Raw genomic sequence first — 72,089 nt, forward strand, 5'->3', positions numbered from 1 at the left:
TTTTTGGAAGATTGTCCGTAGATTGATTAAAACCTCAGATAACTCTTGTAGTATAGCACCTCTTAGAAATGAAACCGGGAATTTGGAAATGGACAACGATATATCTGACGTACTTTTTCATATTGGTGATATAATAAACATTTTAAAATCGTTAAATATAAATAAAGCTGTAGGAAATGACACCATTAGCCATAATATGTTAAAACATACATCACGTTCTGTAGCTTTTCTTTTGTCTCTTTAGATCTTCTTTGGATTCTGGAATCTTTCCAAACCAATGGAAACATGCCATAGTGATGCCTTTATTAAAAAAGGGGGATAAACATGATTCTGCTCATTATAGACTGATAGCTTTACTTAGTACTGTTGACAAAGTTTTTGAACGTTTAATTGTTAAGTATTTAAATAACTATTTGTTATATAATTCATTTATATATAAATTCCAATCTGGTTTTCAACCTGATCACTCTACTGTTCATCAAATGATTGAAATTTATCACACATAATGTGAAAATTTAGAGAAACGGCATCCTACCGGTTTAGTATTTTGTGATATATCTAAAGCATTCGATCATGTTTGGCACAAGGGACTGGGAGTGAAACTAGCTAGTTACGGCATATCGGGAAAATTATTACACTGGTTAAGTAATTATGTCAGTAATAGACAGCAACAAGATTTTATTGGTAATGACAAATCTTCTATTAAAACCACTAATGCTGGTGTCCTTGGTATGCAAGATGGCGACGATACCGAGTGGACGTTTGTCTGACGCTCCGTGAAGTTTCGTCGTTTTGAGGGAGTTTACGTTGTATTTGAGGGAATCTACTTCCAGACCGTGTAACTGACAGGTCTGTAGAACTATTGCTGTTTGTATAATGTGATATTGTGAAGGAATTAGTTCATACCAGATACTTTCTTGTTCATGTAATGACTGTGTGTGTATTCATATATATTATATATATATAAACTTACCTGTGAATTTCTCACCTGAGTGCTGACCGGCGGATCGTCACGCTTCATTGCCCATCTGTACTTACCTGTATTCCGTGTACAATCATATCTAACAGAACAATGTCCAATGGCACGGATACCGATGTTAGTACGAAACTTGACCAAATTATGGAAATGATGAAAACTGTGAATGACAGACTGGCTACAGTTGAAGGTCAAGTACAGAAATTAGGTAGCGTCCAAGCGTCACTCGCCTATAAAGTTGATAAACTTGATAAAGATGTCATTGAGATACAAAAGAAAAACATTGAAATCGAACGGAGTGCAGAAGCTATCGGTGCTTTCTATGATGAAGTGAAAACGACAACGGGTGAAAATAAGAAAGCCGCGGAGAGAGCTCATGACGAACTGAAGGGTTCCCTGCAAGAAACTTTAGACCATAAATTTGTAGTGGACAATGCGCTTTTGAACCTAAGAAAAGAATGTGATGACCTGAAATATGTTGCTGAAGATCTGCAATGCAGATCCATGAAGAACAATCTGATTTTCACAGGCCTGAAGGAACAGCGATTTGAAAATACAGAGGAAAAGCTGAAGGATTTCATTTGGCGGGAACTTGGTATCGAAAAGGACATCTCTTTCGGCAATGTGCATAGGTTCCAACGATTTGTGAGGGGGAAGACTCGACCAATTGTGGCCCGATTCATATTTAATAATGACAGACAACTCGTAAAGGAAATGGGTTACATGCTCCAGGGTACTAACTTTGGAATTCGCGAACAATTCCCTGACGCAGTTGTGGAGCGTAGCAAAAAGTTATATGTTGTAATGAAGCATCATCGAGCGAGTGGTCAGCGAGTAAAGTTAGTTCGCGATAGGCTCTATATAGACGGAGAACGGTATTATCCGGGATCGGAGATCGAGGTAGATCAACGATTAGACCACGGGGACCAGCAACAGGATCCCATGAACTACAGCCATGCTTTACAGACTCCGAGCAGATCTACATCGCCGCGCGGGGAAAAGCGTCTCAGGAGCTCCAACACACCCAATGGTGACAGCGCAGAGCGCCCACAGGCCCGCGCTCGCACAACGTCTCCGACTTATCATCAATCACTGGAATTTGATAGACCTGACTCAGCAACACGACCTCGGGACTGTCCTACTCAGCAGCCTGATCCTAGTACCGCGCCATCGCGTCCAAGTCCGCGCGCACCGCACAGTAGTGATGGAGTCGCAACTTCGCACCAGTACGACCAACCTCCGGAAGTGACCAGAGACCACATACGGATGCGACCACGAGATGGACCGGCACAGCCCCTTGATCAGCATGCTGCGTCTCGGCATCAAGAATAGCGGGGTCGTAACGATTTCGCGATGCCTTCGTCCAGTAGATGGCGTGGGAATAATTGGAGGCCCTCATCGCAATCAAGAGGAAGAGGTACGGACTATCGCGGCGATTCGGCCGGGCGAGGCTCGCGTAACCAACGAGGTAGATAGGAAATCGGGGAGAGTGTGACAATTATATCGTGGAACGTATGTAGATCGTTCAAGGAAAAATTGACTGAAAGTAGTTTTTTGGATATTATTTGTAGTCATGATATAATTTGTCTTTATGGATGCTGGGTAAAAGAAGATGACGACATACAGCTACCTAATTATACAACACACGTTGTACCTAGAATGGAAAGTAAAGGTGGGGGCATTGTAATATTTTATAAGAATGATTCAAAACCCCATTGTACTATTGTCAAAAATGTAACCGAAAGTATAGTAATAATGAAATTATCGCAATGTTTGTCATTTGATGGTAAAGACACGTATATTTTTGTAAATTATTTCCCTCCGATCAATAGCACCTACTATGATACACATGAAGTAGATCTCTTTAGTATGTTAGAAGACAGTATATCGTCATATTCAAATAATAATACTAATCATATATTAGCCATTGGTGATTTTAATGGCCGTACAGGTGAATTAGACGATTTTATTGCTGCTGACCATCTTGGTAATGTTGCAAGCAATTTACTCTCAAATATTATTACTTACCTGTCTGACAATGAACTATGTAAACGTAACAGTATGGACCCTACAGTTAACCAATTTGGTAGATACTTAATTACCTTATGCAAAACCACTGGTTTACGTATAGTAAATGGGCGTCATTTAGATGACCCTCCAGGTAATATCACGTTTTATAGCGCGAGAGGTTCGAGTCTGATTGACTATGTTTTAACCTATGAATCTTTTTTGAGAATATTGAAAGCTTTCAAACTGGTGTGTTCAATACGTATTCTGACCACTGTCCGGTTAGCTTCTCTATTAGAGTAAGAAAACGGAAGTTGGAAAATGACGATTGTCAAGGGAGATCGGATATGGGTGTGAAAGTTGAGAATATTAAGTGGAAGGAGGAAAATGTTGATGAAGTTGTAAAAACAGTAGAAAACAGTATTCACGACTTATCAAATATTTGTGTCAATGTTGATCCCAGTCGAGAAAGTGTAAATAGCTCCGTTGATGAATTTTCAAACTTGTTAAATAGTTTAATTAAACCTTTTTGTACATGTACGGTTAGTAAAAATCCTAGTGATGTAAATAATTTTTTATTGAAAGAAGACAAACCATGGTTTAATGATACATGTAAAAGATTGCACAGAGATTATAAAAATGCTTTGCATGTTTTTAATAATAATAAGAACGACGAGAATCGACAAAGTTTAATTATAAAGAAAAAGAGGTATAAAAAGCAAGAGTATAAACTCAAAAAGGAATACAAATGCCACCAGGGTAACGTGTTGAATTATATGAGAAAGCATAATCCAAAGAATTTTTATATACATTTCAGAAAACGTAATAAAATTACTAACTGTGATTTAAGTGAACTAGATTTTTTACTCATTTTCAGACATTGGCCTCAACTGTACCAAGTATGAATGAGGACGTTATAGACTTTATACAAGATCATGACGATATGGTTCCTAGTGTATTATTTGAAGAGTTGGATGTAGATATAACAGAGTGTGAAATATTAAGTGCAATTAGAAAATTAAATACGAATAAGGCATGTGGTCCAGATGGGATTTTGAATGAATTTTTAATCAATTGTAAATCCGTGCTAATGCCTTGCTTTATCAGTTTATTCAACAGTATACTTAAATATGGACATTTTCCAGAAAGTTGGTCAAAAGGTAATATTGTTCCTGTATTCAAAAAGGGGGATGCTAATGATGTAAATAATTATAGGGGAATTACTATTGTCAGTTGTCTGGGGAAACTATTTACGTCTATAATTAATAATAGGCTGGTGACGTTTGACTTAAAATATAGTAAAATTACCGATGCTCAATTTGGCTTCAAGCAGAATCACTCCACTGTTGACGCTATTTTTGCATTACAATCAATAATTAACCGTACTTTGAGAAATAAGAAAAGATTGTACTGCTGCTTTTGTAGATTATACTAAAGCGTTTGATTTCGTTAATCGTCAGAATCTTTGGTATAAATTAATAAAGGAAGGCATTGATGGAAAATTATTAAAGTTAATAAGATCGTTGTATAGTAGAGTTAAATGTTGTGTGAAGCATAATGGCTCATTATCTAATTACTTTGATTGTGAAAACGGATTGTTCCAAGGGGAAATCTTATCACCTATATTGTTTTCTCTTTATGTAAATGATTGCGAAATGCATTTTTTAACTGACAACTGTCCTTCCATTGAAATACAGACCTTAAATTTATTTCTATTAATGTATGCAGATGACATGGTGATATTTTCGGAGACGCCGAAAGGGTTACAAGATATGCTTAATTCTTTAAATACGTATACAAAAAAATGGGATTTAACTGTTAATACAGGTAAAACAAAAATCATGGTTTTTAGAAATGGTGGCATTCTGAGAAATGACGAGATTTTGAACTATGACGGTTGTCAATTAGAAATTGTAAATGAATTTACCTATTTGGGTCTGTTAATTAATTACAATGGAACTTTGCAGAACAAGGACGCAAAGCTTTATTTGCAGTTACAGAAGTATGTCGTAAAAATTATTTTAATATTGAAACCCAATTGTCCGTCTTTGATACATACGTTAATAGTATTTTGAGTTATGGGTCAGAAATATGGGGTTTTCATAAGGCACCTGATGTTGAAAAAATTCACATGATGTTTTGTAAAAGACTTTTAGGTGTGCGGAAAAATACTTGTAATAATATGGTTTATTTGGAACTTGGTAGGTTCCCACTGATGGTATCTAGAAAATTGCGTATAATTAAGTACTGGATGAAATTGAAAAAGACCGAAAATTGTATATTGAAATCATGCTACGATGATATGTTGGAGAAGAAAGACAAATAGGTTTTAAATATAAAAAATGAGCTGTATCATCTAGGTTTAGGTTATATTTGGGAGTCAGAAAACAATACGGATGTTCATTATAATATAATCAGAGAAAGAATGTTTGATATGTTTAGACAAGATTGTAAAGAAAAAATCAGAACTTCCTCGAAAGGACAAATTTATACTCATCTTTATCATGATAATGATTTACAAAGCTATCTGAAAAAAATCAATACCTAGGGAATTGTTGAGAGAAATTACAAAAATAAGACTATCTTCTCATAATCTAAAAGTAGAAAAAGGCCGATATCAAAATATATCAAGAAATTTAAGAATATGTTCTAATTGTGATTTGAATGATATCGAAGACGAATTCCATTTTATATTGAAATGTCCCTGTTATTCGAACCTCAGAAGAAAATTTTTGAAAAGATACTATTATAAAAAACCTAGTATGTTTAAATTGATAGAATTCTTAAATGCAAACAATACAAAAGAAATAACAAACTTGTCTAAATATATTAAAGCAGCTTACATTTTAAGAGAAAACCGCAATTGATAGCCTAGTTTACTCTCTCCGGGTTTGTGTTGTTTCTGTGTTTTTTGTATATTGTTATATGTTTGTAAATCGTCTATGTGTTGTTTGCTTTAACCAATGAGTCACACGACTCAAGGTAATAAAGAACTTGAACACTCAGGGTTCAGTTCTAGGTCCTTTGCTTTTTATTTTATATATCAATGATAGATGTATTATCTAAATGGTGACCGAAAAAGTAACACCTTACATACCAGACTGAGAAATAACTCTAGTACGCTACACGATCACTTATTCCATGTCAATTTAATAGATTTTCGTCACTGTCAATGTGGTCATCCGATTGAAGATACATTTCACTTCTTCTTTGCAATAATTATGATGGTCAGAGAATTACTCTCTACCGCGAACTAAATTATTTTATTCCACTTGACCTGCAGCTTTTACTACATGATAATACTGAATTATCCGTTCAAGAAAACGTGTTAATAGCAACAAAAACGCAAAATTTTATTGTAGAAACTAATAGATTCTGAACATTGTATTGCTTGCAGCCCCTTTCTGTCCTAACTAAACCCCTTCTTCTATATCTATATTGCCACATTCTCTCTCTCAAGTTAAGTTGAAAACTGCTTTAATTAAGTATAAAAGTCTTAATTTTGTATTAAATAACGATCCTTCCGATGCCGACGGCACAAGAGAAACGTATTTCCAAGGACGAACGAAGTGAAAAGGAGAACCCAAATCAAAGCACGGGATGTAATGACCATAGATAAGTCGAAAGTTTTTGAAAAGTATGTAGTGTCAACTTCTACCGTCGGTGTCGGAGGGGGACTGCCCTCATTCTAAGTATAAGTATGTATACTTGTATATGTTAAAAAGTAGTTATGTATGTATTAAATTACCCCCTCCCTTCTCTGTCTGTCCCCGTCTTCCCCCCCCCCCTCTCTCTCTCCCACCCTCTCCCTCTTTCCTATATATATAGATATATATGTATGTAACATGCCATCTTGTAAATATGTGTATTGTTTTATTTTTTTTGGATAAGGGCTTAATATAAGTTAGCAAACTTGTGCCCAAATCCCATTTGTACTTATTTGACAAAATAAATATGTTTAAATCTAAAAAGCTCGGGGAGAGGTGCACAGTTAACTTCAACCGGAAGTTACCCGGACCTGTGGCCTCTTCTCTCAGGCTGGCTAGGACAGATGGTCGACCTCGTCGGGTGCCGATGCTGATAAGGCCTCTGTGTAATCTGGGGTGTTTCTTTGTGCTGTGTTGCTGTCAATCCTCTTTACCAGAGTCTCGATGTTTCTATCTATCGCTGAGATTCTTGTTGTTGTTGTGGCATGGGAAGTTTCCAGCTCACTTTCCAGGTCTGAAATTTTCGCTACAAGTCTCTCAATAATTCGACTCTGGTTTAAAAGTAATGTTGCTAATGCGGATGGTTCCGTTGTTGAGGGTGTTGCTGTCGCAGTTGAGGGTATTGCTGTCGCAGTTGAGGGTGTTGCTGTCGCAGTTGAGGGTATTGCTGTCGCAGTTGAGGGTGTTGCTGTCGCAGTTGAGGGTGTAGTTGCTGCTTATGGTTGTGTTTTGAGCGGTGTTTCAGCTGTCCCTGCGGGGGCCCACGATATCACCCTTGCAAGTTTCTGAAAAAAACATGACTATTGATATCGTGATACCATTGACAATAACTACCCAACTCTTTAATTACCAGCAATGGAATATGGCTAAAAACTATAAAAACTACATGAAAACTATGAACATATGCTCTAATATTTAAAACCTCTCCATGCTTTGTTAGCCCCAAAATGAAATTTCTGTCAAATTAAGCTTCATCATATCAGTTGAAATTTTCATCAGCTAGTTTCCTTCAAATCGTCACGGTCAAATCCATAAGCAAACGTCATTCGCTATATATAGATTATCTAGAAGGTGGGCGCGAAATTGGAGATTCCCTTTTATTATTGGGGATTTCCCGGTCAAAATTGTAATTATGAAAATATATGATTAGGGTATATTTTCTATCATTTTACGTTATTTTGTCATTTTAACAAAATTTATATATTACAAAAGCATAGAAGGCTTTGATAAAGGTAGATTTTCTATTTTCGACACTTGATGCAAGTCTAAGCAAAATAATTTATTAAAGTCTCAGTGCAAATCACAAAAGTACGAAAAAATAGCAAATTCAAAATCAACATACCCCTGTCATATTGCTCCATTTGCATGCATAGTAAAATTTCCATAAATAAAAAAGCAAATCATGTTGTATGTTTAAATACCTTTTCATTTATAACTAGACGTGTACCCCAATTGAAGCGCAATACTGCCGGTTGTCACCCTAATATGTACATTATGCCTTTTTATGGAAGGGCCGTTAAAAGCGAATATTATTATTCGTCAGGCTAAATAATTCACAGTAAAGATATCGTGTAACTTAACGCTAAAATGAGTGTAATCGAAGTGTAACATTTCCCGTACTAAGGTGATTCATATTTATTTTACACCTAAAAAGTTTTTTAACTGAGATTACACTAAAATGTAGTCAAGTATACACAAAAAACGGTGGAAGCTTGCACCGTATGTGGTGAAAATGATCATGAAATGAAAATGAAGGTGGAAAGAAAGGTGTTTCTATTCTGTGGTGTAATTTTGAAGAAAAAACACCAACTGCTGTACAAAAAAAAATGAGTTACACCTTTTCTATAGAAATTGTAGAAAAAAGCACTGTTTACGGTGAAATAATTTCCCGTTTTTGGCTCAAAAAAAAAACATCGAATTGATTAAAAAACAGCACTTTTCCAAGTGTAATTTCAGAAAATGCTCTTTCTGGTGAAAATATAGAGTAACTGTTCACACTTTGTGGTGTAATTTTCACGGGAAAAGTAGGTCTGCTCTATAAAATGCTACGTGGTTTCTGATTTCTCGCTGCCATTTCTTTCTTTTTTACTATTTTTTTAGGTGTAATGTAAGAGCGGGAAACATGTAATATTAATTCATATGAAAAAGAGCCATTCCGAGAAATAGTCGTCCGTATATTTATATCCAGAAGTAGTTGCTTTTCTGGTTTGTTGATGCGCGCGCCCATCCGAATTGGCGGTCTTTTCAGCGGAGAAGCGACCGAAGTGCTGTAGTTAATATTGTTAGTATGTGGATAATTGAAATGTTTATAATCCAAGGCTTAGTTATTGCTATGTTGAATTGTCCAATTTGTGAAATAAGTGACAAATTCCAAGATGTGAAAACTCTTTTGACCCACATGACCATGGGGAGGAGATAAAGTTTACTATATTTCATATAGGGAAAACACATTTTTGACCATTGTTTAATTTGCATTGAAATCAAATCAGACTTAGGTAGCATTATCAGTATTGGATAGCAGTTTGGTGTTATGCACATATTGGACCTGACTAACCCCTAGGGGCTGATGGGCGGGGCCAGAAAGCGTCAAATTGACTGAAATTTTAAAACTTTTCTTCTCAACACCCAGGTATGGTATAATCAAATACTCTTCATAGGTAGAAAGGTCATAAGGTGCTTTACCAAAATTGTGAATTTCATTACCCTGGGGTTTCAACTTTACTACAGTTTATACAGCTATCGGGAAATCACATTTTTGACCATTATTTGTTTATTTTGCTTTGAAATCAATTCAGACTTGGGTAGCATTATCAGTATTGGAAAGCACTTTGATGTTATGCACATATCAGCTCAGACTGACTCCCAAGGGCTGATGGGCGGGGCCAATAAGGGTCAAATTGACTGAAAAATTAAATTTTGTATCTTGTATCTTTTCACTGATAATCATTTTGTTACAACATTATGAAGCAAAGTTGGTCAGAATTAAACAAGAAGTCAATAGACCAAAGGTCATGTCACTGGGTCAAAGGTCAAGGTCAAATTTTTACCGATGAATATTTCATTATGACATGATGAAGCAAACTTGGTTTGGATCAAATGAGAAGTAAAATAACCAAAGGTCCAGGTCACTGGATCAAAGGTAAGTATTGCTGAGTCAAAGGTCCAGGTCACTGGATCAAAGGTAAATATTGCTGGGTCAAAGGTCCAGGTCACTGGATCAAAGGTAAGTATCGCTGGGTCAAAGGTCCAGGTCACTGGATCAAAGGTAAATATTGCTGGGTCAAAGGTCCAGGTCACTGGATCAAAGGTAAGTATTGCTGGGTCAAATGTCCAGGTCACTGGATCAAAGGTAAGTATTGCTGGGTCAAAGGTCCAGGTCACTGGATCAAAGGTAAATATTGCTGGGTCAAATGTCCAGGTCACTGGATCAAAGGTAAGTATTGCTGGGTCAAATGTCCAGGTCACTGGATCAAAGGTAAGTATTGCTGGGTCAAAGGTCCAGGTCACTGGATCAAAGGTAAATATTGCTGGGTCAAAGGTCCAGGTCACTGGATCAAAGGTAAGTATTGCTGGGTCAAAGGTCCAGGTCACTGGATCAAAGGTAAGTATTGCTGGGTCAAAGGTCCAGGTCAAATCTGGTGTATTTTCACCTATGAATATTTTGTTATGATGTAATTAAGCAAAGTTGGTCAGAATTAAACAAGAACTTTACTGACCAAAGGTCGAGGTAATAGGTTAAAGGTCTGACCTTTGTTCACATGTTTAAAAAAAGACTATCTCTGTAAATGTATGAGAATCCAGGTGACCGTCAAGGACCATGGGCCACTCGTTTACTTTATAACTATAATTGAATGATAAAATCAGCAGCAAATTCAGTTATTTTATCAATACATGTACACAAGTTTTATCGATATCGTTTACTATTACTATCCATACAAACATCTTTTGAGTGCAGTATGTAACACAATGACTAAATACGGTGACTAAACACGGTGTTTACTTGGGTTGACCGAAACGTTTATTTCATCGTATAGTTGTTTTCCATAGTTAGTACTTCGCGTTAATATCCATTACAAAAGATAGTTCCTAATCAACATACAGCAGCATGTCGTGGCACCAAAAATAACCACCTGTGTAAGGCAGACAAAAACTAAACACCTGCCCGTCCATATCAAAGAGTTCCATACAAATGTCCATTGGTCAACTTGGCCAGGGCCCGCTCCATCGCGGAGAAAGTCCCATACGGGACTCTGCCCGTCTCCACGTCCGACTCCCAACTCTCTCTAGCTACTCCATCCCAGACTCGACTAGACTTCTGTTGGCTATTGTCTTAGTATAAATAATACCCAAATACTTAATTTAAGCCTAGTCCCAATTGGACAACAATAACCCAACCCACGGAGCATCTAATTATGAAGGCACGTGCGACTAGGAATACCCGTTATCAACTTCCCATCTTTGATCTATCTTATACATTGCTTCTTATCTTGTTTACGTACAAATACGTTCGCCAGCGCGAGACAGACAGGAGAGCGCATCTACCTGTTCTGATCACTCAAACCGGCGATATTCTGCCACGGTGTTTTAACACTGAGGTGCACACCCCTCCCGTTATCAGGCGTGCATCACTACCTGTCACTCACAGATCGTTAAGCCTGGTCCAGTGCCTGACCTATGACACATGTTGTTATTGCTCCCTAAGATACCCTTTGCACTTTAATTTCTTACCCAAAATGTACTTTTACTATCCATTTTGTCACATTCCTTCCCCACTAAGAATATGAACCAGTATTCCTAAAATAGATTTAGCAAAATAATAGTACCAGTTAATACCGGATCCACACTTATCCAATGGTATCAAATAATAATTATTTTATCCCAGTTCATAATGCTTCATATTGTCCTGGTCTAACACATAATAAACGTGCAAAAATATTTCACCCTTCAGTGATATTTCCACAGGTTAATGTTAAGTGCCCACAACACAGAATTAAGCACGGTTCCACAGATACATGTTATTTATCCACAACAGCAATAATCCAGTGTTACACCTAGAAATCTATCTACTGTTTGTCAATAACTCTGTGCCTGCTAGTTCACTGGTAATACTGCTTGTCGGCAATATTAATAATCCACGGTTTAAAATGACAGTTCATAGTCACTGCATCTATCTATTACTGAGTTAATTAATCCTCCAGTTCACGACAACGTTCAGTCTACGAACAGCAACTGTTCAGCTTATACAAGAACTACAGTTTACGCCGCACGACGATACTACAACATAAGACAGAAGACAAGTTAGTCACATTAACAGCCACATAGTTTGTAATCTGCATCACCATTGCGGTTTTTCGCCAGGTGCGTTTTCGGCCTTCTGCACGGTCAGAAACATCGGTTACATCTTAATGTTTCTACCACAGGGATCACATCCGTCCCCATACCAAGGTGATAGAGAAAGAAACCACTTTCTCAAAGCGTTATCCTCTCCAGCTTAATGTCATCACCTCTGAGAATTAATCCTATCTCTCGATAAGCGATGAATCATCATAAAAAAACCAAAACAAAACAAAACAAAAACATACACAAACATAATGTAAGGCAGACAATTCATTAACATGTCTTGACATCCATGGTAGTACACCACAATATACTACGTAACAATGGGCAATGTTCTATTTAAACTAATACATAATGCTTCTCCTGTGTCCCTTGTACTATCTAAGTGTCCTATCTAAAAACACAATACACATGCCAAAATATTAATATTTCGCCAGTCAGAAATAATTTCACGTAATGGTCCACCACAGTTCTCGACAACAATTAATCCAATAATTCGCGAACGTTTAGCGATCCAACAGTTTACGACCTTTCTTTAGACAACGGCATTTCAGTTATTAACCTAAAGGTTCACACAGTAATGGACACAAAAGCTCATGACACGACAGCATCCTTTTTTCAGTTTCCCATACAGCAATGTCACGGTGCTTGGTTCAAGTTTGGCAAGGCTCCAAATATTAATACAACTCGGTTCCAGGATAATCTTTTCAGTGAATTGATAATAGCCCATCAGTACCAATAACCTCGATGATACGCTCGCCCTGGTTAAAATTACCAACCAGAAACTACTATATGGCACCTCTAACCTTCCCAAGCATGATGTTAGACGGGTCTCGTTCCTGGATAATGACGATGTGAATGAAATTTGTAGGATCGTCAACAATGAATTAGGTCATAAAGAAAGTAGTCTTGATAGTAGGGTCAAACGAGCGGAGGAAGAGTTGTCGAAGATCCAATCACAGATAGATTCACTTTATAACTGTGTCCAGCAAAAAGGCAGGAGTCCTACACGTGAGCGCGGTTGTTTCAAGTGTTGGGATTTAGACCATTTTGCCAGGGAGTGCTCTAAAAGTAGCCCACATCAGCAGCGGTCCCGTTCTCCGTCCCCTAACTCTGTGTCTTTTAACGAGCGGGGGCTGAGGAAGTAGACCAACCCTAAGCCCTATCTGTTGTCCGTGGGGGTAACAGATGTGCCGATACTTTGTCTAGACTGAGGGACGTACGTCTATACTCCAACGGTGGGATGAGGCACAGGAAGACACTTGTTCTTCCAGTTCGGTTCCACGTGAAACCTTGTCAGGCTGTCGTGGATACTGCAGCACAGGTTACTGTGGTAGGAACTAATTTTTTGATACCTTTGGGTTCAGTTGCGCAGGTGCAAAAACAATTCGTTTGCATGGAGTTGGGGAGAATCCATAGGTCGATGGACGGGTTTTTTGGGAAAATTGACATCGAGATAGGCCCTATTCGGGAAAACATTTCAGTAGTAGTGGCCGATATCTCGGACGAGTTGATTTTAGGTTTAGATTTCTTGGACAAGCACGGAGCAGTAATTAACTTGTCATCATATACGAAACAGCTGGACGGTAGTTCCCTCCCGACCATATGTGTCCAGAGCCAATCCACTGGTGATACGAGGATTTACAAGGTGATGATTAAAAAGAGGACCATTGTGCCCCCGCTTCGTTCAAATTCGCAAGGGTGGAGATTACTGATTCCCCTAGATGCGATGTAGTTCTGCAGCCCTATACATCCATAAAAGGTGTACTTGCTCAGGCCTCATTACTATCGGGTAGAGAGAATCTGTTTGTCAAGTTATGTAACCCTTCTGAAAACTTCGTTACTCTCACGGAAGGGTTTCCGGTCAACACAGCTGTAAAGGCCCAACAGATTTCTGAGGAGGATAAGAGGGAATTGTACCGATGGCCTGAGTTGAGACAGGTCAAAGAAGTTCAAGATGCGGACCTAGAAGATAGATTAGTTCAGGCGCGGTCTGCTCTATCGGCCAATCTGGTCGACCTTTATGATAGGTCCACCAATAAGTTACAGCCGCACCAATCTTTGAAGGTTGCTGAACTGTTGCTTTCCTTTAAAGAGGTCTTTGCTAACAATGACCTTGATTAAGGGTTATTCCGGGGAAACATCAAACATCGAATTGACACCGGTAACTCCAAACCGATAAGGCAACGGATGAGGAGAACACCATTGTGATTCGAGGCAGAGGAGGAAAATCACATGCAGGCGATGCTGGAGAAAGGGGTCATAAAGCCTTCTGTGTCAGAGTGGGCATCTCCCCCTGTTCTGAAGGAAGAAGGATGGTTCATTGCGCTACTGTATTGACTACAGGGCGTTAAACAATGTCACCATTAAGGATACCTTCCCTCTTCCCAATGTCTCAATGTGCTTAGACTCTGTATCAGGTAGCGCGTTTATGAGTACGCTTGACATGGCTGCCGGCTATTGGCAGATCGAGGTAGACGAGCGTGACCGTCTCAAAACGGCGTACATCACGAAATACGGTCTCTTTGAGCACGATCGTCTGCCCTTTGGTCTTTGTAATATTCAGCTCGTTCTACATGGGTTAACGTGGAGAGAATGTCTAGCGTATTTAGACGACATTACTGTCTTGGTTGGTGATTTGGAGTCGTATCTAAGGAACGTTGCTGAAGTCCTGTGTAGGTTCCGGGAGTTCAACCTGAAACTGAAGCCAAGAAAGTGTCACATGTTTCAAGAGGAGGTTGTCTTCCTTGGTAAAGTTGTGAGCAGCAGGGGTGTCGCTGTCAATCCTGAAAGTATCAAGACGATCGCCGACTGGCCGGCACCAGCCTGGAAAAAAGAACTGGAGTCGTTTCTAGGTTACGCGAACTACCACAGGGAGCATGTAAATAATTTCGCAGAAATTGCTCTTCCACTCCATTGCCTGACTGGATCAAAACAATTTTCATGGTCAGAGTTGCACGAAAAGGCGTTCCGCGAACTGAAAACCGCTCTATAGGGAGCTGTGGAACTTGGCCACCCCGACACTCACGGTACGTTTGTGCTAGACACTGGTCATACGTCTCTTCAAGAAAAAGGAAACTAATATATTGAAACTTATAATGACTTTTAAAATACTTAGAGCGTTAACAGTTTCCATTAAAAGTACTTTTAACAAAGAATGAACTTTCTATTTCTTTTAACTAATTAAAAAATATTTTAATTTTACTTCACTAACAATAATCAATAATTTACTTAAAAATAATCAATTAAACAATATTTAGACTTCCTTTGAAAAATATGCATCTTACCTCTGCTCTCCATACGTACGCAGAATGTGAGCAGGTCGATGTCCAGTGCGGGAATGACGATACAAGACAAACAGGTGCACGGACAAAAATGTGTGTACAGTAAAGAGTCAGTTCTTTGGATTAGGAAATGACAGTCACCAAATCCACAGAATTACTCGTAAGTGCCCCCCTCAACCCTTACCCAAATTTTGTTTTCTCTTTCTCATTTTCTGAGCCTATCTTCAACTAAAAACTATGAAAAGTTCTACGGCTATTGCGTTTTTATTTGTTATGGAAAGGGCGTAAGTAAGTTGTTATAGCTTTTGTCCAATCCTGTTGTATTTTGTTTGCATTAAAATTTATTTAAACTAAAAAACAAAAATGCAGACACGTGACAAGACATATACATAGCAATTTGACAAACTGGACAAACTGGTTAGACAATACATTAAAATAGCATTAAAAATTTTACCACCGCCACATTAAAATTGCTTTGTCATCCGAGAGTATAGTGTAAACAAACGTAGCAATAAAGAGATACCCACCTCATACATAGGTGTGACAATCGCCAGATACTAACTCGGAGGACTGGTAGAACGTGGACAACGAAGGAACAAATAGAAACTTTCGAATAATATGCTGTCAGTAGCTCTTTTAATTTCGTGAACTTTCGTCATTCGAGATGCATGTTATTTCATTATGGATACTGTGTTTACTTTTGGTGTCTCCGGTAATTTCCAAGAAACATGAGATCCAACTCGTGGACAATGGATACACGGGACTGAAGGTAGTAATTTCTGACAAGGTTCCGGAGACTGCTGGACTGGTCGATAGAATAAAGGTAAGACATTACTTGTGCGGACCATTAATTACAACTATATACAGAATAAAACATAGATCAGCACCTACGTCCGGATTAGAGGACCAGAGATCGGCTGTCAAAGAGTATCTCAATTTTCTAACATGCAATTTAAAGCAATACACATTACGTACAGGAAGCCACGATTGTCTCTGTTGCTGGGTTAATCGCCCCGTGGGCATCTCTTATCACTTCAAGGCCTAAAATCCTTGAAATTGTTGTCACTTACCTCACTGTACAGTATACGGGAGGCTCGACGCATGCCACCAAGAACGATAAAGGTGAAATGTCCGTAGACATAACCATGACAACACAGACTAGTCCGTATCTCAAGTTTTCTTTGAAACACAATCCGCCAAGATAAAGGGACACATACATATTTAAATGTTCTACTATTTAAGGTAGAATATTGCAGCAATATTGCATTTTTTAATACTATTGAAAAATTAATATTCTACGTAAAATATACAAGCGTCATTATGTTACAGAAACCATGTACAATAAAATTACATAAATGATAATACACATCAACCATTTAATGTTATAACACTTAAACCATATAGTGTTATAACACTTAAACCATATAATGTTATAACACTTAAACCATATAATGTTATCACACATAAACCATTTAATGTTATAACACATAAACCATGAAATGTTATCACACATAAAGTTATAACAATTACTCCATGCAGTATTTTCTAAATGTTAATTCTAATACAAAATATGTATAGTAGAATGCACAAACCACGTAATGTAATACACACACCACGCAATGTAATACACACACCATGTAATGTAATACACAAACCATGTAATGTTATATACAAACCATGTAAAGTAACATACCACGTAATGTAATACACAAATCACGTAATGTAATACACACACCACGTAAAGTAATATACAAACCACGTAATGTAATATACAAACCACGTAATGTAATACACATACCACGTAATGTAATACACAATCCATGTAATGTAATACACACACCACGTAATGTAATACACACACCACGTAATGTAATACACACACCACGTAAAGTAATATACAAACCACGTAATGTAATACACAATCCATGTAATGTAATACACACACCACGTAATGTAATACACACACCAAGTAATATAATACACACACCACGTAATATAATACACAAACCACGTAACGTAATACACAAACGAGGTAATGTAATACAAAGCCCATGTAATGTATTACACACACCACGTAATGTAATACAGACAGCAATAAATGTAATGTACACACCATGTAATGTAATATACACCACGTAATGTAATACACAAACCACGTAATGTAATATACAAACCACGTATTGTAATATACAAACCACGTAATTTAATATACAAACCACATAATGTAATACACAAACCATGTAATGTAATACATAAATCATGTAATGTAATACACAAACCACGTAATGTAATACACAAACCACGTAATGTAATACACAAATCATGTAATGTAATACATCAATCATGTAATGTAATACACAAACCACGTAATGTAATATACAAACTACGTAATGTAATACACAAACCATGTAATGTAATACACAAACCACGTAATGTAATATACAAGCCACGTAATGTAATACCGATAGCAATAAATGTAATGTACACACCATGTAATGTAATATACACCACGTAATGTAATACACAAATCATGTAATGTGATACATCAATCATGTAATGTGATACATCAATCATGTAATGTAATACACAAACCTCGTTATGTAATACACGAACCACGTAATGTAATACACACACCACGTAACGTAATATACAAACCACGTAATGTAATACACATAGCAATAAATGTAATGTACACACCATGTAATGTAATATAAACCATGTAATGTAATATACAAACCACGTAATGTAATACACAAACCATGTAATGTAATATACAAACCACGTAATGTAATATACAAACCACGTAATGTAATACACAAACCACGTCATGTAATATACAATCCATGTAATGTAATACACACACCACGTTATGTAATACACACACTACGCAATGTAATACACTCACCATGTAATGTAATACACACACCACGTAATGTAATACACACACCACGTAATGTAATACACACCATTTAATGTATTACACAAACCATGTAATGTTATACACAAACCACGTAATGTAGTACACACTCCTTGTAATGTAATACACACCCCATGTAATGTGATACACACACCATGTTATGTAATACACAAACAATGTAATATGATACACAAATCACTCAATATATTAGACAAACCACGTAATGTAATACATGAATCGTGATATATTTTGTTACACAAAAATGTAATATTATAAACAGAATCAATGTGATATAATAATAGAGGATACAGGTACTATTATGATATTCAATTCCCATTATAATACACAAATCATTTTATATTATAACACAGAAACCATGTAATATCATAATACACGTAGAATAACTGTACAATAATACTACTGTAAATCCATTAAGACCAGAGACAGTTTTACAGAACTGTTTAAACTTACTGATATCAAGCTCAGAAACCGTTAGAGATTCAATCCAAACATTTGCACGTCCTTAAGGCGGTGCAGATAATTGAGATTTCACTGAATTTTAAAACACATATCTATTTTACAACCAGATGATTTTAATGACGAGTTAAATAGTCCGTTGAGATTTGTGTAACATCTCAGCACTTAGAAACTTCATTCAACACATAAGATTAAGACATGAAAGCTATGAATCTAATTAAGATCATGTTAGAGAACTATTATCCCCAGGTGTACATTAGAACTTGACGCCGTCTTTTAACATCCTGGATCCGGATTTGTGATACCCGTATAATGTTACATGTGTTTGGAAACTTCTCCCCATTTTATGGTTCCGTCCTTCCTTATATAGTTCATGCCCAGAGTTTACTATTCAAGAAATCTCTTAAAACTAAGCCATATATTAGTGGGTTCTGGTATAATCAGTACAAGGATTAGGTTTCTAGCACTGCCCTTTATTACAATATGTGACGTCACCACTACCTTATATTATATATGTCAGCAATGTTAGAGGGTTGGAATATAAAGTTAATTTTATCCCTGCAACAAAGTCGTACTTAAGTCTGAAAGTGAACAAAAAGCCAGTATGGTCATATACATGTAATATGTGACAGTTTAAAGATTTATAATATAAAAACATTGGCCTTTTACATTATAGTCCGAGCAATAGAATGTGTATTACTGCAGAAAAGATAATAATAAATAAATAAATAAATAAAGAGATAAATAGATAAATAAATAGATAAATAAAAGTTAACTGCGGCTGATTTATACAATGTTCTCATATAAAACCAAAAACCTGACATTTATTTTCTTAAATATTTTCTTTCCGTTGGACGGATGTATATATCTAATATCTCTCTGTTTCATCCTTTAACACATGCGGATCCATTATTCATTCGACATAAAATAAATATAAGCAAATATTCTGAAATTTGAAAAAAATGAAATATTTATTTTTATTATAATTATCACGTTTAAAAGCAAGAAAACTCTGTAACGTTAAAAATTAAAAAATATCACAATGATAATTTAAAAAAAACAGCGTTGTCGGCTCAGTGTGATTAAACCAATAAAACTTGTTCTAGATATGTAGAATTTTATATCATATTATTGTAAGAAGACCGGAACAACATATTGACATCAACTCATTAAGTATAGACTCTAACGATCACAAAGGTCTAATTGTGCTACCCTTAACCCAGATAACACAGACACATCCTGGTTTATCGTATATAGAAACCGAGGGTCAAATCAAATTCTTTAAATGATTATTTTGTCACACATTTCATTAAAAAACCAAGAAACACTGGACACAATACATATTCACGACATCTTGAGAAGATGACTGACAAACGTAGGGAGGTGATATCACCTGATGGCTGACAAACTTAGGAAGGAGATGTCACTTGATGGGTGATAAACATATGATGGTGATATCACCTGATGACTGACAAACCTAGGAAAGTGATATCACCTGATAGCTGACAAACTTAGGAAGGTGATATCACCTGATGGCTGACAAACTTAGGGACTTAATATCACCTGATAGCTGACAAACTTGGGAAGGTGATATCACCTGATGGCTGATAAACTTGGGAAGGTGATATCACCTGATGGCTGACAAACTTAGGAAGTTAATATCACATGATGGCAGAACAACTTAGGAAAGTGATATCACCTGATAGCTGACAAACGTAGGAAGGTGTTATCACCTGATAGCTGACAAACGTAGGAAGATGTTATCACCTGATAGCTGACAAACTTGGGAAGGTGATATCACCTGATAGCTGACAAACTTGGGAAGGTGATATCACCTGATGGCTGACAAACTTGGGAAGGTGATATCACCTGATGGCTGACAAACGTAGGAAGGTGATATCATCTGATTGCTGACAAACGTAGGAAGGTGATATCACCTGATAGCTGACAAACTTAGGAAGGTGATATCATCTGATTGCTGACAAACGTAGGAAGGTGATATCACCTGATAGCTGACTAACTTAGGAAGGTAATATTACCCGATGGCTGACTAACTTAGAAAGGAGATGTCACCTGATGGCTGACAAACTTCGGGACTTAATATCACCTGATGGCTGACAAACTTAGGAAGGTAATATTACCTGATGGCTGACAAACTTAGGAAAGTGATATCACCTGATGGCTGATAAACGTAGGAAGGTGATATCATCTGATGGCTGACAAACGTAGGATGGTGATATCACCTGATTTCTGACAAACTTAGGAAGGTGATATCACGTCATAGCTGACAAACTTAGGAAGGTGATATCACCTGATTTCTGACAAACTTAGGAAGGTGATATCACGTCATAGCTGACAAACTTAGGAAGGTAATATTACCTGATGGCTGACAAACTTAGGAAAGTGATATCACCTGATGGCTGATAAACGTAGGAAGGTGATATCATCTGATGGCTGACAAACGTAGGATGGTGATATCACCTGATTTCTGACAAACTTAGGAAGGTGATATCACGTCATAGCTGACAAACTTAGGAAGATGATATCATCTGATGGCTGACAAACTTAGGAAGGTGTTATCACCTGATAGCTGACAAACTTAGGCACTTAATATCACCTGACGGCTGACAAACATAGGAAGGTAATATCACCTGATGGCTGACAAACTAAGGAAGGTAATATCACCTGATGGCTGACAAACTTAGGAAGGTGATATCACGTGATAGAAGGTAATACATGTATCACCCGTTGGCTGATCCATATAGGATATATATATATATGTATTGCTTTTACCTGGGCTTTCGTTCTATATTAAATCACTTTTCTTGGGTGGATAGATTATTTTATCAACCTGATTTAATGTCAATATCTGTTTAAAGTCACCCGATGACTTAACCTAGAGAAGGTAATATCACCCGACTACTGACAAACCCATGACTGACCTATATGTAAATTTCGGGCAGGTAACATCACCTAAAATCAGTACCCAGATTCTGCCTTGTAGTGATATAAAAGCCTTCTAATATCCGACACATCTGACGTCACATGATAAAGGGACCAATTAAACAGCATAGTACAAAATAAATGTAAGTTGTATGTAGGTAATGGTATACAAAAGTATGTCAATGTAGCTGTGATTGTAGGGTTCGAATTCCTAGCGACAATGATCGATATCCTTGGTTAAACCGTCACCCACAAATGAATACGATGTTTATGGGATACAAAACGTGTTCAGTCCTAATAACCTTGACCTCAATCCTTTGCAGACGGCCTTCACTGACGCGTCCAGTTTACTATATTCTGCCACCAAGAACTTGGTGTATTTCAAGGAGATAACTATTGTTGTCCCGAAGTCTTGGTCTTCCTCCACCCAGTATACTACCAGTTCTGGGTTAGTATCAAGCAGTATGGACTTTCTGGTGGACACTGCAAAACCAGAAACAGGAAATACGCCATATGTCCATGGACTGACTAAGTGCGGCGGACAAGGCTTGTATGCGCATGTCACACCGGAACTGATGTTTACATCTCAGTCAATAGGATATGGCCCTATTGGTAAGGAAGCGGTATTCTAGTCAGTGTTGAGGATACCATGTTTAATTTTACCATTGCCTAACGTCTAATGCTCCCATCTCTATGTGTGTTCCGTGAGGTGCGAACACTACCAATAATGTTGTGTTGGTAATACATTAACGATACATTCCTAAAAAAGTGTGTCCTCAGACTAAATAATTTTGAGATAATCATATTGTTAATATTATCGCGTCAAGTATCTTATACCCCAGGAAAGTGGACGGTATTGATAATAGGAAATCGTGTAAGTAATGTGTTTCTGTTCCACCCACTGAACTGAAAAATGATACGACAGAGGTAATATTTCCTGTATATCGCTGGTAGTACAACATTCCGGATTTGTTTAATGGGCTCTTATTTCCCCATAATTGTAACTTTATATAGTAAAAGGAATGATGATTTTTTTGTGTGTATGCTGACTTACATGTGAATACTGAGGGTTTGTGAAATGGAGCGAGTAAGCTTGTAAAGCAATTAACATATAGAGAATTATTGATGTGTGTCAGTCATTTTTCACCTAACTTTGACACTTCCATGATCGTTTATTCGGACTCTCTCCTTACAATCCACTGTCTTCTCCCTCCCTTTGTTATCTGATGTTTCATCCTTCTCTTGTAAAATGAGATTCCCTTCCTCCTTGCAATCCACTGTCTCCTCCCTCTATTTGTTATCTGATGTTTCATCCTTCTCTTGTAAAATTATATTTCCTTCCTCCTTGTAAATCCACTGTCTCCTTCCATCCTTTGTTGTCTGATGTGTCATTTTCTTGTAAAATGATATTTCCCTCCTCCTTGCAATCCACTGTCTCCTCCCTCCTTTGTTATCCGATGTGTCATTTTCTTGTAAAATGATATTTCCCTCCTCCTTGCAATCCACTGTCTCCTCCCTCTCTTTGTTGTCTGATGTTTCATCTTCTTGCAAAATGATATTTCCCTCCTCCTTGCAATCCACTGTCTCCTTCCATCCTTTGTTGTCTGATGTTTCATCTTCTTGTAAAATGAGATTCCCTTCCTCCTTGTAATCCACTGTCTTCTCCCTCTCTTTGTTATCTGATGTTTCATCCTTCTGTTGTAAAATGAGATTCCCTTCCTCCTTGTAATCCACTGTCTCCTCCCTCTCTTTGTTATCTGATGTTTCATCCTTCTCTTGTAAAATGATATTTCCCTTCTCCTTACAATCCACTGTCTTCTCCCTCCCTTTGTTGTCTGATGTTTCATCTTCTTGTAAAATGATATTTCCCTCCTCCTTGCAATCCACTGTCTCCTTCCATCCTTTGTTATCTGATGTTTCATCCTTCTGTTGTAAAATGAGATTCCCTTCCTCCTTGTAATCCACTGTCTTCTCCCTCTCTTTGTTATCTGATGTTTCATCCTTCTTTTGTAAAATGATATTTCCTTCCTCCTTGCAATCCACTGTCTCCTCCCTCTCTTTGTTGTCTGATGTTTCATCGTCGTGAAATCCTCTGATTCACCTTCATTGTCTTGAATGTAGATGCTATTCCTCCGCTTGGTATTTGTTGTTTTTTATTCAATGGAATGTCGTTCCCCTATAGTCAGGGTTTCCTCTCTGCCTGACTAATTTGTTATATGACATTTTCCGTCTCACTTTTACGGGGCATATCTTTCCCCTCCCCACAGTACGATTTTATTAATAATTATTGATATGATAAGCCTTTTTCATCTTCTGTGTGGTATGTATCTCTTGCAATGATGATATTTATCTGCAGGAAAGATCTTGGTTCACGAGTGGGCCCACTTAAGATGGGGAGTGTTTGATGAGTACCCATCAGCAGAACAGCCAAATATGGATGAGAATGAGAGATTCTACAACGAGGACGGTACATGGAAACCGGTTATGTAAGAATAATCATTCCGCAAAAAATACCCGAAAAAATTCATGTATTTTTATTTGATTGTTATATTAGTATTTTTTCATGGCGGCAATGCCCTTTTGGTTGCATTTTGGAAACCGATAACATTTTAAGAAGTGCATTTATCACAGTTGTAACTGAGAAATATATTAATTTATCCATTTGGTAAAAAATCGAACTTTTGCAATTTTGACCAATCAGAGCTATGCATTGCAGTCACTGCAATGAAGTTTGTAATCTCGTTCATCCAGCCGTTTGATCACAGTGTGATTCGGGTTTTCTATCATTTGAAATGGCGTCGTCTTGATGTCCAGTGTACATTGGAATGCCTGCCGTGGTATTTATACTCACCGCTGGAGTGCAATAGTTTTATCAAGCGCTGCAGAGAAAAGTTGTACTAAGACAGGTAATCCCGTCAAGAGTAAGGTAAAACTATCCGACGTCAAAGAATGTGATAACATTTTCCAAACTCTTTTGCATACCTTTGAAAATGTCTTTAACGAAACTTACCCGTTAGATATGACATACATGTGATAGCAGAAGTTCATTAGATATCCTCTATCTATTCCACTTCAGGTGTACTGAGAAGATTCTGGGATCTAATCTACGAGATTGTTCGAACTCTCGATCAAGGTGCTTCGTCGACCCGGACGGTAAACCGGAATCGGACTGCCAATTCTGTGTACAGGTTCCGAACAGCGCTCGTGCCTCCCTAATGGCTTTTCAGTGGATATCATCCGTAAGTTCCGAACATCTTACTCATTGAAACATTGCCTCGTTTACGATATTTTCCGTATTACGACTACAGACAGTTGAAGAATCTTGACTGTTGATACTGATTTTAGGTCACAGAAATTCAGAGGAGCGTCTTTCATTCCTGTAGTTATTAGAATACCAATGTTATTCTTTTACCTGTGTACATTAAATATCGATTAATCTCTTTGAATTGTGTTTGTTTAGGTTGTCGAGTTTTGTGACGAGAACACGCCGTCAGTAGACGAAGCTTTACGTCATAATTCACGTGCTCCCAACGACCAGAATCGCTATTGTGGTCAGCGAAGTGTTTGGGAGGTGATGAGGACACATTCAGATTTTAATGGTATGGTCACGTGATTAATTCAGACACAGTAAAACTTTTAATGGCCGAGTCATGTGATACAAACGCATTCAATATTTTGAGTTGTAGGGTCATGTGTTGTGGACACATTCATGGTACTAAGCTGCAGTATAATAACATATGTGATAAAATATAGTTCATAAAAGTGTCAGATATTTGATAAACATAGAAATCACTATGCAAATACATGTATAAAACATTAACAAGCCTTAATTTACGGGACAAAATAAACGTGTGTTTCCAGTATTGACGAATTGACTTAAGTCACATTTAGCAAGAAAATTCATGAAATTGGTTTTGATAACCATTGCTGTCTGAAACTATATGCCTGCGTGGCATGATTATTTTGACATGCGTCATTGGGCACAATTCAGCATAACGTCAATGTCAGGTAAACAAAGATTAAATAGACCTAACAGACAGTTTCGACAGTGAGAATTTTCAGTAAATGTTGCAGGGAAATAGAATATATGGCCAATGGTTTGGGACAAAAGGACAAAATTCGCTCGCCAAAGGCTCGCCACTTCTGTCTTTCTTCACCCTCGCCAAGATACAGCCTATATTTCCAGACACTGACCGGTATTCTCTGTATATTTCTTTACTTGATCACTAATGCACGTGTTAAAATACAGCTGTTTTCCGCCGTTCCCGAATACAGCAAAAATATATGTTGTAGATATATTTCGACAATGGCAACGCCTGTTGTAGGTACCTATCTATCTGTACTGCATCTCTAATGTGTTTACATATTTTGTAAACAGTGGAACTGTAAAGCACCATAACCATGTACATTTGGTTGACTCCAGTCATAACGGTTATGATCCTAGTACACGAGTGTATCCGATAGTACACCTTACGAGACACTAATAACACCAGGATATTCGATGTTAACATCGATATGTACTATATACTTACTAAAGATAGACCTAGCTTATCTATATACATCAATCAGTAGGACGTGATCTACATTGGATATCGATTTTATCGATCCATCACCTACACAAGCTGCACACCTAGCTTTATTTTATTTCAATGAATATGATTACATTACAGCGTCCAACACAGCAGGGACTTCTACAAAGTCGACCACTCCCGAGTTTACTGTGGTCCAGGAAGGGGAGTTAAGACTTGCTCTTGTACTGGATATTTCCAATAGTATGAACGCTAAGATTGTCGGGGTATGTAGCCCTGTAACAAACTAATTTACATATCTACATTAACGCTAAGATTGTCGGGGTATGTAGCCCTGTAACAAACACATTTGATACATATCTTCATTAACGCTAAGAATGTCGGGGTATGTAGTCCTGTAACAAACTAATTTACATATCTCCATTAACCCTCAGAATGTCGGGGTATGTAGCCCTGTAACAAACTCATTTGATACATATCTTCATTAACGCTAAGATTGTCGGGGTATGTAGTCATGAAACAAACTCATATACATATCTTCATTAACGCTAAGATTGTCGGGGTATGTAGCCCTGTAACAAACTCATATACATATGTTCATTAACCCTCAGATTGTCGGGGTATGTAGCCCTGTAACAAACTCATATACATATCTTCATTAACACTAATTGTACTTAAGATCAATGTGACCTTCTCTGATATTATTCTACTGATATAGTACAGTATCATACAATCACATGGTGGTTCCCCATTCTTTATTGTAGCCATCAAGACTACAGTTACTCCAGGACATAGTAGGAAACTTCCTTATGTACACAGTACCAGATAACTCGGATGTTGAAATCGTCACTTTCTCCTCCAGTGCCCAGATCGTCACTTCCATGACTACCGTGACGTCAGACGCTGTACTTGAGAGTCTCGTGCAGGATCTGCCGTCCACAGCGTCTGGTCAAAGGGCTAGAGGTGATGGAACCTGTGCATATTGTATATATAATATTAGCTATGTAGTAAATTACACGATTTTATCACAAATAGCATTGCCATGAGGCAATATTTTGTAATTGGTGTGATGTCTGTGTTTATTTTACAATCATGCTGACACCCTTGTAAGGTCGACAGTTACTATTTGTGTTTTTTGTATCGAATATTTCGTCCTATTTTGCAGGTGCTTAACACTACGGCAAACTTGAATGGGGCTACCATTATATTGTTAACCGACGGGGAGGAAAATAGGCGCCCTCTGGTAGCAGATGTGCTGCCAATTCTTGTTAGTTCCGGTGTCACGGTCCACTCGCTCGCCATTAGTAGCAGCTCAGACGGTCAGCTGACATCCATCTCCCAGGCTACCGGGGGGAGGAGTTTCTTCTATTCTGAGAGCAGTACCTCCACGGCTCTACAGGATGCTTTCGCGGGAATATTGGAAGGGTCTAGCGCTCCAGTACAGGTACATTTGAAAAGTTCAATGCAGCGATAAAGGGGATACACATTTTATAACGGAAATTGATGGGTACATGATAAGTACAAAGGTTTCACTTTCGAATTTATTCTTTCATATTGTTTTGCTTGTGTGTATTGTTTTCGCACATACATGTATATCATTATGTTAACGTGAAAACATTTTTGTGCAGTAAGAAATCTAAGCCGACATTTTGTACTGCACAGTGTATACATTGGGTAATATCTATCTGTTTCTGCTGTGTTATACAGTAGCTTATATTACATATGTTGTGACAAACGTACAATTTACTGCACTAATGTTGTGTTATTTCAACTATAAATACCTGGTGCTAACAGTTTTATAATCATTCTGTGATGATGGTTCTGTACTTTGTATCTGGTGTTAACAATAAGTTTTCTAATCATTCTGTGATAATGGTTCAGTACTTTGTATCTGGTGTTAACAATAAGTTTTATGATCATTCTGTGATGATGTTTCTGTACTTTGTATCTGGTATTAACAGTTTTATAATCATTCTGTGATGATGGTTCTGTACTTTGTATCTGGTATTAACAGTTTTATAATCATTCTGTGATGATGGTTCTGTACTTTGTATCTGATGTTAACAATAAGTTTCATAATCATTCTGTGATGATTGTTCTGTACTTTGTATCTGGTGTTAACAATAAGTTTTCTAATCATTCTGTGATAATGGTTCAGTACTTTGTATCTGGTGTTAACAATAAGTTTTATGATCATTCTGTGATGATGTTTCTGTACTTTGTATCTGGTATTAACAGTTTTATAATCATTCTGTGATGATGGTTCTGTACTTTGTATCTGGTATTAACAGTTTTATAATCATTCTGTGATGATGGTTCTGTACTTTGTATCTGATGTTAACAATAAGTTTCATAATCATTCTGTGATGATTGTTCTGTACTTTGTAATGGTGTTAACAATAAGTTTTATAATCATTCTGTGATGAGGTTCGTGTACCAAGTGTTTCCTTACGTATTTTTCAGATAGACAGTCAAAGTTTGTCGGTACAGGGTGGAAGTCCGGTGACTGGACAGTTCTACCTTGACTCCACAGTAGGACTGAATACAGTCCTCCAGGTCATAGTCAACGACACGTCAAGTGTGTCCGTCCGAGTTACCGGCCCGGACGGTACAACATACACCGACAGCAGCGGTTCGTCTGTTAACTCTATTAACCGAAATGTGGCCATCAGTGGCACTGCTGCGGTAGGTAACTATGGAAACAAGGACCTTATCTAATTATCTGATGGTGATGATGATGATGATGATGATGATGAATAACTGCACATGTTAAGTTCTTCGCAATAACCTATTGAAATAAATTTGAAAACAAAAGTCACTTGTTTTGTGTTACAGGCTGGTCGTTATACATATACAGTTACGTCCGGAACAGACCTGAAAGGAACGTTAATCGTGCAGTCCGGACGGAAGGACAATACCACAGATGGGCTCGTCGTCAGATCATGGACCTCTGAAAAACAGTACAGTTATGGACAAAGTTCGACCTTCACTGTTTATGCTTCCGTGCTCCGGAACAAATCTCCGGTATTGAGGACAACTGTCATAGCCAATTTGGAGAACAAAAATGGCGTGTCGGTAGCGATTGGCCTTAAAGATGATGGTGTCGGTATGTACATACAAGGCATTTGTGTGGATGTTTTGCTTTGTCCCTCCATTAGTTATAATATATAACTTGGTTCTTAGCTATGAGACTTTTTTTACTGTTTTATGATAGGGTCTGACCTGAGGGCTGATGACGGAGTGTATTCTGGCACTGTTCTTCCAAGGTACGTGACTCTTGATGGCCGTCTCAGTGTCAAGGTCACAGCTGCAACTACGGACGGAACGGCAAAGGTATTGGCAACTACTTCCAGTATTGATGCAGCTCCCCTCAGCGGCAGTGGTATGTGATACACTTGAAAACTGTAATATCTATAATTATGTACCTGAATGTGGAAGATCAAAATGAAGTTTTCTGTTATTAAGTTTCGGCAATACGTATTTTTGGCGGATTATATATATATATATTCGAACATGTTGTATACAGATGGTAAAATCTAAAGTTAAACATTGTCCTACTCTCGCTTCCTTTCGGTCTTTTTTCTACATATAGCTCTTTTCAACGAAATTGGAACAGTTAATTAAATTCAAGATGTTGTCTAGAAGTAGATAAGGATGTATTCTCAATTAAGGTCTCTTTTGGTGACAGGCAACAAAGTGACTGTTAGCAACCAGGAGAACTTTCAACGAGTGTCCCAGACTGGTGTACTATTGGTTCAGAACTATGTGCCTGGATCACTACCTGACGTCATACCTCCCGCCAAAATCACTACCCTCTCACTGACATCTATTGACGACACATCCGGTGTCATACAGGTCACGTGGAAAGCTGTTGGTGATGACATTGATGATGGAACAGGTAAATTGATTAATTCTGCAACATTTCAAATAGAGTAAAAACATCTTCCGATACCAAACAAAATGTTTCTTGACCAACTTTACTTTCATTCGTGAAAAGGTTTGATAATATTATAAACTATTACTAAATAGCAAACGCTAAATCACTGCATATCTTCAATAACAACATGTCCGTTATCAACAAATATTTCTATCGCAACAGTGTTCAGAGTCAAGTAAATTGCTTCATTTCTCTAAATTGGGTTGTCTGTAATTCATTTCTTTGTATACACAGCTGCTGTTTACGATGTTCGGTTGTCAACTGACATCAACGCCTTGATGACAAACCCAGGAAGTGCCACACAATTAACCTCCCAGTTACCTACTCCGAAAGTTTCAGGACAGGTGGAAACATTTACTTTTACCCTTCCGGTCCTTAAACGGGACGGTCGGACATACTACTTGGCAATTCGAGCCATAGACGATAGTCAGAACACTGGAGAGCTATCTAATATCGTTTCATTATCACTCGTGACCGACGTTAATTGGCTCCCAACCACTACCCAAGCCACCCAAACAACCACCCCAACCACTACAGCCATCCCAAGGGTAGTCTACAACTCTGACCAGTCCATTTTGATTGGTCTGTCAAAAGCAGCAGGTGTGGCTGCGATGTGGCTAATCCTGTTTGGTATAAGCATGTCCTGCTGTTTTGGTAGAAGGAAAAGAGTGCCGCCACGAGGAAATTTACCCGATGGAACGTGGAATCCGGGTACATATCGAGACGACACGTGCGGAAGGGTCACTCGAGACGACAGAGAGGCTATAACAATGATCACGCTGATGAGATACGGGATAATAGACGAAGTCGACATAAACGGGAAGGCTATCTGGACGTGTACTCTATACCAGGTCTGACACCATACGATCATTCTTACTCATATCATGGCTCATCATCTAGTAACAGTATGCCGTACAATATGTACCGATAACAATCTCTTATAGAAATATGTTTAACTTGGCAAAGTGTTCTGCAGCTTGATCTCAGTATAACATGTTCAGAAGAACAGTTGTCAAAAACTTCAGGGTCAAGGAACATGATATGTAAGAAGAATGTTGAAATTATATGGATAATTTTAAGGATATTTAGAAGAAAACTTCACTTTAGTTATATATACATACATATATATGTTAAATATATGTTTTATTAAAGTTTATTTTTGATATGGTATACGAGCGTGTGTGGTATGGTGTGGAGTTAGTTAGTTAGTTATATATATAGACATATGTGATGATATGACGGAGTGTTTAACGTACATCGTATGTCTTTATTGTCGTATTGTTCATTCAAACAGTGTTATCTGATTTGTCAATATCTTTCCTGTTTATTGTTGAACTTGTAAGCAATAAGCACTGCATGTGCCGCTCAAGTCACCATAAACAACAGTGATGTTTAACAATGGAAAGTGGTGCCTCTAGGTATCAGAGAAGACTTTTGCCAGTATACGACTTCACACGCCCAGCCCTTTACTTTTGCTGTATCAAAGCTTGATGTCCACATCGAGCGCTGTGATCATGAAAAGGTCATCCAATGCATTCTTTGATTCTAAAATGATTGTGATAGAACGCATGATTGATTGGTTAAAATGATTGTGATATAACGTATGTTTTGATTGGTTAAAATGATTGTGATATAACGTATGTTTTGATTGGTTAAAATGATTGTGATATAACGCATGTTTTGATTGGTTAAAATGATTGTGATAGAACGCATATTGTGATTTGATAATTTTCTTGATCTAATCACTGGTAAAGTCGAATATCTACACTTGCGTTCCATAGCCTCTAGATGGAGCTTTCTCAACATAGGCAGAATTTTATAACTGGACTGAGGTAATCTCGGAGAGTTTTTTATTGAAAATAAATTATGCTATCTAGCTTATTGTATGTGTCATTGTTCTTTTCTCGTATTTTATATCTACGTTATTCAAGCGTCTGTATCGAGTGATTTTGCTTATCTGACGTCACATAAGTTTATTGTAAATGAGGAGTAAAATATCGGTATCAGAATTCTCTTATCCGTAAGTGCAGTTGGCGGTCAAATTTCAAAATCACTTGTCCGAAAAGGGTTGACAGGTATGAATGCACTTTTTAAAATGTTGCAATGTTAAATCGATGCATTTTCATGACATTTCGAAAAATAATTAAAGTACAAATGCCTGATGCTATCAATGTGTCACATCTGAAATCTACTCGGGCACAATGTATATTACAAACTTCGGTAAAAGCCAAAATTAGAAGAAAACAAAAACAAAAAAAAAAACAAAACAAAAAAAACTTCAGAACAAAATGAAAAAAAAAATGTAAAACTGCTAGAACTAAATACAATAAAACATGTAAAAAACTTGAGGAGAAACATTGGTCAGGATTTAACTAAAAAACTAGTACCAGGTCGGTCTTAAATACAAACTCGGAAGGTAAAGCATACAAAAAGCAAACATTGTGGCCAAACAATTCTAAAAAGCCAGCAGCAATACCAACTGCACAACAGTTTGTTTAAATAGTATAAAATCACAGGACCAAATGAAAAAGATCTAAACATCCCATTCAGCCAAGAGAAATGAGTCAAAGCGGTTTCCGGAACCATAGATCCGTCCTTGATCCATTTGTTAGGCTATCTTCTGGAATGTTAATATCACCATACTTTGGCATTATTCCTAGATTTTAGAAAATGCTTATGGCTTAGTTTGGTATGAGGGTCTCTTACTTTCATAAAAGAAATAGAAATAACAGATAACATATATAAATGCAGGGTTAGATAAGTTAAATTTAGAGAAGGGGCTCCTACACAGTAGGTGATATCTTCCACTTTAACATATACATATTAGATAACAAATATACGAACTGAGTAAAAAAAAAAGCACCATGTAGGAAAGATAGGATATTTTGCCGATGACACCAGCATTTGGTGCACAGGTTACATCACACAAGGATACAATAATACAGAGAACATTAGATACCGTACAGGAGTGGGCTGATAACTGGGAATTAAAACATTCAAAAGACAAAACAGTAACTATGTCATTATCAAGAAGAACCAAAATACCAGAACTCTACTTAGGCGACTAAAATAAGATATTTAGGAATGATATTTGACCAAAAAGTAGCCTGTACACCCTATATATATAGCATCTTAATAAATTGTAAACGAGCTCATGACACAATCATTTACGTATCGTGAAACAGACTAGGCACTAATAAGATAAACCTTTAAAAGATATATAGTGCATTAATCAGGTCAGCAACACATAATGGATGTCAAATGTATGTCTCAGATAACACCTAAAAACACTAAATATAATACAACACAAAGCACTTAGAATGACAACAGGCGCAATAAAAAAACCACACCCACTATAAGTCTACATACGGAAACTAGTGAAATACTAGTAAATCTTAGGGGAGAAAAATTGATATTAAAATACTGGACAAGAACTCAAAATCTAGGACCTGAATTTTCACCTAATGGACATCCAAGTCACCTTTCAATATATACCAGCTCATGTAGACATTCCGGGTAATGATAAGGCAGACAATTTGGTTTAAAATGTTCTAAATTGTGACAATATCGATTGAGAGGTTAATCTTTCTAAAGAAGAAGTATATTCGATGCTAAACAAGTCAATAGAAGAATCTTGGTTAAATATTGGAAACATATTACTGCAAACAACAGTCTTAGAACAATCATATCAGAACCATCGAAAAACCCAAGATTATACACAAAATTCGTTAGATGATTATCAGTAGACTTGGATCAGGCCACACGATATTAAATCACAATATTTATAAAATGGGTAAAATAAAAACTGTCTTTGTCAAAACTGAAACAGAAACCAGAAACTACGTACTCCTGGATTGTAAGAAACATAATACAGAAAGACTAAAGAATAAAGAAAGATGGATGTGATACCAGGCTGTATAAATATTCTACTAAAACCGAGCGATATAGAAAGATGTGATACCAGGCTGTATAAATATTCTACTAAAACCGAGCGATAAAGAAAGATGTGATACCAGGCTGTATAAATATCCTACTAAAACCGAGCGATAAAGAAAGATGTGATACCAGGCTGTATAGATACCCTACAAAAACCGAGCGATAAAGAAAGATGTGATAACAGGCTGTATAAATACCCTACTAAAACCGAGCGATAAAGAAAGATGTGATACCAGGCTGTATAAATATGCAACTAAAACCGAGCGATAAAGAAAGATGTTATACCAGGCTGTATAGATATCCTACTAAAACCGAGCGATAAAGGAAGTCAAATACATAAGGTAATGCTAGGGAATTTGACAATCGGATATAGGATCTAACCAGGAATTGCATAATTAGGTACTAAGAGCGATAACTCGTATAGATAGGCGAGACCACAGACAGAAAGGTAAATAAAACGGAAAGATCTAAGGGAGCCAATAGATATTGGTTACATTGACGCTGTTGCTAAGGAAACTATGCTAAGGTCAAAATTTTGGACTTCAATAAATGAGAGGTTAAAGACCCAGACTATGAGTCTATAAATCCTTTGATTTGTTAGTCAGGGAAGTCAGGGCCGTGGAGTTAGAACTGGCTATTGCTGATAACGTCAAAAGTTCAGTAAAAAAAATGGACAGCACCACCCTGTGCAAGCTGAGCAAACTGATCAGACCTTAGAACTAATGACAACACAGTTATCTACTCTTTGCGAGAAGCTCAAGGGTTTAGAGAGCAAGGTGGACAAGTTTCAATCTGGGAACAAAAATAAATATTTTTTTGATAATTCCAGAGATGATCGCCCCAACCAACAAGGACAAGGGAATGGCAGTGGACACGGCAAAAGTGGAAATGACAGCAAGGAAAAGCCAAAGGATGACAAGGCCCAGCAGCCAAAAGATTAGCTTCCTCTATTGAAGGGCGAATAGGGGAGGCAATCAGGTAAGCCCTAAAAAGCTAGATAGGAGTAGGGTTAGCACTAGCAGGTATTGGCAATAAGCCTCAGTGGAAATTTGTGGGGTGTCTACTACATGTCTAGTGGATGCAGGTTCCATGGTAGTAAGAGGTTCTTTGAAGAGTTGCCAGGTGGTGAGTTGTTAGCAATGTTGGATTTTGGATTAGATGTGTACTGTGCAGACGGAAGCACTATGCCTTATCTAGGCTATTTTGTAGCTGAAGTCTTATGCAAAGGTTTTAGTTGGTCATTGGTACTAATGTTTTAAACCTTTTTGATGAAGGTGATGTGACAGATGGAGATGACTGTAGAGTCTGAGGGAAGTCCGTAAGACGTTTGTCAGGATTGGTAAATGTTAAGACTACAAACCATGCCCCTTTCAGTAAAGGTCCAGGGGAGAGTAAAGTGGTCCACGGGTTGATTAGACATGGGGATAGGACTGACACTGGTTGTTGAGTCAAGTTCTGAGTCACCTAGTGGGTTGATGGAATGTCCCAGGTTAATTAAGTTGGAGTCTGGGAGCACAGAGAGGATACCAGTGAGAGTCTGCAATATATCTGCTTATCTGGTGCAAATTAAGCTTAATTCAGTGCTTTGTTCTGTGCATGAGGCCAGAGTTGTAGAGCATTGGGACCCAGGTACTGAGTCTGAGAGTCTGTCTAGTAAACATGATTTGGAAGATGGGGAGTTGGATTTTGAAGGTCTAGGTATAAAGTTAAACACAGAAAGTCTATCGTCTGTAGAATTAGATGAGGCTAGGAGTATGCTAAATGGTTGGAAGACTGTGTTCTCTACTAGTCAGTTCGACATTGTTCAGACTTGGAGAAGCATCAGATAAATTGACAGATGAGAAACCTTTTTTAGACTTCCTCCTGCAATGTATGAGTAAGTGGGGGATCATATGAAGGATCTCAAGGCATCCAATGGTATTAAGGATTCTAGGTCTCTATATGCATCTAATGTGGTGTTAGTCAGGAAGAATGGACAGTTGAGGTTTTGCATAGATTTTCGGACACTCAATTCTAAGACCATCAAGGATCAATATTGTTTGCCCAGGACTGATCAAGTGTTGGATAGTTTGGTAGGGTCAAAATTTTTCTCTAAGATAGACCTGCGAGCAGGATATTACCAGGTAGAGGTCGAGGAGAAAGAGAAAAACAGCTTTTTCTGTAGATTTCTATCAGTTCCGGCGTATGCCTTTCGGGTTGTGTAATGCCCCATCCACTTTTCAGCGGATTATGAAACGCTGTATTGGAAATGTGAACTTGGTAGAATGTTTGCTATTTCTATATGACATATTGGTTTTCTCTAGAACATTTGAAGAACATCTACAGCGGTTAGAGGGTGTTTTCAGTAAGCTTCACACCCATGGTTTGTCGTTGAATCCTACGAAGTTTTTCAAAACTACTGTGTAGTACTTAGGTCATGTCATTGGTGAGAATGGGATATAATAGATCGAGAGAGACAGTTCTAGGGGCAGTTCTATATCAGAATCAAGAAGGTCACGATCGGGTAATTGCTTATGCCAGCAGGACTTAAGGCCTAGTGAGGAATTATACCCAGCGAACAAGTTGGAATTTTTGTGTCTGAAGTGGGCAGTTACAGAAAAATTTAAGGATTACCTGTATGGTAAGAAGTTTGAGGTTTACACTGATAACAATCCTTTGACGTATGTTACATCTACTGCTAAGCTTGATGCTACAGGTCACAGATGGGTGGCAGAGTTGGCGAATTATATATTTAAAATTCTTTATCGTTCGGGTAAGGTGAATAGAGATGCAGATGGCCTGTACAGGAAACCTTCTGATTCAGAATGTATTTTCCCCGATGTAGTTAAGGCAGTATGTCAGGCGGCTTGTGTGAGCAAGGGTTGTCTCCCTTTGGTTGAAAGACTAGTTGTGTGCAAATTTTTGCATTGATGTGGTTGACGAAACTAGTTTCCAACAGGTAGATTGGGTTAAACAGAAGGCAGCAGATTCTGTTATTTGTCGAGTGATGTTGTTGTTAAGTTAATGTACTGAGCTAACAGGGAAGTTGTTAGAGCGAGAAGCTGTTCTCGTCATGAAGTTGTTACGTGAGAGAAAAAGATTGGAGATGCAGGATAGTGTTTTGTGTCTGTACTGTAAATGATGTCAGAGTAAGGCAGATTGTTTTAACAAAACATATGCAGGCTATGATCCTTGAAGGTTATCATGACCAGCAGGGTCATCAGGGGACAGGACTCTTCCACTAGTCAAAGCTAGATTTTATTGGCCAGGTATGGATGGTGATGTTGAGGCAAAGTTTAATCTTGTGATTCTACGGGAATCATGAAAACTCGTACTACTCCATTTCACCCTAAGGGTAATGGAATGACTGAAAGGTTTAATCAAACTTTACTCAAAATGCTAGGTACTCTCGCGGAGGAACAGAAGCGTGATTGGAAAAGCTATATACCAAGTTTGGTGCATGCGTACAACGCAGCGTCGCATGATAGTACAGGGTTTTCGCCTTTCTATTTAATGTTTGGTAGGTACCCAAGATTGGCAGCTGATGCTTATTTTGGCCTTTCAGAAAGTAAATTTGAACAGTTTTAGCCAAGGACTAAGTATATCAGCAAACTTAAGTCAAGGTTACAGTTCGCTTATAAGACAGCGGCTAAACATGCACGTAAAGCTGCTCGGAGGTATAAGCAACACTATGATGTGAAGGTCAGAGATTCTGTTCTTCAGTCAGGAGATCGTGTTTTGGTCAGAAATATTGGTTTAAAGAGAAAGAACAAATTAGCGGATAAATGGAAAAGATATCCATGCAAGGTTCTATCTAAACCCCATGCTAATGTTCCAGTGTATAGAGTGAGATTAGAACAAGATCATGGCAGAGTGAGGACTCTGCATAGAAATATGCTTTTACCTTATACAGAGGTGACACCTGAGACTTGTGATTCAGATGTCAAGGTCTGGTCAAGGTCAAGGTCGGCCGGCCAAAAGTCAGAGGTCTGAACCCCCCAAGGTCAGGTTGATGACAGTTTTGAAGGGGATAGTGATTCAGACACTATATATTTGTCAAGGCTTGTTACTCGAAGTACTCGGTTAAATCCCAGAGCTAGAGAGTTCCTAGGAATACCTCAGATGTTGGAGATATTTCTGTGCTAGGAGAGTCAAATTCAGTCAGTTAAGGTTGATCAGCTTCATCTGATGGTAGGGAGATAGTGTTAGAGGAGTCTGGTCATGATAGTAACCAACAGAGTTCAGGTGGTATCCATAAGTTGTGGTCTAGATACTGGTGTTGAGGTGGTTACCTCCTCTTATTCGCCTGATACCACTATGGTGGAAACTGCACCAATACGGAGATCCACCAGGACCAGACGGGTCCCTCAACGTTTTGACAATTTTTTATGATGGGACAAATTGTGGAGGATGATTGGATATTACTGTAAATAGATTCTATCTTTTATTTCAGGTGCTAAAAGTGTCTATTTCAGGCATTTTATTAATAACTGGTTTAATTTGATTTCAGGAGCTGGGTGGTTATGGAATTTGATTTCCTGCTTGATTGTTCATGTATTGCTTTTTTTTTTTTTTTTTTAAACTGAGAATTGAATATTATTATTTTTTATGGTTTTGTAGAATTTCAGGACTATTAATGGAATTTTATGTTTCAGATTGGTTAAAAATGAAATGTTTTAATTCAATTCCAGGATTTTTGGATATAAAATGCCGGGACGACATTTTCCTGACAGGGGGAGTAATGTAACAGGTACATATATATTCATTTGAGTTGTTTATTGTTATCTGTAATGAAACGGGAAAACACCTGTTTGTATTTTTAGCTTATTCACGTGATGTGTCTGTGCCACGTTGGTGCTGTGTGCACGCCCTGTGTACGTCCTGTCTTGTCCATATTTGGTGTTCTTATTTAGTTATATGTTTATTAAGAGCAGAACGACTGGTTGTTTTCTTTGCCTCTCTCTCTTTCTCTGTCTGTCTGTCTGTCTGTCTCTCTCTCTCTCTCTCTCTCTCTCTCTCTCTCTCTCTCTCCTTCTCTCTGCATATGTCTCTCTATCTTTCTCTGTCTCTGTCGCTGTCTCTCTGTCTCTCTGTCTCTGTCTCTCTCTGTCTCTGTCTCTATCTGTCTCTGTCTCTCTCAGTGTCTGTCTCTGTCTGTCTCTGTCTCTCTGGGTCCTTCTCTCTGTCTCCGTCTCTCGCTCTGTCTGTCTCTCTCTCTCTCTCTGTCTATCTGTCTGTCTCTCTTCCTCCCTCCCTCTCTCTCTCTCTCTCTCTCTCTCTCTCTCTCTCTCTCTCTCTCTCTCTCTCTCTCTCTCTCTCTCTCTCTCTCTCTCTCTCTCTCTCTAAACTTGTTTATTATTGTTTGTTATTATATCATACTGCCACCTTATAAATATAATGTGTGTGTATTAATATATTAATATATAGGGCTTTATATAAGTTGTAAAACTTGTGCCCAATCCTATTTCTACTTATGTGTAATACAATAAGTTTAAATCAAATCAAAATACCATTATGCTGAGACCTCGGTTTAGACATGTTTAATAATTCCTATGTACTTCCAATATCTATGTATTGGACACAAGTTATCAACTCTATGATACAGTCAACTTTCTTTAATGATCCTGATTCTATCGACTCGTCGGTTTAGAACAAAAAACATCAGTTTAATAGTAGTTACAATACATTCATACATGTACATAATCAATACTATTGATTACTTTATACAATACTTAATACAAAATATACCCGGAGAAAGTAACCAATCAGATTAATTGGTTTCTCGTAACATTAGCTGATTTTATGTAGTTGATATTTTTTCTATTTCGTTTGAGGTTCTTAACATTAAATAAACCTATCGTTTTAAACAAACTCGGTTTTTAAAAATAGCGTTTTTTTTATCTTTTATTTCGCATCGAACCTCATCTTCAACATTATCTAAATACCAACGGTACAAACGCTGAATTTTCTCCGTACATTTTGGTATCGGCATTTTTCTACGGTTACGTTATGGGCTGATAGTCTAATGTTTGTAATTTGTAAAGTAATAAGGAGACTTCAAAGAAAAACGGAAAGAGAAATATAGAAAAACAAAAGAAGAAAGACATAACTTTTAATCTTTTATCACACAATGATGTGGTACATGTTTTGAGATGTTTACAACGGGTCAGCATTCACGTGGAAACGTCACACGTGATCGATCTTAATTTCTTGTGACGAGTTGTGAAATATCGAGTTTTATATCAACATTGATGCGTTAAACAGTTTGTGATTTGACTTCGGGAGCAATCATCGCGAAAATGAAAAAAAATGTAGAATATCCTCTCCAGACCAGATCGCGAAATTTTAATTTATTGAAATCGAATTCTTCCGTTTTAAATGAATGACCTCGACATTGTTGACCTCCAAAAAAAAACCGTTTATGCAGTAGTATTATATACATATGTATCTAAATGTAAGTAGGACTGCCTGGCACTTACTTCACGCTCGTGTCATAGCACCTTATCAAAGTTCAGTCAATCCGGATAATGCAATTATTTTAGTTTCGTAAAAATTGAAATGTATCTAATTTTAACAATTATAATATCATGTACTTTACAAGTCGTTACTCCGAATATAAGATTTCCATTCTAACGAAACAAACCGTGCAAATGGACACGATCAGCGTATAATTAATGTTAAGTTAAACTCTTACCATAAAAATCAAAGACAAATAACGACGAAGGTCGACCTTGTCTGAGGCCTTAATGAGTGTAAATCGATGTGAAATGTATTATATTCACTTTAATTGACAAATAACTACGTAGAAAGGAAATGTTATCTGGCCTATAACTTACTTCATTTTAACATTGGGATGCGACCGTTGAGGATCGCTAATTAAACTCATATTTGAGCCGTAGGGCAATGGTCAGAGCGCGCACGGCACAGACCCCCCCAACCGCGAGATCGCTGACGAGAAGTTGCTACTTAAAATTTATGGCTGTAGAATTACCTCACACAAAACAATAGACAGGGGCTATCCGAAGGTCACTAAATCCCCAGATTTCGGCCAATCGCTGCCACTTGACCATCCTAGACAGACAGTGAAGCATCTCTCAGTAGCATTGGTCAAAATCTGAAACTTTTGAAGAGTTTACCAAAATGGAGATGGAGCGTGTGAGTCAGGAAGTAAAAAGGGACATTGAGAATGTAAAAATTCCGTTAGAGAAAAACGATTTATCAGATGAAAGTAACGATGACGAGCCTATTGACTTAACGATAGAGTGTATAGGTGTCAAAGAGGAACCAAACTCGGACTCACAGGAAAAGACAGAGAACACGGCTACCCGATACATGAGGAAGAAAGCACGTCAGCTCCGAACTTCTCATCAAAGGTGTATGGTGAGTGAAGAAACCAAGAGGCGGACGGCCAATATCCAGGAACGACATCGTATGCAGAAAATGAGCTCGGCACTTCAACAACTCAAAGACTGTCTACCGGACGAATTCAAATTGTACAATAAGAAACTGTCAAAGATTCGTACACTGCGTGTGGCAATTGGATACATCCGAGCTTTGGAATCCATGTTAAAGTCAGCCCCAACACCTGTAAAACGTGAACACTTTCCTATTGGTACCCCTGGGGTCCCTGGGCCAAATGCAGCCTACCTAGCTGCCCTCGGAACGTGTACCCCGCAACACTGTCCGACTCCCGGAACAAATAGCTCCATGGAAACTCTGTACACCAATCCGGTCATGTACCCGGCCTACTTTCCTGGTTCGCCATATTGGATTACAAATGGTCCACAGAGTCCGGCTTCCCGGATAATGTCTCTGCCCTCGTGCTACGAAACGCCTATCTGCCAGACCCCAGGGGTAACACCGGTACCCATCACACCTAAGTTCACACCTATATACGACAAACACACGGTTAATAAACTGGATTCCAGGTCTCATCGACTGTCAAGTGTTGCTAAGAGACTTGTCCGCTCATCCGTATATTCATCGCCATTAGGGGACAGACGTAATGCTAATGAACTTAACTCGAGTTTCCTCAGTGCCGGAAGTGAGGAGGTGTTGGAACCGGAAGACGATGGTGGTAGGGAGCGGTTTTCCAGCGACTGCTGTTTCGCTATGGACGGTGTGTACCCTCTACCCTCGGACGATAACACACCAGACCAACACCAGATTGGATACGCTGGACATTGAACAGGTAACATAATTGTCTTAGTGTTTATTGAGATAGACACGTCAATATCTTAGTATGAATTTTAATAACCTGTCAATTCTACCTTCATTTTTCCAAAAGATGTTACATTTTATACTAGTTTAAATATCTATTATTTTTATCCGTGAACAGGTAGACGTATTTCATTAAGTTTTTCTTTACTTACACTTCCGCATTCTTCATCTGTTCCGAGTATCCGCCCAAACATACAATTGTTTCACATTCGTTTTGTGTTACGTTGTGGATGAAAGTGTTCCAACTATCATTAATTGACAGGTTCATTACATCATACATATATATGTATAATGACCCAACCCATCCCCAAGGGCCAACAATTCCCGCAAATCGATATAACTTTTAATTTTCCTTAAACATTTGATTAGAAAAAAAATTGAAAATACAGGTTAGCATTAATCATTTACTTTTTAACACTTAAATTATTGAAACAAAAATAATGCGTCTGTTTAGGCTAACAGAAATTGTAATGGCAGAACAGCATAGACCTGTTAGTGGAATTAATGGGGGAAACGAACTAAAAAAGAATTAAAAAAAACATACACACAAACATTTGTAACAATTGCGTAACAAGCAATCTGTTTTTATTAATCACACTGAATGGCCTGGTAGGAAGCTCGCGGTCTTACTTAGGTAGGATACATCAGCACTCGGTGGAAAACGCACTTCTTTTGCGGGAATCGAACCCAGGACGGTTAAGTGATAGACGAGTGCTTTACCATTGCGCTGCTCGATCACGTACACTGTTTTCACGTCAATGTTTATAATCTTATCCAAAACTGTTTATCAGTATTCTCCTCATTACCTCCAAAAGGAAGAGTACAAAAGAAATGAAACGTGTAATACAAACATTCCGAACATATCACCACGATTACATAATAGACAATACATTTGTACCTTACATACACGTACATACAAAGTATCAGGTTATATAGCATATTTGTTCGCAATAGTCTCCATAAAGTCTTATCTTATTATGAGAGTATTAAATCATCTGTTAAGTAGAATATATCTAGAGTACACGCATAGTACATAGTAAAGATACATCACATTGTAATGTAACTCTGACACCAACTATGTAATTAAACTTAAGCTTGTATCAAAGAGGTGTACTGTTAACAAATCCATGCATATTAACGTATACATCAGATATTGTTTCTTATTTGATAGCATTCTAATCATTATTATCATTCACAAGTTGATGATCGAATTCACTGACCCAAATAATCATAAAGATATGTCACAGACGGTATTAGAATTAAATAGATTAAGTATCGACACGATTATTTTATTTATATGGTATTATCGGGACAAAATTTAGAATATATGACAAGTCGTTAATTTAATTATTAATTAATAAAACTTTATATGATACACGAATGTTTTAATTAGACTACAAGTGTATACTACGAGGTGTACATTACCATCAGTTTCGGATGTCAGGTCTGCTTTCCCGCGGGAAATATTCCGCTTGGTGTTTAGTTCTGATTTATGGTACCCAACAAATTTTACACCTGTCCATCTAACTTGGCAACATTTCAGTGGAGTAGATCACATAAGTATATACATACCTAACTACACATATCATGGAAGGACATTATTTTTAAATCAGTAGAATCTCTCCAGATAAATAGAAATTACTTATACTACTTCAGTAATAAAACACATTTTCATTTTACTATGTTTACAAACTCTTTTCAAATCTGTATTTGGATGATGTTACATGCTAGAGTAGAACACCGATGATTATCCCCAGATATCACTATTTATGACAAAATCCGCCCTATTCCTCCTACGCCGACAAGTTCACGTGTCATCCTCTTCTCTTAGTCATGATAACAGCAAATAAAATTCCTTTATCATATGACAAACTAGCGGGATTAACTGACGAAATGTGAAAGGTGTTCGTCTCATTTTCCTTCCATTTAATGGTATATCTATACAAAATACTATAGACAGAATTATGAGGTTATCTTCAAATTAATCAAATTAAAACTTTCTCTATTTTTACAACCTTTGCGAAACAATCTTTAAACGCCTATGAAATGTGAGTACGTCACCACTGCGCCACCCGACCACTAATAATAGTCAAGTTAGGAGCGTATGTGTTACAGATCAAACAAGAAGAAAGTTAAAAAAAACAATGAAAATACGGGAATATGTTTTATTCCAGCCTTATCCAATAGGGCTGCCATCTTTTTACCGAGTCAATTCTGGAAAGTGTTTTGTTATTTATCCCGTCAGGTTTTGTGTTATGTTTTTTTTTCTCTTTATCCAGTTCAGTGTTGTTTGTTTTCTATCCAGTCGTGTGTAGCGTTGTATATAATTTATCCAGTCAAGTTGAGTGTAGATTACTCTTTATCCAGTCGTGTGTAGAGTTGTTTATAATTTATCCAGTCAAGTTGAATGTAGATTACTCTTTATCCAGTCGTGTGTAGAGTTGTTTATAATTTATCCAGTCAAGTTGAATGTAGATTACTCTTTATCCAGTCGTGTGTAGAGTTGTTTATAATTCATCCAGAGTTTAGATTACAACACAGTAGTATTTAGATTTTACATTAAGTAAAACTTTTATATTCCCTTTCTATTTTTCGATCTCAATCTGTCTTAAATGTTTGTAAGCTCGATGATCCATACCTTATGTATTGCGACAATGAAATATGTATTCATCGAAGTAAAAATAATTTATAAAATGTACATGTATCGTTTGTTGGCGTGTCTGGTTATTTATCACTAAAACCTTACGTTGACAAGAGGTCTGTCATTGCGAAATAACAGAAATATTTGTATAGTTATTTAGTAATTACACAGTGTGTACTTGACGGACCTTTAAAAAAATACAAAACCAGATCATTTATCATAAAAAATGAAATTATAACAAAAATCAATTGGTACTAGAATTCTCCATTATTGATTCATCAAAATAGATTAATTATTTACCTAGAGTCACAGGTAGGAAATGACAACAGACATCAACATTGTGTCATTACATAATAATGCCGCGTGGGCACGTGTTAACATGGTGTATACCGCCCATGTCATTATATTAATTGTACAATTAAAATGCCGGATTCTAAAACCTGACATGAAGGTATTTGAAATATCCGTTTTTCACTTCTCATCGATAGATTTTATTAAACATATAAAATGGCATGTCGTTGTACACCTGTAATTAAGTTATGATATTAAGTAATATAATATCGATTTTGATTTTCGTAATGTCTCACTGTTGCGTTATACAATGTAACTAACGATGGTATTTGAGAAATTGTGGGTAAATTTTTATTTGATTTTCCTCGAATGATTCTGTGGAATTGTTAACGCAGAGATCTATACTTATATATTGTGGTTTTCACAGTAATGTGTTCTTAATTCCACAAGCTCTTAAGTAGCTAGATTTAATAGCTTAATTTAATGTAAAGCTTCAACTTATTGTCAAATTAAGGTCTAATCAACAGGACGTCTTGTTTGTCGATAACAGATTTCTCCCCCTCCCCCCCCTCGCCCCTCCCCCTTAAGGTTCCGGCGATATCATTCACGCGTACACAAGTGGCGATTAATTAGCGATTTCACGCTAATGGCTCTCCTCACACTACTTTGTGACTATTTCAATCACTGAAGTGAATCCACCCATCTAACCTCCGGTCCCCTGAGATGTCAGGTTTCCTGATTCCGGAATCCTGAAATGATTGTTTAATTAGGGTCATAAAATGATTAAGTTCTCCCCTGTGGGACGGGGCGTGTGAGAGATGTTATCCGGTTGTATGACGGTGTGAGAATACAACTAATGAGGGATGATAGACGACAGACAGAAACTTTCAGATCCTTTCTTTACATCCCTTGTCTATATAAATTAGCGAATCGGCGAAAAGAAATGGATTTCTGCTGTCTTTTGTATCAGTGTTCTTTAAAGATTATATCAAACACACCTTTCATAATTCACAGAACCGTTAAACCGTTCTTAGACATAAAAGCCATTCACTTTCTATTGTTTAAGAATTTAAGAGGGAAGCGAGTTCTTGTATTATTTATAGTTTTATTACACATGTCAAACACATGGCACGGAAAATTTAACACTCTCGTATGCTCTTTGCTTGTCGCTCGTTGCCACCGTGGATGAAATTGTGAGAACGTTCTGCTTCTGACTTTGTCATCGGTAAGCGCCATTCATTTTTGAAAATGGAATGCTTTCTTTGGATAGAATATGTTCCGTTCTTACTTCTCTTATAAAATATATGGCTTAATCCAAAAAACTACGAGTTACCTCCCCTGAACCCCTCAGTGATGACTACACTATCCGACCCTCAACAATTTCTTATATACTTTCCCAATACCATGGTTACATAAACAATGCATTTGATATATGTTTGAGTGTACGTTAATCAATTATCCTTTTCATGGTTTTGTTTACTAGAGTGAGATGTTGGAGACAAGACCACAGATGTAGTAAAGTCCTAATGCCATTTCCTATCGGACAAGACATGAACTGATGTACAAAGTTTTTGTGACCGGAAGCTGTAGGGTCATTTTCTCCTCCTAAGACGAGAACGTGTTGGAGACCGTTTTCCTTTCACATGATCACCAGCTGTTTGTGGTCATTTTTTTTCCAACCGGAAGCTGTTGGAGAACCTTTTTCTGGTCGGAAGTTATTGGAGACCATTCTTGACGACGCAAAGTTGTTGAGGAACATTACAACAGCATACTGTATCTGTGGCAATGCTATATTTTAGTATACGAGGAGCTGCTAATCACACTACATCAGGCTACAGGAGAAGTCGTTCCTAATGTTAATGTTAATGAATTAAAGCTGAACCAAGAGAAATGTTGTTTCTTATATATAAAACATTTCATAAGTAATAAAATGTATATAATAATATTGGAAGATCCTCTGTTGCATTTAGAAGCCTTAATGTATTTAAACCTGATCAATTAGCGTCCTGACGTTGATAGTTAGCAACAATTAGAGTTATTGAAAGTTCGTGTATATTTTATGACACCATTTCGTTTCGTACGACGAAAATTTACAAAACTTTGATATTCATTTACAATTCTCTTATGAAATCAGATTTCAAAAATCATTCCTGTTCATTTCCACAAAAAAATAAATAAATAAAAAAAACACAATCGCCAAAATTCTTTGAGTGCAGCAAGTCAGTTTATGACGCATAGTGAAAAAAGATAGAGACGATGGAGATTACAAACAGATAAAACTGAGATATATAGCTAAAGGCGGTGTTACATTTGAATTACTTCGTTAAACTAACAGTAACATAAAACCTAGGTCTTAAATCTGCAGAGTCAAATTCCTTGTTATAATCTTTATATTCACTAACGACAGAGAAACTGTTTTCTATCTGTGAATCATATGTACATGTATATACACATATGTACAATACTGTTCGCTGTGTCCAATGTCATCAGATAAACTGTTCTTTTAACTTAGTGGTATAGGTAACATGGAACTCTTCAACTGAAGCAATTTCCATTAAAAAGTCAGTCGGGTTCAGTCGTGTCGAGGTTGGAATTTAACTTCCTCAGTGTAATACAGAGCATGTTAATAATATTTAATATGTATAGATATTCTTGTGAATTAGCGTGTCCTAGTTCTATAATCTAGCAGGTTTCTATTTCCATAACAACAGGCGGTACAGCTTTGACGTCACTATGTCTTGATAAGGCTGGACTATCAAATCAGAGAAAGAAATGCTTAGACATAATTTCAGTGGGAAAAAGTAATGATGTAAAGATCATTTACGATTATATATATATTTTTTATGATGTTGATAGGTAGAAAATGTGAAAACTTGGTGTTCGTTTTAAGGAGAGTATAACATAAGACGGTAAGGAGTTATCTCCCTCCCCATGCATGACAAAGATCCAAAAAATTGATTCGATGAAAGAGAAGAAAAAACAACTACGCAGTAATTATATCGTAAAAAAGTTGTACTACTCAAACCGGCTATTTCAAATGAAAATGTGAAAACTTTTAAAAGTATCTCTGGTGTTCGTTTTAAGGAGAGTATAATATAAGACAGTAAGGAGTTATCTCCCTTCCCATGTATGACAAAGTTGTTCTACTTAAACCGGCTATTTCAAATGATCAGCAGTTATAATAAATAGAAAAACGTGTCCAAGACACTTATATATAAATCTAACATCATATTATCAACAGTTAAGATGTATTCAGAATTGTACTTAATGACCTATGTAACCTAATTCAATGGTAAAGTTTCATGTAACGTCACAAAAATCGTACGTAATGTCTATTATTAGGATGGGGCAAGGAAAACCATGACTACACCAACGTGATATATAGAGAATACACGGTCTGTGTTTTAAAATATAAGCTGTATTTTGGCGAGGATGAAGAAAGACAGAAGTGGCGAGTCAAATTTGTCTTTCTGTCCCGAGTCAAAATACAGCTTATTTTTTAAGACACAGACCATGTACTTTGGTGGAAATTACTACTGTTTGCTTACTTGATTATCTCCCCTCGCCGGGTTGGGTTGAAGGTCATATTAGGTATACATTGTTCATAATGTCCTGGCATACCTTTACAACTGATGTTTTGATATCAAAGACGGCGATACAAGACGTCATTATAGCGTCAAAATATTACGTAAATATTGACAATGAAAGGCCGTCATGAATTTGAATGCACTCGATGGTAAGGACCTCATGATTAACCACATGGCATTCATATTGACAATGAATACAATCGGATCACCGTCTAAATGTTATATCAACATTTCAGATACTATTCTAAGATATTAACGTGAATTTATATTGAGTGTTATCTGAGGCGACGTGACAAGCGCTGACGTAACATAGGTTTACGTGACGCCAACATGACGTCATGTCTACGTTCCAGTGAATACAATCCTAATTAACACAGAGTAATGTGGAAATATAAGTTACATGTATTATTAAACACAACACACGTCCCTAATGATACACAGTGCGTCAAACTACACACAAGGAGAAAACTAGCTTATATTGTTTTAGTATTCAAGTATTTAATGGTAAACCATTTCCAACCTTATAAAACTGATCATGGGTTCCATGTTTCCTGGTGTATCTAAGCAGTAGGAAATGGGCTAACCAAGGTTCTGGCCTTAATTACGTGCATACACTCTCATACAGAACTTCTTTCTTTTGTATGAGATATACTCTTTTGCTATTTCCCCTAACACTGTAGGTTAGAATTTCGATACACAGACTGGAACAAGGCGTTAGTGAGGCATAACTAACAAGGGGACATAACCAATGTAACACTGACCACATACTGTGAGTGACCTTAAAAAACACAAAGGGTATTATCGTATTGTAGTGAGTTCTCAGCGGATATAAAGCCGAGCTTCGCTTAGGGTGTTATTAAATAAAAAAGGTGTTTTTACTGTATCAGTCGTAACCCTGCTATGACTTGTATAAATTGTAAATAAAGAGGCGATACACGACACAGTTCAATGAAGAGATAATTCCATACCATTGTCAGGAAAATAATATTCATTTATCATAAGAAATAAAAATATTAAACATTTCTTAACCAGTTTGAACCAAATAATTAGTTGTTTGAATAACTCAGGTCCTATACCGACATTTTTCCTCTGCAGAACTTCCGGTCATGGATGAACTTTTAGATTTGTCAAAGCCCATAGACGGACAGGAGGTAAACACTAATATGTGCACATATCGCACGTGATGGTTTACAATTTTCAATCAAAGTACTGAGAGGCTAAACGTACTGAAAAATGTTCACAAATAACCGCTAAGCTATATTACTTTCACCATACTCCTACACTTTGGAATGCAAAAATTACTAAAATAAGAGAACCAGAGGCTATTTTTCTTAATTTTAAGCGATTTTATATCTTCTTTAATTCTTCTTTCAAATTTGACGACAATAAATAAATCAAAAAAGGTAAAAAAAAAAAAAAAAAAAATAACAAAATACACACAACCATATATTTATCGCCAACAAGCCAAATGATGAATAGCTCTAAGATGAAGTTGACTAAATAAAACCTTTGAAATACCCAAGATGTTGCAATTACTTTCCTATCAATATGAGGATTTAAACAAATCGAAAGGACTTTATACCTACTTCCTTATTTTGAATGTATTGCAAAGTAATAGTCATTACTTATTATAATTATATTTGTAGTTGAGGAAAGTAGATAAGGTATACACAGCATTTCAGATAGATAAAAGTGTAAGTAATTACATTAAATGTATTTACATGCCTATCTTCCTTGGAGTATCGTTTTTTCTTCCAGTAATTATGTCTATAAAGGCATAGTTCTATGAGATTAAACCAGACTTCCATATATGTACAAAATTTACAATATTTTCAATATAGCTACTACTATTTCTGATCCCCAATGACACGCTAAATGAATATGTTATGGAAATATTTCGTTTTAGTTAATTGATAATTATAAACATGAATATTTTGGGTTTTTTTATACGCGCTTTGTTTGAAGGAATATTTTTATTTCAAAGAACTTTGATACACATTAACAAACCTTGAGAAATCAGCACAATCAACCTTCATCAAATAAAACTAAAAGATAAAAAATATAAATTATAACAAAGTCAATATCATGATCAGTACAGTATTAAAATATATCATTCATAAATCATGAGCACCAAATGAACCTTGCCTACGAAGCGCAAACTTTTTATCTTCAAAAACTTGAAAAAGTGTCATGGCAGTGGGTGTGAAAATCCTGAAAAAGTGTCATATCGGCGAGTGTGCGCGTAGGACGAATAGTCCAATTCGGTGACGTCTACCGAGGTAAAGTGATGTTATATATTAAGACGATCTTGCCACAACGACAAGGATTAAAACAAAACTGATGTTCTGTTTGTAAGTTTTGTTTGTTTATAAGTGCTGTTAGTTGAAAATTCAAACCAAGCCCCCAGAATAGCTTCTTATTATGGCGCCAACTCGCACGTACAGTGTTCTGTACGCTTATGTCATGTCGAAAATTCCGTAAAATATATTGTTCAAAATTTATCAATAGTTCTATCACACTGTGCTTCTTTTTTGAAATATATAGTAATCGTATTGTTATTTTAAAAAAAATCAACTAATTTTGGATGCTTTTAAAATAGCGATTTGAAAAATCACGGCATTATTTACGCAGAAAATTGCCGCTTTTCGATATTTCAGCTAATGAGAAGGCCAGGATCGGTAAATTTTGTCTGAAAGGCCGTCGCAATAGGCTATGCGTACTGAGTACGTTTAGCCTAAAAATCTTCGGCACGCGCTCTCACAATCCGACCGTTTACATGCTGGATACATTGTCCTACCAATGAATACGTCGTTCAGTAACATGTCTACCATCAAGTATTAATCACACAAATACAAAGATGTACATGTACCAGTTCTGTTGTGATGCGATATATAGATCAAATTATTATAGTACTGTTTTCACTGGCGACCTTCAAAATGGTTTTTGACAAGTTGAAGTTTCAGGGTTGTGGGGTCAATGTCAGTTATGTTACTATAAGAAAATAATTGTCAGCACTCTAGCGGTGGATTTCTTCATGGATTTTGATTCAACTCCATGCAGTTATAAAGGATAAAAATATCAAACTGATGGCTGCACAAGTAAGCATGGCATCTTAAAAGCCTGTGGGGCTGGTAAGGGACATATTCCAAATCAAAGTTGTAGTACTCAGATGTTAAAATCCTTCTCTCTTGTTTTCAGTAATGATGCTGACCCTTATAATGATGAGGATGAGGACGACAGAGCTCCACTTTACTGCCCGGAGCCATCTGATGATGAGGAACACTCATATGAGAGGTAAATAACCAATATAAATCGAGCATAAAAAAACACTCCATGGTCTTCTATGAATACCCTAAATTAATGTGGTACCCTATAGCGGGTTATTTAGCAGGATGCAGATTTAGCTAATTTAGCGAGTTGATTTTAATTGAAATGCTAAAATTAATTTTGCTATCTATGTTATTAAAAATATCTCCCTAAATTTTGCTGTATTTATCCTCTCTCAAAAGCCTAAACCAAGGTAAGTTCATTTGTATATCTTCAGTCAAAGTGCCTTACGAAAGTGTTTACTAAAATCTGTTGAGTGATACCAGTAATTGTTGATACTGTGGTAGATCTAAACTATTTTTGTTTTCGCATTTGCCAGTAGATGAAGAAGGCGAAACCAAGGTGTTACTTTTCCAGCAGCCCGAGACTGCCTCAACATTTGCATTGAAGTCTGTTTTTAACTGTGTACAGTTCTTGTTATCCAATTAAGTTGGTCACTTTGTTCATACCATCATACCGACTAGCCCCTGATTTATGGGGAAATATTTTACCACTTTAGTTTTTGGGGTAAAAAAACTGATGGTGCATGCAGTTTTAGAATTTGAGTTAAAATCCAATATTTTATCTGGGATAAGACATCAATAACACTCTGAAAACTGGACTTAGTTGGTTTAGCCTGTTAATTTAATCATACTATTATATTTCTGTATGGACTTGGACATTACAGATAATTAAGCAAGAAAGGTGAGACATATATTAGGCTATGTAATACAGTAGGGTCATGCAGTCTAGACAAGCTCAACATTCTATAATATCTCGCTAATGAATGGCATTTGAATTGTTAAAAAATAACACTTGTAGCTTTGAAGAGATGCTTTATTTACCTGACCATTTATGAACATTATTTGATATTGTAATAACGAAATCTGACCGACAGAGCAGAACATATTTCGCAAGAAATCTGGTAGGCAAGCTATGAGAATATCGAGTAAGATAGGATTGTCTGAGTGATAATATTGATGCTTTCAGGAATGTCAGTGCTTTGTTTGATCATACATTTATAAGCTTTCTGCATCATGCATGTATTTTTCATAGGCAGACAAGACAGCCGTTTTATGTGTGAACACATTGAGCTCGAGTACATTGTAGACCTGTACAGCAATGTTACAGAACAGAAAAAAATGTATCTTTTCACCAAGAACAAAAACACGCAACTCACTTCTTTCATTGACAAATGAAGTGACTGAAGTTAACTAGTTTCATTGAAGCGGGGCAAAGCTAAAATGTAAATACTACTGTATCACTGACAAATAACCCTATCATAAATACATTTGTCAAGTGCTGGCATCTTACCTTACTCTTCTTAGAAGCCAAACCTGCCAATGTGAGGATGTTTTCCTCTTTGCATTTACAACGTCACCATTCCCACTGAAATCAACAAGTTTTGAAACAAGTTTTACATATTGAAATGAAATGTGCTTTAAAGAAAATAAGAACAACTTTTGAAAAGTTACAATGCAAACAGACAAAATACATATATAGATATTGTTCCCCACAAATGTTTTGGCGTGTGAAAACATTGTATTCTTCACAAGTATGAGATATTGTTCCCTCCAAATGTTTTAGCAGTGTGAAAAAATGTATTCCTCACAAGTATGAAATATTTTCTACAAATGCTTAACAGTGTGAAATATTGTGTTCTTCACAAGTGTGAGATATCGTTCCTCACTAGCATGTAGCTTAACATAAAAATCCTAGTTGTTACTTTCAGAATTAACAAATTACATCAAGATTTCTAGTTTATATTTATAGTATAAACGATATTTCGGGATTGATCTTTTACTTAATAAAACTCTATAGGTTTGCCCTCTCCTTAAACCACTCAATGTATGGCTACATCATTCTGTTAGAGGAAGTGACGATAATTTGGTAGATTGGACATATTTGTCTCACAGCTCTTGAGTTGCCATTTGTCATTGTAATAACATTTCATATTTAGTTATTGAAATAAATTATTGCGCCTTTATTTTGTTGGCTTTGTCAATTTGCATGTTACCGACGGACTAGGGCAAATAATGTGGAAGCAATGTAGTGAAAGTACAATGTACATAACAAAATTCATGTATTCTTAGGTGTAGGAGAAATATTTACTTTAACTTCTAATTTGATTACTATATTTTTTCTTTCGTTACTTAATTCTGAAAGTTAAATACATACACAGTACACGTGGTATTTAACTTTTCAACATTAAGCAATTTAAGTTCATTAATAATTTAATTCACATTTCAGAGAATGAAATTATTTCCATTGTCAGCTTTGTAGGCATTACTTGGAAAAATGCATTGAGGCCTGATCGGATCAACTAAATTCACTGTAGATAATTGCTCTGTATCCAGTCCAGACCAAATATTGGTAATTGAATTCCAGATTCGAGCAGAAATAACGGACAAAACAGGAAAGTAAAAATGACATCTAATTATGGAATATCCTTCCCCACAAACGTTCAGCAGCGTCACAGCATTGTATTCCTTACGTATATGAGATATCCTTCCCCACAAACGTTCAGCAGCGTCACAGCATTGTATTCCTTACGTGTATGAGATAATACTCACCACAAACGTTCAGCAGCGTCACAGCATTGTATTCCTTACGTGTATGAGATATCCTTCCCCACAAACGTTCAGCAGCGTCACAGCATTGTATTCCTTACGTGTATGAGATATCCTTCCCCACATACGTTTAGATAGTGAAAAAAATCCTCACCAATTTGAGATGACATTCCCCACATCCATTTGGCAATGTGAAAATATAGTATTGACAAAAAAGAGATGCCACACCCAACAATTACGAAACAATGTAAAAACATTTAATTCCTCACAAATATGAGACATCGCTCCCGTCAACCAAGTGGCAGTGTGAAAACATTGTATTCCCCACAAGTTTGAGATATCATTCCTCACAACCATCAGAAGTGTGAAAACATAGTGTTCCTCTCAAATATCAGCAATCATTCCTCACAACCATGAAACAGCGTGAAAACGTATTCCTCACAAATAAGAGATATCACTCCCATCAATCGTCTACCAATGTGAAAAATTATATTCCTCACAATTACATATATGTACGAGATATTCCCCACAAACGTTTAGCAGTGTGAAAACATTGTACTTTAACCAGTAAGAGATACTGTTGCCCACAAATGTTTAGCGATGTGAAAGCATTGTATTCCTCAGAAGCATGAGAAATAATTCCACACAACCAGGCAGCAATATGAAAATATTGTATTCCTTGCTGACAATTATGAAATATCATTCCCTCTAACATTTAGTGATGTGAAAACAATTTGTATTGCTCACAGAAATGAGATGACATTCCTTCCAAACATGTTACCGCGTAAAAAGTGCATTCCTCACAAGTATGAGTTTTTACCAACAACCATGTAGAGAGAGAGAGAGGGAGAGACAGAAAGAGAGACACAGAGACACAGAGACAGAGAGACAGAGAGAGAGAGAGAGAGACAGAGACAGAGAGAGAGACAGAGAAAGACAGAGACAGAGAGAGAGAGACAGAGTCAGAAACAGAGAAAATGTTACCACGTAAAAAGTGCATTCCTCACAAGTATGAGTTTTTACCAACAACCATGTAGAGAGAGAGAGGGAGAGACAGAAAGAGAGACACAGAGACACAGAGACAGAGAGAGAGAGAGAGAGAGAGAGAGAGAGAGAGAGAGAGAGAGAGACAGAGACAGAGACAGAGAAGAGAGAGAGAGAGACAGAGTCAGAAACAGAGAAGAGAGAGTAAAAAGTGCATTCCTCAGAGAGAGAGTTTTTACCAACAACCATGTAGAGAGAGAGAGAGGGACACACACACACACACACACACACACACACACACACAGAGAGAACACACACACACAGAGAGAGAGACACAGAGACAGAGAGGTGTATATTACAAACTTTGTATGTTTAAAATACATTGTATATATGTAGATCATGTATCTGCTCTTTCTCCACGCAGGCGAAACAGGTGATACACTGTCCACATACCTTAACTCACAACTTGTCAATGTCTATCACTCCCCGTGCTTTGTTTACTTCCTCCTTCATTCCTAGTCACATGACAAGTTAGAAATATAATGTTTCTAGACAAACGTATATAAATACACAGACCAATTATATTTGAAGTTTGCCAATTAAGATATAATAATTTAAAACGTATTTAACACCTGAACTATTTTTATTGTGATTATAAATTTGCTTGCCGATTCGTCACAAACAATTAAACACGTTTTGTTACTAGATACTTTTCGTCATAATAATAATAATGTACTGGACGCAGGCTTATTAAGCCTATACATCCAGATCAGAGTTAAAAAGAATTAGTATCCCGAAAATGGATCAGTGTGTTATTGTCTCGCTTATGATTATAAACATATTCAGTTCGCCTCCAATGATTATCCAATCGGGATTCGACAATTGTCATTGTTCAAAGTACGTCGGATACTAAACAAAAATGAAATAAAACAAAAACAAAAAATAAAAATCTGTATCCACCAGAATTAATGTTTGCATATTTCTCGAGCGTTACGTTGTGAAGTAACGTTATCAGTACAATGAAGGTAAATCTACATAGAATGCCTCTTGTTTACGTTGTACAGGTAGTAAATCCTCTCGTTTGAACAAAATAGTAACCGTTGTAATTTATTTTTAAGTAAACTTTTAAATATGTCGTTTATGAAAAATCAAACTGTTATAATGTCTCTGATATCATCGGGTACCTTACTTAATACAGGTCTGAAAACTACATACTATTGTTTTTATATGTTTATCTTAATAAATGTATCCATTCAACATACCAAGGAGGGTGCACACGTTTCAATGACGATCAGTAGTTTGTAGCACGTTATGATGACGTACATGGCATCAACACAAAAGTACAACATTGATAGTACATGGTTTACAAATTCTGGTTATTCCAGAACTGCAGACTTCCTACCGACTTGTTGCGAACATGGCTAAACAAACTTCAGAGGGTCCTAAGAAAGTTCTCATCGCAATGGACGGCAGCGAGAATGCTGAGTATGCATTTAACTGTGAGTTCTAAAGTTATGTTTCCGTTCATTACTTCAGTCTTAAGTAGATGCTCGTATATATTTATAATGTATAAATGCATTCATGTACATGGGGGCTAGCGATACATTACACATGCTGACGGACATACGTAGGACTCTGACATTCAGTTTAGAAGATCTGTTGTATATATGACTTGAGCTGTTTTCAGTTTGAAGTCGTCCCACATACACACACATATACAACGGTAGGTTATCTACAATGCCTAAGTTAAGATGATCGTGCAAACTTGATAACAGATAAACCCCCCAACATTGCGATTTGAGTACTACCACAGACACGTGTAGGTCTACCACAGGCGCCTGGGTTGTGTGCATTATCCGTTTAACTATCTAATGGACGCTGTGATAAACGCCGTAATTATGGTAATATTGTCAGAGGACATGAAACAACATCACTGCTTACACACATTATGTGTTGACTGGGCTTTTTGATGAAGCATGTTATACCATTGTTTTTACATGTAATTAAAACAGTGTATGTACAGTGTTTGTTTAAATCTTAAACTCAAAATTCTAATTTGAAATAATAAATTAAAATCAATCATTGGCAACATGTAGAATAATAACTAACATCTTTAATTGAACTCCGATAATGATTTTGTTACACCTGTATATTATAGACAACATTAAGAAACTGTGCCCGCTAACTATATGTACAATGAGCATTTTAAATGATCGCATCAAAGAGGGGTCAACTTATCAATATTTAAAAGTGACACTCTTCTTACCGAAGGTGCGTTAAAATGTGTTAATGATAAAAGCTATGGACTGTTCACTGATCCAGTAGGTACCAGACAGACTATCCTAAGTGTTCTACACCTAGTTATTCAGTCCAGCAAATGTACAGGATTCCGAGAGTTGTGAGATAAAATCTAGGAATGACAGTGTCGGCAATTACGGTTCGTGTAAGTGGTGCTACTATAGGGATGGAAGTACTCTGGTTCATGTAAGTATAATAGAGAGGGAAACAGCTGTACCAGTCTCCTTCTATCGACAGGATTTAACCTACATGTTATAGCATCTTATCGTGGTGATACATGTAAGTATAATAGAGAGGGAAACAGCTGTACCTGTCTCCTTCTATCGACAGGATTTAACCTACATGTTATACCATCTAATCGTGGTGAGACATGTAAGTATACTAGAGAGGGAAACAGCTGTACCTGTCTCCTTCTATCGACAGGATTTAACCTACATGTTATACCATCTAATCGTGGTGAGACATGTAAGTATACTAGAAAGGGAAACAGCTGTACCTGTCTCCTTCTATCGACTGTACCATTCTCTTTCGACAAATATATATATAAAACATATCCGTATCAAAAACGTTGTCACAGATCAACATTTAATTCTGGGCTCGTTTTCCGAAAGTACAGGTTTGCTGAAGGGTGAAACAATTAAGAAACGTAAGGGATTGTTTAGCAATATTGGAGACAGTACATTGAAAAATACAGATTCCAGGTTTTGAGAATTAGATAACAGGGTTAAAATGTGCCGTGCCCTTACTCTGAATGGGCTACTGCCGCAACTAAGTGGCGGTGTTATAGCGCAGTCACACTGAATGGAAGCATTGCACCCCTCCAGACTTATTTTATCGACATGTTGATCTACGTTTATCATTACATACATCATGTGTTTAAACCTGAACGACCACAAGAAAGGGAAAGTTTTCTATGACCAGTTTATCCAAAACACATTTAAAATCACTTTTTGTATATTGTATTTCATGTGACTTTCGAGAAATAAACAGAAAATTTTTAGTTTTAGAAGGATGCTAACTGTAACAAGGATACCTACTGAAAAAGTAAATATTCGTGGGAAATCTACGTAGAATTAAAAAAAAAAGGCATGGAAGCTTACTGAATCCTTATATTAGATGTGATATTATGGTGAAGACCCTGCCGGTAGTCTCGTATTATATACGGCACGTCATTGGCTACACTCGTTCGATGTATTGGCATGTTATAAAAACGCCAGATTGACCGAGATCTCTTAGCTATATTAGTCACACGGCATGATAGGATACTGTGACGAAATGTTGAACAGACACTTGTCAGTAAACTTCCAAAATCAAATGTAATAACGTGTGGGAATTTGAGAATATTTCCTGAACAGTCATTTACATATTTTGTGTCTGTACAAAGCAATCAGCTCTAGACTCTAAAAATATCTTCTCTGTCCTAGTATACTATACTATACACATAGTTATACCTACCTCAACGAAACGTCTCGAATTCGACTCACATCGCTCTTTGATCATGAAGATGTTTTACTACGATTGTTTTGTATAATCTTTCACAACCTTCTTTTTCCCAGCTCTTTTTTCGCTCCTATACTGCAACAATATTAGTTATGATTTGTTCATAAGTACACGTTATTTATAGACAATAACTAGACTTACAAAAGCAACTGCTACACGTTTGTCATTTCGTTGGTGGATATTTGATGAAGCTTCATATCACTTGAAGTGAACAAACAACGCTATAATATACGTGAATTAAAAGTTACCTACCTGCAACCATTAATAAATAACTATCATTTAACAGGGTACATGAACTTCTGTCACAAGGGAGGTAACCATGTTGTCCTTTGCCATGTAGCTGACTACAAAGGACTCGTGCACACACGTAAGTCGTCAGGGTGTCGATCTCTGCTAACAGACGTATTTTCCTCTCGTGTAACGCTTATATATATATATATATATGAGATAAAACATTTTTAAACAGCAATATACTGTCATTATGAAGGATATCGCTCAGGGTAATATGAATTTTTTTTCTAGCAAATCAAAAGCTTACGATACCGGTGTACATTGTATTTGTAGTAATAATATGTCGTTAAAAACTCCATATTTATTAATAATTTCTGAAAATTCAATGAATTTTTCCCTAAATAGCTGTGATGTCTCTGGACTCGACCTTGGTGATGAGAATGATCTCGGAAGAGGAGAATCGCATCAAGCTTCTACTGGCCAAGTTTACGGAGATGATTAAACGATCTATGGTATGTTATATTGTCACTGACATCGTCATAGCGACAAGGTGAATAAATCTGAATGTTTTTTATTTGTTTTTTACAGTGTTACCTGTCTGGTTTTAATTAAGTTGGATATCTTGAATATTTCTATATTTCTTTAAGATACCATTTAGCATTATGTGGACACATATTCATCCTTCAGATCTGATGTCATCATTTCCATTAAATTGTAATGCAATGTAGTGGCATTTATTTATTTGATTATGAAAAAGTCTAATGTGAAGAATTAACGGTACAAGGATAAAATCGTTATGATTGATTTTGCGATGTTTTAGGTTGCTGTGACAAACTTCAATGGGGGTATATAAATATTCATCGTTTGTCAAAATAAATTTATTTACATTAAACGATTTCAACAACTGCCACAAATGATGTAAAACAGCTTAAACACAAATCATGACGGGTTAAGAAGGACAATTAATCTGTCACAGTGCTAACACTCTTTCGAATTACTGTTATACTGTGAAACTGCTCGTAGAAGTAAGTTGATGAAAATGTTCTACTGACTGTTTTCAAATTACGCTCTCAGGGAAATTTTTACATGTTTCTGTCTCAACCATTTGAATATAGATTAACTCCCAACAGGTGGACGGACAAGTGATCCGGGCTGTTGGGGAACCAGGCGAGGCAGTCGTGCGGACAGCTAAGGAACAGGAAGTTGATTATATCGTGACCGGAAGTCGTGGTCTGGGTACCTTGCGACGGACATTCCTGGGAAGTACGAGCGATTATATTCTTCATCATTCACACATTCCAGTAATGATCGTTCAGGTCCCGAGTACTGATCATTGATGTTATAATCAACGTATGAGCGGCACCAAAGTTCGGATCATTTAAATAGCAGCTGGAGGAGTGTTATAATTGTATGGAAGTGAATATGAAAATAAAGCATTACAGAGGTATAAAATTACCAAAGCTTTATCTATATTGATCGAATTACTACTTAAATAAGTTTAGGTAGTGATTAATTAAACAAAATTGTTTTAATTACCGAAATATTCCAGATGTATGTTTGGCAATATCTAATATTTTCATACCGTGATGTATTTGGGGAAAGCTTTTTAGGTCTTAATTTTAATTGCATTTAGTTAAAACCTTTTACGTTTACCTTCCCTGAGTTAGACATGATTCAAATGCGTTACAGCGAGATACATAACAATATTATTAGATTTTTGAGGAAATGTTTTCGTCATTGTGTTACGATCCATAAAGAGAAAATAATCGCTTTCACGTAAGTAGCAAAATGTGTTTGTAAACGAGTTGTGAATTCTAACCCCGCTTGTTTCATCTGTACCCTTACATTCGTCTTTTAGATATTATTTGTAGAAGCTGATTTAGCCACAGATGGGAAAATGGCGTATAAGATTTGAAAAGTACATTCTGTACAATACAGACATATTCTATGTTGCGCGTTGAAACGCATGTCGACCACAAACCAATTTTCCTTCTATTGAAGGTATTTTCATGAAGAACATACATCATATTGTAAGTGAAGTATGCAAGAGAGCAGCGGTAATGAAACACTATAGTTCCACCCTCATTTTATTAATTCGATGCTATAATTTTTATTATGACATTCACATAAAGTGTCAGGACCATCAACCGGAAAAACACACAGCCATCCAAAAGGAAATAACATCAAACAAACTAAAAGGTAAAAGACAAATGCTAAACATTTTAAATGGTTATATTATCACAAAAGATTAAAATGTAAGTCATAGTCTATAATACAGACCAACATCTTTCAGATAACCTAGAATTTTGTAAATCTCAACAGTTTCAAAAAAAGTCTTTAGACTTGCAATGTTACGATACAAAATTTCTGGAGTAGACAGAAGGTCAATGCAGTCTTATCCAAAATGTTTAACGGTGAATGATTCATGACATGTTATGCACCGATGATTATCTTCGCCTTTCAACAAGTATAAGTATGTAAATATTAATTCAATTTGTCTCGGATATATCATATCATTGAGAAATGGAACGATTTGTTTGAAAAGAGATTCAACAGTTTTGGTTGAGAAATATTTTGTGAAGATAAAAACTGTATTGGTCACTTGGAAAATAACCCTTGATACGCAAAAACACATTGATAAGTAAGGCACTTTATTAATAGATATAAATGTATGCAATAATCTTACACGTAATTGCTTGTAAGGTACAATGTTTATATATAGGTATAACATGTAATACAATAAGACAAACGTGAAAATCATGTGATAAGGAAGGAATGTTGAGTCATTGATATTTAAAGAAGGAACTTTAGGTTATTCCCAAAACATTGACCTAATTACACGGTGAGCTCAGGTATAAAAATAGCGCTGTCAATCATCGAGCCACAACACACAATGTAAGGAATACCAGCTCAGACTGGAAGGGTGGGTTCGGCGGCATGTTAACACCTGACTGCGAAGTCAACTTGTCCAAGATTGTTATGTCAACTGCTTATGTAACATGAATTTTTAATTTCCACGTAAATGTTACACCACATATACTGTATATATATCTTATCTCGTCTACCCAAGACACCATGTTTAAAATGCCTTAAACACCCAAACACATGCAAATGAAATTCATATTTTTTGTTTTTTAGAACAATGTAGATAAGGAACTAGTTTGATAGTCCATATTTTTCTCTTTGCCTTTTATGTGAACATTACATACACATGCAGGACAGAAACACAATCTGGATGTTCACCGAGCTCAATTCAACAGATCCCAGGACCACAGGATCCAGAACTACAGAATTGATGATAATAATAACGAAGGTTAGATAATATGTCACAATTCAACAGCATTTAGGAAAGTGTGGCAAAGACACAGTCTTCATCATCATCATCATCATCATCATCATCATCATCTCAGAAGAAGGAAAAGTGTAGTGAAGAAACGTTCGTCACCAGCGTTAGAAGTATTTTATCATTGGCATCCCGTTTTATCATTCGTGTTTTTCTGTCCAGCTTTCTTAAAAACAATGTTGTGTGAGACTTTGGGCGGCTTCGTACCAACAAAGGCTTGCTGTCGAGTAGTGTTGTATTTGTCTTCTCTTGTGTTATAGGTCTTTGGTCCAGGGCGAAATTTCCTCGTATCAGATTGGCGATGTGGTCTGGGACTCCCTGCTATAACATTAGATTTTTTTGTTTGCTTTTCTTCCGATTTTTGGTCTGGCTTTGTTACAGGTACGATGTCGTCGCGACCTTTTGTCTCCCCACTTTCATTCAATCGGACGCTGTTTCCTTTTTCAGGTTTTTCTTTTTCTTCCTTCAGCATTTCCATTTTCTGCTTTACTTCACAGACCTGAGCTACGTTAAGCTTCTGTTTTTCATTGCTTGATTCAATGATTTGTTCAAGTTCTCGAATTCTTGATTTCAGACTTTCTATTTCTTTTTCCTTGTTCTGTATATCGGATCGAAGATTTTCAACATCACATGATTGGTGATGCCTTAACATCTCGTTTAGTTCCTGCTGCACAGATTCTAGATTCTGTGATTTTTCATTTTTTTCTTCAATTAAATTTTCCAAACTTTGCGTGATTTCTTCCATCTCTTCTTTGAGTTCGTTGTGTTGGTTTAGCAAATCCTCATACTTTTCTCTGTCATTCTGTCTATCCTGGTATAGTAAGTTTATATTGCACTCTTGCCTCTCCTGTACTTTCTTGATCTCCCTTAGTTCCTGACAGAGTTCGATTGACATATCTTTCAAACTTTCTTGAAGCACAGCTTTGAAACTCTCCATAGGAACACTGTCCGACTGGGATACATTGTCATTCCCCTTTCTGGATGGAGATGCTGCGCATGCGTCCTGTAACAAATTTGCTTTTCCTTAACTTTCTTTGACGGTTTATTTGTGTGATGAAAATACTTACTTACCGCTAATTAAGAAACACAAAGCTACAGGTATAAAACACTAAACGCTAAATATAGCGAAATTATATTTGATTAGGTTAAATATATATATATATACTTGACGATGTTATAGATCATATTACAAAAAGAAATTCCACTAAACAAATAAAATCACTTATAAATTTCCATTCCAAAAGGTTTATCAATTGAACGTACCTTTTGTTTATTTGTTTGATAGACAAATACGTGTTAAAACGGCGGTCGTGTGATAAAACACGGTAGTAAGATACAATGTATCTATGCATATTTCACTTCTGTAGAAACGATGTTTACAACTTACCTCAGTAGGTGTCGGTTCCGACGCTCCGGCAGCACCTGTCCCCACTATATGAAATTAAAGTATAAAAACAAAACCATTAAACCTACTAAATAGATTGATAAATAAAAAGATAAACAAATGATTAGTGGTATTGTATATGTAGCTATAAACAATTAACTCAAAGTATGTGATATTTTAAAAACGGATTGTTCAAGCTAAATCACGGCAATAATGCTAATTGAAATACACATATACACAAAAACACTTTAATTAAACGTAATGTTTATCAAATAAATATGAAACCAGAAAAACATAGTCACTCACAGTAGTTATTGATAGATAGTCCATTAACAACCAAAGTAACTCCGTCCTCCATTACACAAGGTTTATGATTGCGATAACTGGAAATTGCCTATATATTCACCTTTTTATCTATTTTAAGTATAAATTTTTAAACCATTTATTGGCAAATGCTCAACATGTATTCGTCTTCAAAAGGGTTAAATCGTAGACAAAGCGCCACTTTAAATATCGTTATATTTTGATTTGTCCAAACGTAAATCAATGGTTGTTATTGCAGTAACTTGAGATTGCCGAAATAGTCACTTTTTGTGAGTTCTAGGTATCATTTTTCAATCTTTTAATGGTAAATGCTCTACATGTATTCATATTCAAAGCTGTTAAATCGCAAACAAAGCACCACTGTGTTGTGTTATTCTGTTACGTGTTGTATCAATCTGGTATAGTAAGGGACATTATGTGTTGTTTTGTGTTGTGTTATTATAGAGTAGGTAGGGACATTATGTGTTGTGTTATTATAGAGTAGGTAGGGACATTATGTGTTGTGTTTAGGTGACATTATGTGTTGTTTTGTGTTGTGTTATTCTAGTGTAGGTAGGGACATTATGTGTTGTTTTGTGTTGTGTTATTATAGAGTAGGTAGGGACATTATGTGTTGTTTTGTGTTGTGTTATTATAGAGTAGGTAGGGACATTATGTGTTGTGTTATTCTAGTGTAGGTAGGGACATTATGTGTTGTTTTGTGTTGTGTTATTATAGAGTAGGTAGGGACATTATGTGTTGTTTTGTGTTGTGTTATTATAGAGTAGGTAGGGACATTATGTGTTGTTTTGTGTTGTGTTATTATAGAGTAGGTAGGGACATTATGTGTTGTGTTATTATAGAGTAGGTAGGGACATTATGTGTTGTTTTGTGTTGTGTTATTCTAGTGTAGGTAGGGACATTATGTGTTGTTTTGTGTTGTGTTATTATAGAGTAGGTAGGGACATTATGTGTTGTTTTGTGTTGTGTTATTATAGAGTAGGTAGGGACATTATGTGTTGTTTTGTGTTGTGTTATTATAGAGTAGGTAGGGACATTATGTGTTGTTTTGTGTTGTGTTATTATAGAGTAGGTAGGGACATTATGTGTTGTTTTGTGTTGTGTTATTATAGAGTAGGTAGGGACATTATGTGTTGTGTTTTGTGTTGTGTTATTCTAGAGGAGGTAGGGACATTATGTGTTGTTTTGTGTTGTGTTATTATAGAGTAGGTAGGGACATTATGTGTTGTGTTATTATAGAGTAGGTAGGGACATTATGTGTTGTTTTGTGTTGTGTTATTATAGAGTAGGTAGGGACATTATATGTTGTTTTGTGTTGTGTTATTATAGAGTAGGTAGGGACATTATGTGTTGTGTTATTCTAGTGTAGGTACGGACATTATGTGTTGTTTTGTGTTGTGTTATTATAGAGTAGGTAGGGACATTATGTGTTGTTTTGTGTTGTGTTATTATAGAGTAGGTAGGGACATTATGTGTTGTGTTATTCTAGTGTAGGTAGGGACATTATGTGTTGTTTTGTGTTGTGTTGTTATAGAGTAGGTAGGGACATTATATGTTGTTTTGTGTTGTGTTATTATAGAGTAGGTAGGGACATTATGTGTTGTGTTATTATAGAGTAGGTAGGGACATTATGTGTTGTGAGTAGGTAGGGACATTATGTGTTGTTTTGTGTTGTGTTATTATAGAGTAGGTAGGGACATTATGTGTTGTTTTGTGTTGTGTTATTATAGAGTAGGTAGGGACATTATGTGTTGTGTTATTCTAGTGTAGGTAGGGACATTATGTGTTGTTTTGTGTTGTGTTATTATAGAGTAGGTAGGGACATTATGTGTTGTGTTATTCTAGTGTAGGTACGGACATTATGTGTTGTTTTGTGTTGTGTTATTATAGAGTAGGTAGGGACATTATGTGTTGTGTTATTCTAGAGTAGGTAGGGACATTATGTGTTGTTTTATTCTAGAGTAGGTAGGGACATTATGTGTTGTTTTGTGTTGTGTTATTATAGAGTAGGTAGGGACATTATGTGTTGTGTTATGTGTTGTTTTGTGTTGTGTTATCATAGAGTATTAGTGTTTTATGTGTTGTGTTATTATAGAGTAGGTAGGGACATTATGTGTTGTTTTGTGTTGTGTTATTATAGAGTAGGTAGGGACATTATGTGTTGTTTTGTGTTGTGTTGTGTTATGTGTTGTGTTATAGAGTAGGTAGGGACATTATGTGTTGTTTTGTGTTGTGTTATTATAGAGTAGGTAGGGACATTATGTGTTGTTTTGTGTTGTGTTATTATAGAGTAGGTAGGGACATTATGTGTTGTTTTGTGTTGTGTTATTATAGAGTAGGTAGGGACATTATGTGTTGTTTTGTGTTGTGTTATTATAGAGTAGGTAGGGACATTATGTGTTGTTTTTATTCTAGAGTAGGTAGGGACATTATGTGTTGTTTTGTGTTGTGTTATTCTAGAGTAGGTAGGGACATTATGTGTTGTTTTGTGTTGTGTTATTATAGAGTAGGTAGGGACATTATGTGTTGTTTTTATTCTAGAGTAGGTAGGGACATTATGTGTTGTTTTGTGTTGTGTTATTATAGAGTAGGTAGGGACATTATGTGTTGTGTTATTCTAGAGTAGGTAGGGACATTATGTGTTGTTTTGTGTTGTGTTATTATAGAGTAGGTGACATTATGTGTTGTGTTATTTATTAGGTAGGGACATTATGTGTTGTTTTGTGTTGTGTTATTATAGACATTATGTGTTGTGTTATTATAGAGTAGGTAGGGACATTATGTGTTGTGTTATTCTAGTGTAGGTAGGGACATTATGTGTTGTTTTGTGTTGTGTTATTATAGAGTAGGTAGGGACATTATGTGTTGTGTTATTCTAGTGTAGGTAGGGACGGACATTATGTGTTGTTTTGTGTTGTGTTATTCTAGAGTAGGTAGGGACATTATGTGTTGTTTTTATTCTAGAGTAGGTAGGGACATTATGTGTTGTTTTGTGTTGTGTTATTATAGAGTAGGTAGGGACATTATGTGTTGTGTTATTCTAGTGTAGGTACGGACATTATGTGTTGTTTTGTGTTGTGTTATTATAGAGTAGGTAGGGACATTATGTGTTGTTTTTATTCTAGAGTAGGTAGGGACATTATGTGTTGTTTTATTCTAGAGTAGGTAGGGACATTATGTGTTGTTTTTATTCTAGAGTAGGTAGGGACATTATGTGTTGTGTTATTATAGAGTAGGTAGGGACATTATGTGTTGTTTTGTGTTGTGTTATTATAGAGTAGGTAGGGACATTATGTGTTGTGTAGGTAGGGACATTATGTGTTGTGTTATTATAGAGTAGGTAGTAGGTAGGGACATTATGTGTTGTGTTTTGTGTTGTGTTATTCTAGAGGAGGTAGGGACATTATGTGTTGTTTTGTGTTGTGTTATTATAGAGTAGGTAGGGACATTATGTGTTGTTTTGTGTTGTGTTATTCTAGAGTAGGTAGGGACATTATGTGTTGTGTTTTGTTGTGTTATTCTAGAGAAGTTAGGGACATTATGTGTTGTGTTATTCTAGAGTAGGTAGGGACATTATGTGTTGTTTTGTGTTGTGTTATTCTAGAGTAGGTAGGGACATTATGTGTTGTTTTTATTCTAGAGTAGGTAGGGACATTATGTGTTGTTTTATTCTAGAGTAGGTAGGGACATTATGTGTTGTTTTGTGTTGTGTTATTCTAGAGTAGGTAGGGACATTATGTGTTGTTTTGTGTTGTGTTATTCTAGAGTAGGTAGGGACATTATGTGTTGTGTTTTTTGTGTTATTCTAGAGTAGAAAAGAACATTATGTGTTTCGACCAGGAAAGAGGAAGTAGTTCTTCTGATCATTTAGTCTAGGTTTTTTTAAGGGAACGTTTAGCACTAATTATATTTAATGGACTTTTAACGTGGTATGCAGGGTACGACAAAGCTTGGGGATTTAAGGTCTACCATCTGGTATCTCATACATTGTACAAAGACATACAAGTGAAAAGCACCTTTTAATTAAAAAATATATAATATATGTAGAGAGAGACGATTCTTCAGTTGATATTTATGTATTTTTTGTCGTTTTTACAATTCTAGATTTCCTGTAATGAGTTTGTAGGTCAGCTTCAATAAGATATGTTTATACGACAGTATTTACTTGTCATTTTATTGACCATGATTAAGATATCATTAAGATATCGTAAAGAATTAATATTATGGATCGATTTATTTTCAGCCGATGAGAGACTGAAAGTGGTATCTAATAGTTTAGGCCCAAACAGGTACCAACATCAAGGCCGAAATATCAAAGAAACCAAAGGACCAGACTGAAGGCAAAATTACGAAATGTGTCATGCGAAATAACTGGGGGACGTTGAAGCAGATACGCCTCAAAGACATCATTGACACTTTGATAGAAAGATCTCTCATAGCTATTGAGGAAAGCAAGGAAATCCAAAACATCCGATGTAAGTAATCCCTGACGACGTTAATACATAAAACAAGTTTTGGTATGGTGTGTACATCTTTTTCAATATCCAGCAAAACAAAATGATCTATTTTCTGCAAATTATCGTGTTAATCGTATCCCAACAGAGAGTGGTAGAGGACTGTCTTTGATTTGTATATTTTTATGAAGTGGACACAAGTAATTTGATAAGAGGGAGACCATTTCATTATCTAATTAAATTGTGTTTTATAGGCTTTCGGCTCAGTCTGGTTAACTGAAGATCATGGTTGATACTTCTTATCCTTCCAAGACAGATCCTAAATCTTCTTTTTGGAAGAGACTTTAAACAAAATGATAAAATACTATAGTAGAAAATTATACAGATAGTAAGTATATGTATATATGTATCATTGCTGACTCTTTGATTCATGTTTTACAGCCACGAGCAAACAATGATGGAAACAAAGGAAATTACATTAGTGGCCAATGATAAATATTTTGAACGGTAAACAACATCTCCAGAATTCGTCCAGATGTATACATTTCCTCTTGATATGACTGCAGAATATGACACCATCAGCTTACAGAACAGGAACGTTTTACCATTACATTTGACATGGATTAAGCAATATGAGACAATTACTTGATGATCATGAGATTGTAATAGGATCATTACATGTATATGAAATTCCATTCCATTCAAAAGTGTATTTAAAATCGGAAAATAACCTTTGATCTGTATGACTATAGACGCCGTCAATTTAAAGTTAGATAGACACATATAGAGACTACTGTACGGCAAATGTTTTTGGAGGAATCTTCACCTGTATTGTCCGTTGTTGCTAAACAACTATACATTATACTGTTCTTTACCGTATAGCTGGGTATTTTCGCGGAGTTGATATCTTCGCTGTTTTACGGAACTTTAACGTTTAACTTTAACATTTCATCCAGGAATCGAAGTTTTAATTAAAAAAATATCATTCGATCATTTTAAAGGAACTCGCGAGAAGTTTGACCCCTTAACGTTACCAGCTATACAGTATTTACTATGGTTTTATATACCAGTGCTGTTGTTGTTAAATTAGCTTCCTTTTATTGTATATATCATTACTGATGAGCTGTTTTATATAACATTGCAGCTGTTTATGATACATGTTTTCTCTTGTATATAGTATTGCTGATGTCTATAACGGCTTTTCTTATCTTACTGTTCCACTGCATTTTATACAGGACTGTTTTAATTACATTCAAACCATGCTTTTTATGTAAAATTCACAGAAAACATAATTAAAACATAGCACAACTGTAAATAAATACAAGTAAATACTTGTAACAATATGATACCATTATGCCATAGTAAATTAACGGTAGGAACAATCAAGCTAATGCGTGTCAATTTCCTCCACAATTTCATGGTAATGTATTATCCATACCCGCTTATGAAACTGATACACTGTACAACAATGTTTACAACATGGTAAGAGATAGAACCCCCACATACACACCACAAACAGGAGGTGAGTTTTGAATGTTATCATAAGTTGTATGATGTATTACAATCCGTCATGTGTGTTGTTAGCCAACATCGCTATATGTAAACGTAGTTCAAACGAGGAGACACAAGTAAGGCCTTTAGATGTTAGTTACAGGATGAGTGTATAAAAAAGGAGGCACTGCATATATAGTATCTTACGTTTAATGTCAACCAAGTTGTACATAACCTCCATTAAAGGGATTCACAGTTAGATGAACATTAATCTTCACTTCTTTAACGACCCTTTTTACATATTGATACATCTGTAAAACGTGCTACGTCGTGATGTGTGAAAGCTCTACCCAAAAAAGAAAATAAATGAAACTCAAATATTATCTTTATTTAGATACATACGGTGTCATCTTATACCCGTTTGATTTCTTTGGCACATGTTATCTATATAGCCAATGCAGAATATCTATTAGATATTTGTAACATTCAGTCACATTAATGGTATAAGAGTGACTTTGAAAAGGAAAATCTCGTAAGCTTAAATACCGTAATTAATTATATATAGTCTTTTTACTACTAAAGTTATATTGTCTTCCATTCTAAATGGCTATGGCGACAAGTCTATTCAATACGTCACACCAATATGGAGTTTACACTAACGTATATGTTGATATACAATGGTTAATTATGATGGGTCACTAATCTTGTCTCCGTTTTGGCACACTAGGAACTCTGCCTTTTGAACTTATAAAACTAGTCTTATTCTGGCATTAAATTATTATTAAAAATCTGACATATGTCTAACTGAATACAACTTTGAACTAAGCGAGTTAATCAAATTGTTTTTTTACAGTAAGGCATATGTCAGATTGAACACAATTTTGAATACTTTAATGAACTCACATATTAACTTTTAATAGTTTACTTTATTTACAATAATATATGATAATTAGTATATACCCGTATCTATATATTACAGTAGTACCACACATGATAAACAGATGAATAGCCGACTTACATTTTATTAACCAATGACACAAGACATTTCTCGACTTTTAACAATAGAACTTATTTGAGAAAAGTGAAATGTGAAGGGCAAAATTCAAAGCGGAGGCAGCCTTCTGATGCGTCACTTTTAATTCATGACGTCATGTTATTGTCCATGCTATCACAATCGATTTCGGAGTGGAATAATGCTCCAGAGTATATTACACTTGTGACATATACAAAATAGTACATTGGTGAACTCACTGGATAAGAAGACGATTATGTGAGAAATCATTGTATCACATCAACTGGTGCACGTTTACTGTATCTTTATCAATATTCTAATGTAATCTTAGATACATATGTGTGTCACCTCTACTTCCGAGTTAAGATTAATTGATATATGTATGCTAAATCGACATTAAAGCATATTTATACATAAAAAATAG

At 36.4% G+C, this 72,089-nt stretch overlaps 3 protein-coding genes across 3 annotated transcripts; all 3 read left to right on the top strand.

The window, feature by feature from the left end:
- The first annotated feature begins 15,975 nt into the window (after positions 1–15,975).
- On the top strand, positions 15,976–31,045 carry LOC132560736 (calcium-activated chloride channel regulator 1-like). Its single transcript, XM_060225412.1, is given in 14 exon segments — positions 15,976–16,134; positions 21,972–22,260; positions 24,005–24,134; positions 24,725–24,887; positions 25,109–25,247; positions 26,319–26,443; positions 26,942–27,149; positions 27,326–27,621; positions 28,641–28,862; positions 29,013–29,283; positions 29,392–29,559; positions 29,866–30,075; positions 30,349–30,809; positions 30,812–31,045. Coding segments are annotated over 14 exon segments (3,075 nt in total).
- Positions 31,046–41,169: 10,124 nt separating this feature from the next.
- On the top strand, positions 41,170–42,216 carry LOC132560723 (uncharacterized). The gene has a single exon (XM_060225401.1). It carries the CDS (start codon positions 41,170–41,172, stop codon positions 42,214–42,216), a length of 1,047 nt encoding a protein of 348 aa, XP_060081384.1.
- A 14,780-nt stretch (positions 42,217–56,996) lies between these two features.
- On the top strand, positions 56,997–61,095 carry LOC132560719 (universal stress protein YxiE-like). Its single transcript, XM_060225397.1, has 4 exons — positions 56,997–57,127; positions 59,713–59,793; positions 60,063–60,169; positions 60,788–61,095. The coding sequence occupies exons 1-4, from the start codon at positions 57,046–57,048 to the stop codon at positions 60,992–60,994; spliced, it is 477 nt and encodes a 158-aa protein (XP_060081380.1). The 5' UTR covers positions 56,997–57,045; the 3' UTR covers positions 60,995–61,095.
- The last annotated feature ends 10,994 nt before the right edge of the window (positions 61,096–72,089 follow it).

This window comes from Ylistrum balloti, unplaced genomic scaffold (assembly GCF_031769215.1).
Source record: "Ylistrum balloti isolate Yb309-2 unplaced genomic scaffold, AGI_CSIRO_Ybal_v1 Utg371104, whole genome shotgun sequence".
Classification (NCBI taxonomy): Eukaryota; Metazoa; Mollusca; class Bivalvia; order Pectinida; family Pectinidae; genus Ylistrum; species Ylistrum balloti.

Excerpts from the sequence above, each read along its gene's own strand:
- LOC132560719 (XM_060225397.1), top strand. The coding sequence starts at position 57,046 with ATGGCTAAACAAACTTCAGAGGGTCCTAAGAAAGTTCTCATCGCAATG. Across the intron at positions 57,128-59,712 it reads TGCTGAGTATGCATTTAACT|GGTACATGAACTTCTGTCAC; the intron begins GTGAGTTCTAAA and ends ATCATTTAACAG. Across the intron at positions 60,170-60,787 it reads AGATGATTAAACGATCTATG|GTGGACGGACAAGTGATCCG; the intron begins GTATGTTATATT and ends AACTCCCAACAG.
- LOC132560723 (XM_060225401.1), top strand. The coding sequence starts at position 41,170 with ATGGAGATGGAGCGTGTGAGTCAGGAAGTAAAAAGGGACATTGAGAAT.